Genomic DNA, 72,089 nt, shown 5'->3' with positions numbered 1-72,089 from the left:
AGGATCATGAAACATCATAGATACATTGATCATGACGGACAGATGACCCCTATTGATTTTCAGGTCATTATGTCAATGGTCAAGGTCACAGTGACAAAAAACGTAATCACACAATGGCTGCCACAACAACTGACAGCCCATATGGGGGGGGGGGGGGGGGGGCATGCATGTTTTACAAACAGCCCTTGTCAAATGTTGGTTTAAATGGGCCTTTTCACAGATTTTGGCATGTTTTGAAGTTTGTCATTAAATGTTTTATATTGATAAATGTAAACATTGAATATAAAAAGCTCCAGTAAAAAATCAAGAATAAAATTTTAAAAAGAAGAAAAAGTAACCCTCAGCAGCACTCGAACCACTGACCCCTGAAGTCCTGAAGTAAAAAGTCTACTACTTAGACCACTCGACCATCCTTCCAGACACAATCTCAGGCGTAGTTTATACTTTATAAAAGCAATTCTCGTAGTTTCCCAAAATATAACGACAACAACAGAAGTCTCCAAATTATTTATTCGTTTCGCATTGCAACGCTTCATAATTTTCGTTTTTTTTCAAATCGTCAAAAGATGTATATAATGGCTATTTTAGAGCATGGTAAATGTTCAGTATTACTGTTTCCTCACAAACATCATAACTAAAACGAACATTTGCGATTCTGAAACAACTTTTTTCAATTTTATCAATTTACCCAAACGTAAAAATTCCCCTTTAAGATTGCAAGAATTACTTGTTGGCATAGAAATCGTGCATACTCCCTTTAAAACAATTCATAAATTACCTATACAACTAAATTATCATTTCTGACGTGATCCCCTTGGGACGGCCAATAGAAGCGATGATTGAAAAGCGCGCTTAACCTCACACTTATCCATTAATGAACCACAAAACACTCAAATGCAGATAAAATAAACATCAAAAAATTGTTTTTCAACAAATGCAATAAGAAAACGGAAATTCAATCACGCTACATCTTAACAATCGGTATAAGCTTTGGTATACTAATTTGAATTAAACACGTGTATTTTCTCATCTATCTTATTTTAAGCTGGGACGAAATTGTCAATTTGTCTCTGAGCCAGGCTAATTATGTTACGCACAACCGTTTATTATCCCCCGCCATAGGCGGAGGGATATTGTTTTGGCGTTGTCCGTCCGTCCGGAGCCATATCTTGGAAGTGCTTTGGCGGATTCATTGAAACTTGGTATGAGTATATATATAGAACAGAACAGAACAGAACAGAACAGATAGTTTATTTGCGACTTAAGCATATACAGCTCATCGTCAAAAACAATAAATCAATCATAAATACATATACATACACATGCGTCAAACTAACAACAAATGTTTATGCATTTTTACACATAGATGATTTTTGTGAGAATGCAATATGAAAAGGAAAGAGAAGGCTCTTAATTGTTAAACAAAGTTAAGTAAATGATTATGATCCGTTAGTGATTGAGCAAAAATAAAATATAGACATTATGCAGTTATAAATTATTTACAAAATCACAATTTTGGGGAAAAAACTATTCTCTCATAAGACAATAAATTTTCGGCTCTAAGTTTAAATGCTTTTATACAAAAATAAGCTAGACGTATCAATACAGATTTTCTAGTCTCATTCAACAATTGTACAAATTTAAACATACTTGGTCTTCTTTTGTAAAAAACAGGTATACATGTATTTCTAATATTATCATATAAAGGACATATAAGAACAAAATGGTACTCATCTTCAATTTCATTCATTGAACAAAATGTACATGTTCTTTCATTTCTTTGAATATTTTGGTGCCTACCAGTTTCTATAAATAGAACATGGGAAGATAATCTCAATTTTGCGATTATGTTTCTAAATTTCGAATTTTCAATTTTGTCTAAATAAATAGATCTTTCAAACATGGGTTTCAATCCTTTGTACAAATATAGTGATGGAGAGTCATTTACATCAATTCGCCATTTTGAAATAAACAAATCTTTTAATCTATTGCGGAACATTATAATAAAGCTGTTAACATTAACCGATTCTGGATATAACCATACGTCATTAAAACCTGACTCTTGCAAGAGTTTCCGAACGTTTGATATCCATGACTTGGAGTGAGGATTATCACATGATTCTTTAAATTGTTTACGAATAATATTACTTAAAATACAGTTAGAAGATTTTTCGTTGAACAATTTTAAGAAATATTTAACTACTCGCAAATATCGACATATATACATCGGGTATCTCCCTACTTCGGCATACAAAGCATTTGAATTAGTAGAAGCTTTAACACTTAAAAGCCATTTACAGAATTTGCGTTGGACACGCTCAATATTTTCGGCTTTAGTAAACCCCCATACCTCGCTTCCATAATTTAGAATCGAGGCAACATATGCATCAAACAGATTTAACATTATTTTAACAGATACATTCAATGATTTTGTAACAGTAAATAATGCGTTCATCGCTCTAAGCGCTTTGGCTGATAAAGTATTTGTGGCTTGTATAAACGAGCCGCTGCTTGAAACTACTATTCCTAGATAATTAAAATTGTTCACGATTTCAATTGGATTATTATTGTACACCCATCTATAGCCTTTTTTTAATCTGCCTTTATGAAAAATAACAATTTTTGTTTTTTCGACATTCACCGTTATATTCCACTTCGTGCAATACTCAAACAAATTGTTCAAGGATGTAAACCCTCAGCTGATTCTGAGATTAGTACTGCGTCGTCGGCGAATAATAGAAGATAAATGGATAATTGATCAATTGTAATGCCCGCATTTATATCAGCTTGTAAGTGCAACTCAATGTCATTTAAGAATAATGAAAACATTATTGGCGAACATATTTCTCCCTGTAATAACCCGATGTCGGATTCAAATAAATCGGAAATACTATACATATGTTTGACACCTAATTTAATCTGGTTATACAAAGAGCGAAAAACGGACAGGAGTTTGCCATCGATACCGGACCTAATGAGCTTAAACCAGAGATGCATACGATCCGTTAAGTCATATGCCTTTAAATAATCGACAAAGCAGCAAAACAGTTTTTGTTTATTATTGATATGACTTTCAATCAATGATTGAAGGACAAATAATGCGTCGACCGTACTATAACCCGGTTTGAATCCGAACTGTGCGTCAGTTAAAATGTCATTAGCTGTAGCCCAATTTTGTGCGCGTTCATTGAGTATACTCGTGAATAACTTAGCAAAACAACTCACAAGGGTTATACCTCTATAATTGTTGGGTATTGAAGGATCGCCTTTTTTATAGAGGGGGATAATCAGACCCGTTGACCAGCTGTGAGGAAATTTCCCGGACTTGAGAATATGGTTAAATAACAATTCCAATGCATCACCTATTACATGAACACTTTCTTTAAAGTATTCGTATATTATATTGTCCGAAGAACATGCCTTATTATTTCCTAATCGTTTTGTTGCCATGATAATTTCCTCGATTGTTATGTATCTGTCGAGCTCCGGGTAAGTACTTTCAAAGTTAGGGTTACTGTCGAAATTGCGAACAAAATTTATACTGTTTTCATTATTTATATTACCTTCGTTTTTAGCCAGGTTTTTAAAGTGTTCAACGAACTCATTTAATTCAATTGTTTCTCCGTTAGGATTTGGTGATCTTTTTTTGAACATTTTCCAAAAGTCTTTAGGTGACTTAGATTTCATGCTATCCATTTTACGTCCTAAAGTTCTATTAAAATCTGTCTTACATTTACGACAATAATATTTATACGATTTCTTTTTCTCTAATACTGACTGTCGATTGCTCTCGTTATTCATTTGGTTATAATTGTACAAAGCATCCTTATAATCTTTACGTTTACTTTCGCACTCCGCATTATACCATTTTTGTTTATTTTTGTCATGTGAATCGAATTGATTTCTATCGCAGTTAATAGTGTGCGCAAAATAAGGATTACCTTTAGACGTTAAGTATTGAGTAAACATTGATGCTAGTTCCTCTGCATCATCGTTATTATCTATCCCTCGTTTTAAACTTAACTCGAGATTCGCAATGTCGCCCGATAATTCTGAAAGGAAAGCTTCCTTGTGAATAGGATTCCATTTCACAAAAGTTTTACGTCCTCGCTTATATGTTTTGCTAGTTATCTATATATAGATAAGATGATGATGCACGCCAGATGGCATTGTATACCATCTGTTAATAACGGAGTTATGGCCCTTGGTATCTTGGAAAAATGCTTTTTTGAGTGTCAAATATAACACTTTTGTGTCCAGAAGCATATTGGCGGGGGATATCGATTCAACGAATTTGCTTGTTTATATAGATGCGTTTAGCATTATCGTTTTTTTCGGTGCAGATGGAATTGAATATTGTTCGACTAAAAATGACTTTTTACACAATGAGCTAGTGGATATACTCTGTACAAAGTTGCAAACGTATAAAACCAATCAGGATGAGGATGAAAATGATGATAGTATTGAAATTGACAATTTGCTTGACGAACTGTTCGATGATCATTGATATAACTCCTTTGTCCTATAAAAATGAAAACATGTCAAGTAATTAGTTTTACTTTGATTTGAAAGTATAATAATAATTATTATTATTATAATTATTATTATAATTGTTATTATACCAATAGTAAGCATCATAATAATAATAGTAAGTAAAGTTAAGATGATACAATTACCAGGTTATAAATATATACCGAGTTAAGTATTATCGGTCTATTATTTGCCTGACAGATATATTCCTATGGATGCTATTTATATTATCAAAATCATTATTATTGTTATTATTGTTATCATTATCATCATGATTAATAATTGTTAAATTTATTATTTTCATTATTTTACCAAGTTTGTTGGCAATTTTTTTGATAGAACAATGTGATAATGATCTGAAATAATATGTTTGACACACAATAAGTATGTTAAAGGTATATGTATGTGAATCATATACAAATGTATGTAAAATATATGTGTGTTCCGCATATGTTTTATAGAAAATACCAGTTTATATACATAAGAGGTAAGCTTTGATAGATTATACGGTTTCTTTTATTGAGGGACGTTACGATAATTTGTTTTCTTTAAAAGTTTGGATTGTGTATGTAAGGTAATCTAAACAAATGATTAAATAACGTTTAGCACTCACATATTTCAAAGCAATCCCCGCTCGCCATTTGGTAACAATGTGTCATGAGACTCAGGGGATATAGAGGATTACAACTAGGGTCTTGAAAATTCCCCCAGGGGTGGGGGAGCAAAAGTGTTATTGGCTCACAGCCTATAAGTTTTATGTTGAACACAATCATGTTACCTACAAGTTATGTCCTATACAAAGTACCGGGGACTTCTACGTATACTACAAATTACCATGGCGTACGGGAATGTAAAAATAAGTACCCAGTTGTATGACCGGATTTTTTAAGACTATGTTCCGTACCCGGAATACCTTGTAGTACACTTAAGAGTTACCGTGGGTATTTTTAGTAGTACCGAACCGACAACGACCAAATGAGCGTAAATAAAATGCTTTATAGCGTGACGCGAATGATATAAATAGAAGTAACGTTATGCAGTATTAATTACTTCTGCTTTCAAATTACACCGAGTGTAAGTTGATTAGTAATTAGCAAACATTTTCAATGTTGTTAATGTTAACTCCAATTGATTTTATTTTATTTTTTATTTTATTGATTTTATTGAAATTTTTTTTAGAATACACAATCTAAATGTAAAGCGCGAAAATATTTGCTTTAACACAAACATATTTGTTTTTTAATTTATTAAATGATTTTGAAATCTAAAGTTCAGAGACACTATAAAAAGTAAATATATAATACATCCCAATTTCTGATCATTTTGTTATTGTGCTTTGACTTATATTTTCAGAGTATTTTGTAAGTATATATTTTAATCATGCTTGGGTTTTGTATTAATATTGAAGTCTTGACACAGTTTAATAAGACAAAACTGGGTGGGGAATTCCATGTGATTTTTAGGGCAAAAATTCGCTGCTTCTAATGCATGTACTATAAAAAAAAAAATTCGCAATAAAATACATGGAATTCCCCACTCAGCATTATGTTTTTAAATTGTGTCAAGACTTCAATATTAATACAAAACCCAAGGATAACAACAATCGTTCCACTATTGAATTACGCAGGACCGATGTTAATCTGTCGGGTAAGGGCTCATGTTAATCTCTTACGAAATAAAATCTTTGGGCTAACATGTTAGCTATCTTTCCTTAGCAGTATATGTTGATGTTTGAATAAAATTATCTGCACGCAGGGGAGCGAAAATGGCAGAAGGAGACACCGATCGTTCAATGTCATGCACTAAAAGCGATCCCGTACAAAATAGCCTGTATTGTCATCACTCACAGGTTAGTCAGTGATTGAAAGCGTTCATAGAATTCGCAGCCTTAACAGGGGCTTCTCACCGGTAAGTCGTTTCCAGACACAGATGTCTGTAAAGTTATCACTCACGGATAAGACACTTACTAAAATGGTACACAGCAGTTCGCACAATTTTCATTCATGTGTAACTCAGGAACAGACATCGTTCCCAAACACAACAGCTAGTACAGTCGAAACTCTCGGGTAAGTAAGTAAAGCATTCCTAGACAAAGCAGCATGTGCAGTTACTTCAATGTAACTCTACTTAAAGCATTTCCGCTCACAGCATCTTGTACAGTCAGCACTCGAAGGTTAAGTCAGACACGAGTTTTTAAAGCTTCGTGTTTCTGTACTTTCAACACACCTTTCATCAAAGATTTTTTTCACGCGCGCGATAAAAAATGGTATTTTCCTTCATATTAATTTACGAATATCGTAAGTTGTGTAATTCAAAAGAACCTATACGAATCTGGGGAAAAAGCAAAATACACTTTTTTAATTAATCGTTCATTATAACAATTCAGACAATTAAACTTAAATTACAAAATATCTTTATATGTACAATATATCCATATAACACAGACATTTCTGTTAACGAATAACAATCTTTATATATGTATTATTAATGTCCATACTACAAATACAGTACTGTTAAAGTATAAATTTTGTCAATATATGTGTGTCGTTGTGTTTTCAGCATTATGTTGAAAGTGTGTCAGTGGAGAGCTGTACTATAACGAGCCGCCTAGGGTACGGCGAGGAGATCAGACGGTGGCGATTTGAGAAGTACAAGGAGAATGATCGGGTATTGAATGCAATACCTCATATGACGTATAGAATCACAGCTGGCAGCAAGGCGGAGGAGCTGACAAGCTTTTACGAAAGCGATCCTTTTAATTTTGATGAACCGTGTCCTCAGTGTGGAAGATGGTAGCAATATTCACAACATACCTTACGATGTTGACGTGTACAGGATGGATACACATGCATATCCGGGACATTGTAGATTGTTTCTAGAAAGACAAGCGCCTACAAGATTAAATGTTATCAGCACAGCTCTGTGTAATAATGGCGATGGAGACGTTTTTTTAAGTAGCGATTTATTTGTAGATGAACATTTGACACTTCTACGTAGAAATCCAAAATATAAAGGTAAAGTCGAAATAGTGCAACATGAACGCGCGGGGTCGTCGCTTCCGGTGTCAGTTGGTGTACATGATACGGACAGGGTGCACTCGCTACGGTGTCATTGTCCCAGGATCCTTCAAAGATGGGTTAACAGACCCCGTTAATGGCCGTCACCAGACATAGTCCAGAAAGTCGTATCATTAGGAGCCTATCTTACCCCGGTAGGATATAAGGGAAGTGAAAACAAGCACATGGAACTAGTGAACAACCTTAATGACACACAAGCGAAAGTGTATGTTTTGCTTAAAATGATCCTCAAACATGTGCTTAGGCCTTGTAAGAAAGAAATTAAATCTTATGTGATAAAAAATATCGTATTATGGCAAGCTGAGAGTAATCCACAGTATAAGTTCTACGCTCGAAGTTTGTTTCACTGGCTGCATGACGCTATGGGAGAACTTAAGACTGCTATTGTGACACAACAACTGCCATACTTCATGATTCCGGAAAGGAATTTAATGGCAGCTAGTGGTTTACAGGACAATCAGCAGAGTAAATGGGTAGCAGATATCACGGATATGATGGCAGAAGGTCCTAGGGTTATCCTAAGATTGCCGAAGATACGACAGGCTTTCATAACGTCCCTAGAGCCGTTGTTGTGGTTCAACAAGAGAAGGATGGAGCTGGAGAGGCTTAATTTGGAGTATTTGATAAGCGACAGACAATGTAGAAATGAGCAAGGATTGGTGGATGACGACTCTGATTTTATCCTAGTGGATAGGACTGATGCTATCCTACAGGATATAAATAGACGTTCGTTCGTGATAATGATGGAGGATATAGAACGGATGCTCGTAGAAGGCTGTGCTTTGAATGATTTGATGGATATTCACCCTCAGTTTCAGTTTTTTGTTATAATGATGGAACTGGATAATATTATCAAAAACATGCAAAGTAGATATTAGAATCGGGGTAGTTTGACACAGATATCCTCTAGGAGATTAGGAGAGTAAGCACGGTATTAAAAGAGGTCTTTCCATGGATGTTTATGGAAGATAGTGTTGTTTATTGTATTTGAAGTATTTATTGTAACAATTGATTGCTCGTATGTATGTGTACCAATCCACTTCAATTTGTGCTGATAAATGAAATTACGAAATTTGTTACATAAATAAACCCCATTCTTCTTTTAAACTGTTTCATTCAAAGCAAAATAATACAAATGTTCTAATTGTTATTTCCGTATTTTGTCCAATATGGATACAATTCACACGTTTCTTACTTATCATCCCCTTTTAATTGAAGAAAGTATGCGTTTCTATACGGAAATATATCCATATGTGAAGATCTAACTGACACGAATATATGACCCAAATATTTTCAAATTCAAATGACTGTTTATGTTTAACTTTTTTACCAAAGGAAAGATATAGTTTTAGCAAATGAGAAAACAATAATTGTTCCTATATTACTAGATGTATAATTTTTTCGATAATAATCAACCATTATATTAATGTATGTTGTATCATCAGTGTGTTTAACTTGAGAAATTTTATTCTATTCTGTTAAAAAGTGTAATGTGAACAGTCGAGTAATCAATCATGGCAGTCCCCATCCAGGTTTGGTAATCAAAGATATAAACTCACGGAGATAAATACAACTTGATTAAGTAAAATAAAAAAGGAATTGCGTACCTTTACAATTCATAAAGTTTAAGAAATTTGTGGGAGGCGACAAAATAGTCTTTCTAATATCGGTCGGTGTATGGAAAATGAATACTCATTCTGTTTCACGATGCATGTTTCCCATGGGTGCAATGTGTTCTTACACAATGATTTTATCAACGTATCATCCAATGGTATTTGCGACGAATTCCTTGAGGTATTAGTATTCGTTTCTCGTGTCAACTGCACATACAAATACATTCATTCAAGATAATACACTTTTTGCTGGATCGTTTTCATTTTTGAAACGTTTTATTCTAATGATTTGTAAATACCGATTCGAAAATATTTATAACTTAATCACTTTGAATTCCTCCTGTTCGGTTATTATTCGAAAGTAGTCCGGTAAGTGTTCAGAAAGTATTCCGGTTATTGTTCGGAAATAAGTCTGGTTAGTGTCCACAGAGAAGTGGTGATGGCGTAATCCATTTGGAGAAAGACTTTCATGCAATAATCAGCTCCTGCGTTTAAATAAATAGGAATCCAAAATATTCTCAGGACATTCTTGGCGACGTGTCTTTTATTAAGCAAAATTACACAATTGCATATAAAACAAATATGATTATTTCTGCGGTCAACGCCTAAGAACGATCAATGAAATATACTAATTGCACGTTAAAAACGGTTGAAAACTAACACTTTAATAGCCCAGACTTAATCACAAAGCCAACAAGTGTAACTAAACCTAGTTAAGTCTCATAGCATTGTAGTTCAAATTAAACAGCTATTAGAGCACGTAATAATTAGATTTAATTGCATTGTATCACTCATTGTTTATAATTCACCAGAGAAACACATTTCAAATTAATCCAAGCTGCATTTTACGAGCCGTACAAGTTTCAGTATACATGTAATAATAATTATTTACCGTGTGCTTTTCTTCGTCATTGTGACGAAATTAGAAAGTGTCCATTTGTCTCTGAACTACAAAAATGATTTCACGAACAACCTTTTTTTTTGAAACAGATATTAAATTATTAATACAACTATATTGACATGATTGAAATTAATTTAAAACACTGCAACAAAGCGAGACGAATTCACGAAAGTAAAATTACAATAAATACGTTTTTATTTTGTAATCGTTAATTTCGCCATGTTTCTTCTTTCGGTAAACCTAAAGGCTTTTTTAGGTGTTGTTTGCTACTGTATCTTGTTTAGATACATGTCTAGCAAAAGTGGTCGATTTCATTGTGCGGTTGTTTTTAAGGTCACAATAACCTGGTTCTTTCCAATAGTTTTTCGTCACAACCAATAGAGCCTATTAACGTAACTTACTATCTTATCTTATTAACTGTTTTACTATACAATGTGTGGGTATTCATCTTCGGAAAGAACATGGCTCACAAGAGGCCTCAATTGTGGATACATACTAAGTATACTCAAGAGGAACTATTAATCATTTAATCTGATGAGTTTTTTTCATTTATTTATTTATTTATTTCTATAACTGAAGCCTATCCACTGAAGCCAACGTGACTTTCCGTCTGTATTGCTGCAAAGAATATATACGTTTACACGTTTATACAGCTTAATTTACATTTTGAAATATTGTTGTAACCGTAAATATGGATACACACTTGGAATCAGTATGCATGGTATTCCTACATATTGTGAATGTATGTTTAAAGGGGCCTGTTCAGGTTATGGTAAATTGACAAAGTTAAACAAAATGTTTCAGATTCGAAAATTTTCGTTGTAGTTATGATATTTGTGAGAAAACAGTAATACTGAACATGTATCATGCTCCCAAACAGTAATACTGAACATGTATCATGCTCCCAAACAGTAATACTGAACATGTATCATACTCCCAAACAGTAATACTGAACATGTATCATGCTCCCAAACAGTAATATTGAACATGTATCATACTCCCAAACAGTAATACTGAACATGTATCATGCTCCAAAACAGTAATATTGAACATGTATCATGCTCCCAAACAGTAATACTGAACATGTATCATGCTCCCAAACAGTAATACTGAACATGTATCATACTCCCAAACAGTATTACTGAACATGTATCATACTCCCAAACAGTAATATTGAACATGTATCATACTCCCAAACAGTAATACTGAACATGTATCATACTCCCAAACAGTAATACTGAACATGTATCATACTCCCAAACAGTAATACTGAACATGTATCATGCTCCCAAACAGTAATATTGAACATGTATCATGCTCCCAAACAGTAATACTGAACATGTATCGTGCTCCCACATAGTAATACTGAACATGTATCATGCTCCCAAACAGTAATACTGAACATGTATCATGCTCCCAAACAGTAATACTGAACATATATCATGCTCCCAAACAGTAATACTGAACATGTATCATGCTCCCAAGCAGTCCGCACAGGCTAATCAGGGACGACACTTTCCGCTTTAATGGTATTTTTAGATTCAAGGAAGTCCCTCCTTACCGAAAATCAAGTTAAGGCGGAAAGTGTCGTCCCTGATTAGCCTGTGCGGACTGCCAGGCTAATCTGAGACGACACTTTACGCACATAAATTAAGCCCAGTTTTCTCAGAACACGACACATATGTTTACGATTTTAACACCTGAAAATGTTCAAGCGTTGCAAGGCGAAACGATTGAATAATTTTGAGAGTTCTTTTGTGGTCGTTATATTTTGGGAAACTACAAGAATTGCTTTTATAAAGTATAAAATACATCACGCATTGTATGAGCACGGATGGCCATGGTCTAAGCGATAGACATTTACTCCAGGGCCGGCGTCAGTGGTTCGAGCCCAGTTGAGGGTATCTTTTTTGCTTTCTTTAATTTTATTCAAATTTTTTTACTGAAGCTTTTTAGATCCAAAGTTTAAATTTATCAATTTAAAAAGCATTTAATGACAAACTTCAATACATGCCATAATTTGTGAAAAGGCCTCTATAAGATATTATGATAGTATCTTAATTTTCTTGGGGAAAGTGTTTGTTCTTGATTGCTACGGACTTTCATTACGTCTGTTTTACATGACATCTAATTTTCTGGCCATTATAGTGTTGCAAAATAGTTGTTATTCTAAGTCAATAAAGTATACACCCCAGGAAAACCCAGATACCTTGTGAGCAGCCTAATACCTTTCGAGCAGCGTTTGGTATTTTAGCGTGAACTTACATAGGGTAAGTAAATTGGAAAAAAATAAAAAATTCAAAGTCCAATTTGAAACAACTGTGTTATAACATTGATAACAAAGGTATTGGCCTACATGTAGAAAAATCCTGACAAATTTTCGTACAAAATGAGCGACATGAGGCTCCTTGAAGTAGAAGATCGGGCTAAATGGGCCATGTTCAGGCATTAAGGGGAGAAAAACTGATTTAATTTGCAACCCACTACAATAATTATAGGATTTATACAAACTTACACATGTCTGCCATAACCTCTCAGCAGGTTTTCTCCAGAAAACTATTTCTTGTGGAGACATTTGCGTTTTTAATGACCATGTTGGGAAAACATGGATACCATCTGGAGAAGAATATGAAACCTTATGTGAGCAGCGACTTTATAATTCTTTTTCGTGACAAAATAACCTAATTGCCAGCCATTTTGTTGCAATTGCTTTGCTTTGTAGAGGCCTATAGTAAGTGTATGTGGGCACATATGCATACGAATGTACTTTTAATGCTTTATAATACATTCTATGATACTATTTGCATTTCATTCAACATCATTTCAGAAACTTGAATCATTTGTCTGATATATAATGTGGTTATACTATGTCCACTTTTAATAGATATGTAAATATATAAATTGTTGACTTAAGTGACTTCAGGGAACCACATCTCGCTCATTTTTTTAAGAATATTTGTCAGGATTTTTTCTTCATGTACATTTGTTATAAATGTTAATACACAGTTGTTTAAATTGGACTTTGAATTTATTTATTTTCCAATTTACTCACCCTATGTAAGTTCACGCTAAAAAACACAACGCTGTTCGAATGGTATTACGCTGCTCACAAGGTATCGGGTTTCCTCGAGTGGTAAAGCTTGTTTTTGTTTTACATTCATTTACCTCGTTACCAATGTCCATTTTTAAACAATTTTACCGTGATCAAATAATTCGGGTAATCAAATTTAGACACGTAAGGTTTTCTTGTTACTACAAAGGGTTTTATTGACGATCAGCGAAGCAGCACGTCTAAGTTAGCATACCATGAAAAAATTCTTCACCATGGCGACCAATGTAAAAGACCGAGCTAAATTTTCTCCATCGGCATACCTCGCTGATTATCATTGATAAAAGTAAAGGCAGTTTGGTTCCCGTCCTCTTTCAATTTATCGAGAGGTTCGGGACAGGAACCTGACACGAAACTGCCTGGGGGGCACTTCAAACGCTGTGACGCTGGGAAAACCCCAAATGTAGTGATTTTAAGATTTGTTCGAGAATGTAACCCGCTTCCCAGTTTCGCTGAATGGGTCAAGTTCCCCACGGGTCCTACTTCCCCGTACCCCCAATTTTTTTTCGTATCCAAAATTTTTCGTACCAATTTTTTTCGTACCCAAATTTTTTTCGTACCCAATTGATTGGGCATATTTTTTTGTACCCAAAATCTTCGAACCTAATTTTTTTTCGTACCCAAAATTTTCGTACCCACATACACAATTGTGGTGATGGAGATAAACTTAAATTTATGTTTTTATATCCATCCTATTCAAAAGCATCGTCACACCAGTACTGTCAGTACTTTGATTCTAAGGATCGGCACTTTACATGACATACCAGTCTGTGATGTCCTGTGGAATTAGTCCGTAGGATCCGAAATACATTAATGGTGCAATTTGTTGCAAAGGAAAACGTTGAAGTGTAGAATTTGCGTGAATCAAAGTTACTTTGTGTCAATACAAATGTATGTAGGTGTATTTTGGAAAGTGATTCTTTACTTATGTGATAAAATTGCATACACTTAAATTGACTTAACGTTAAGTTTGTATATCTTATATAATAAACAAAAAGTTTTTGAATTTTTCCAACTAAATACAAGTGTATCTCTTGTAAGTGTGATTGTTTTAAATTATTGTTACTTATACATTCATTTAACTTTGAAGACTCGTAGCGGGAAAAATAGGTCAAAAGAGCAGCAATTACTTGTTCAAAGTGGGAGAACATTTCAGAAATAAAGTCGCATGGAGAATAAATAATGACAACTGCGGCGATTCTTGAATACGCAGAAACGATGGTCTCTTATCTACAGGTAGTAAATTGATTTGTCTAACGATGCTAATTGACCAGTCGCCAAATTATCGATCGCTCCGCCCACATAGTCACGTGGTCTAGTGATAAAAAAAGTCCGACAAGCAGATCGCAATTATAGCGGATTACGTGAGGGAATTTCTATATTTGTAATGATGTATTATGCTCTTTTCTATAATTTAAATTATTAAAGCCGCACACTAAACTAAACTGCTTTGTAAAACGTTAATACAATCACAAAAACTTCAGAGAGAAATGGCGTAATCAAAATAAATGAGTTAACGGCAGACTGACTATCAGAAACGTTTCTTATACATATTATATAGGGAGTTGATGAAAAATCCGTTGTAAAAATGAGCATTTATTTCATATTGATTTTGAACTTGTATTCAACCGTCTGACAGTGAACCCGGTGGCTATTCATATACAATTTTGAAAATATTTTTATTAAATGCAAATGACATATCCATCACATGATGTTTTATTTTGTTTATTAAAAATGTTTAGATCTTTGTTTTATTTTTAAAAAGACACCGATTTTTTTTATTTAGATATAAATTAAATTTTGATTGTAACCATAATTTAATACAGGCCTGATTTCGTGGTTTCATTAACAGATAGTCTAATATGCATTTTATTACATTTATGTTTAATGCGAACCTGTTACATTTCACTATCAAAAAATGAAATGTTGGTATTACGGTGCTGTTCACGAACATTCGAATTGAATACATTTAGCATATTATGCATTTGCTTATTTATAACAAGATGGCCCTTATATGTTAATTGCAATTTTTACATTTCTCCCCGTATCAATATATGTTGTATTAGAAATGTTGTTGTTGTATTATAAGCCGTACATTTTACACTTGAAGTCGCTTTAAGCTGGCTAAGCCGCGTTGAAATCACCTTTTTGTTGTTTACTTTAGTTAAAACAATATTTAAGTTAACAATTTATAATGATTTCCCTTGTTTATGATCCACAGAAAATAAATATATAATTGGAAATCGTTTAAGTAATTAAATAGTTTTCTTTTCTTGTGTACAGTACCTAACAATGCCTTAATGTTCCTTCATTCTGAGATCCACGCAACATACTGTTATTTATTAATCATCGACAATTACGCTGAGATTAATAAGCACGTGTGGCAATTATCATGTTGCCCAAACTGCTAAATAATATTGTGCATCAAACGGTATAACACGTTTTATAGAACACACACCTGGTGTGGTTAGACTATGTATTGTGTTTGTTTTCTCATTACTCGTTCATATGTTCAAGAAATAAAGATAAAATATAACCTTTTATAAAGTGTGTATAGCACCTACAATAATGATCGAACAGTAATGATCATGCATTTGATATAAAATCTATGTAAACTCTTAAAAATTACGTCCATTCCATATGTACAACACGCTTTGTTTGTCGGACAAAATGGCGGCCAGATAAACGTTGCTGAGGGGTGTGTGAAAAATCGATATCTGATTGGCTGATCGACAAAATGTGGGCGGAGTTGGCGACTGGTCAATTGGTGGTACTCCGTGACTCGTCTGGTGTTGTTATGCATGCCCAAACGAACGCTAAACATGAAAAGACGCGGAATCTGACCGGAACTTGAAAAAGGGGAGTTGTACATTAGCCTAATCCGTTGTTTTCAACTTGTGTTAATGACATTACGAGGAAAAACGCATGTATCTGTAATTCAACCGGTTGATTAATCTGGGTGTGGGATGTATGTGTTTGTGTGTGTGCGCGCGCGCGTGCGTGTCTGCGTGTGTATCATTATCGTGGTTTAATTGTTATTTCTACGTTTAATAAACACTATCATGTAACTAAATAGTTATTTTAATTCAACGTTGTGACGTTAGAGCCGATGACGTTAGGTCATATTTAAAATCCATATTTGCTGGGATAATCGCGTGAGAGTCAAGATGGCGACGTCCATGCCGAAACAGTTATTTTTCGCCGTTTTATACACTTTATTACTTTAGTTTAATTTTTAAATGACGCTAACTTTCCAGCCATATCAGTAAAAAGGAGATAAGCGTTTATTTCGTAGTAAAATTTGCTTTATATCTCGACTTAACTCCCCGCAAATTTTCTTTGTGGAGCTGTAATTAGGTCATCCCGCTAAGAAATTTCGCAGCGAGTAAAGTCGAGATAAAGAGCGAATTACAGTACGAAATGAACGTTAGTAACTTTCTTGCTGGTATGGCTTGAAATTGAGCTGCATTTTAAAAATTAATACAAGTAATACAGGGTATAAAACGGCGAAAAATAATGCCTCGGCATGAACGTCGCCATCTTGACTATCACATGATTACCCCATCTTACAATGCTGTTATTTAAAATGACGGGGGATAGATAATTACTGAAATAAATTTAATATATGATGGGTGTAACTTAAGAGATATATCAGGGGTGAAATATTGTTTACATCCGCTAATCTTTGATTTAATATAATTGTCAAAAACATTAATGTCCGCTATATAGTTTGTTATTTGGGGCAAACTACCTATTTTATATGCAATTCAAGGCAGTACATATACAACGACATTTAACACTAATCATTATTAAAGCTGTGGTCACCGCCTTCAAACGGTCAATGCAAAGCAGTGGGTGTTTAAACCGGTTCATACTCATTTATTCGCCCAGAACTAATTTTTAAACCAAAGTGTGAATAAACATTACCGTAACCTCATTGCATCTTAATTCAAATGTAAAAAGCAACATAAGAGAGAAATTATTCGATTAAATCATCATAAAATTTAATAACTCAAAAGTTAATAAGCACCAGAACAACCTACTTACACATTTTAGAGGCAAGATTATATTCCACTTCGTTGCATAAATAATACAAGTTTGCTATCTTTTCAGATGTATGGATATTGTTTGCTATCTTTTCAGATGTATGGATATTGTTTGCTATCTTTTCAGATGTATGGATATTGTTTATTTGAAGCTTACGTTATCTTAACCAGCCATTTACTAGTACGTGTTATACTCTCTCTCAAACTTCGTTCGCAAATGTAAAAAAAACTAAAGTGTTCACAAGGTTTTCCAATAGCCATATATGGAAAATGCCCCGTCCGCCTGACGAACCATGAATATTTTCGAACTCAGCCGAGATATCATTGGGACAAATGTTTGACTAAGTTTCATAAACAAAGAGAGTTAACATGTTATCTTTTCGCTACGCAAACTTCTTTATTTCTTGAAATACATATACATGTACTCCATGAAGTGTAGATATGCAAGACACAGTTCATATGCCATGTGATAAACGTGTCCCTAACTGTTGCGCTTTTCACATGAGCTATGTTTAAGACATGAGCATATAATGTTCTCAGTTTGTGGGCCGAACTTCATTTCGTATTTCTAAAGTGATACATCGAGTTTGAGAATCTTAATGGCAAAATAATTAAGTGTTATTAAGTTTGAGCAAACTACTTTAATATATTTTAAGGTATTATATCACTAAAACTTGAAAAATGTCATCGACATAGAGTTTAGATGAACTGACATAATCTTCACACGCAGTGATTCATTTATTTCTGAGTTGTGTGACCTTGAATTTAGCAATGGCCATGGTAGCTATGTCAGTGACGCAATGTGTGGGGTATTGTTAGACACGGCATTGAAAAGGCTCTAGTTTATAACAAACATGAGTGACATTGATTCACAAAGTAATCCCAACAAATGCAAATCAATCCACTCTCGTAACCTAGTGCAACAAATGAATACATAAACAAATATAATCTGCATCAAAATAAATGTATTCTCAAACAATGATAACATAACAATGTGCCCGGAACCGTCATATAAATTTGTTTATTAACAAAAATAGTTTCAGATTTAATTTGATAACGTCTAAGGAAATCACGCTGTCACAAACAATGCGAATATTTTGATCGCGTCATGCGATAATGGGCCTTATGACATCCAAACAGCGATGCCTCTGCATCCATATACCTTGACATGCTCAATCTATAACAAGTCATGATCAATCAACCCATGAAGCTTCATGATCCTAGGCGTATGCGTTCTTGAGTTATCATTCAAAAACCATTTTACTATTTCTGGTCACCGTGACCTTGACCTTTGACCTAGTGACCTCAAAATCAATAGGGGTCATCTGCGAGTCATGATCAATGTACCTATGAAGTTTCATCATCCTAGGCCCAAGCGTTCTTGAGTTATCGTCTGACAACCACCTGGTGGACGGACCGACCGACCGACCGACCGACAGACCAACATGAGCAAAGCAATATACCCCCTCTTCTTCGAAGGGGGCATAAATATAAGAACAAAATGCTGTATTCGATCCAACTGGCCAACTTTAGCTACATTTCAAATTACACTAATTGTCAAAATAACTAACGGAGATGCCATGAAACTCCGTTACGACAAATTAGAAGTATTTGCTGCTTCTTAAATTAATAATGTACGAAACCCTAAATAGTCTTCTTGTTTTTACTTACCGAGTTGTTAGTGCATACACTTTTGGTGCACGATGTTTGAACACTTCTCGTTGTAATTGATGTCTATTAACATGTTTGTTTAGTGTTATATACTGATGCAATTTGGCCATATTTTGTTAACTTGTATGTAAATGGTCCAAGGCATTTTGGCGATGGTCCAATAAAAACGTGAAACTTGATGATGATTCATAATGTCCACTTATGTGACCGCGAAACCTTGCGGGCCTCAATAGCGGACAGAGTAGCTCCTGACCACACTGCGTGAACTATGTATTGAATAAAGAACAAGAGCTGTGTTTGTGAAACATAATGGCCCCTACTGCGCCGCTTTGAAGCCATATATTTTACCTTGAAGGATGACCTCGACCTTTAACCACTCAAAATGTGCAGCTTCATGAGATACACATGCATGCCAAATATCAAGTTGCTATCTTCAATATTGCAAAAGTTATCGCAAAACATGGGACAGAATGACAGACAGACAGGCAGGCCAAAAACAATATACCCCAAATCATTCGATCCGGGGCATACAAACTTGTTTACGTCATGTAAATACTGGCATTAAAACCTTTTTTTAAACGATTGCATAGTGTTGACATGTAAACGTTAACTTTATTGTATGTATCAAAATAATAATTGTGAATGCCACTTATATTGGGCTTGTTTTTAAATTGTCTTACATAAGAATCAAAATCCCTTTGAACAAATGTTTCAATTCTTCAAATTAGATAGGCTTTCTCTGAATATTTGATTTTCGGTTTCTGTGGATCAATTGTTAATTAGTTTTTCTTCTCAGAAATTAATTCTTGTAAAACATTCAGTTACAAGTAAACATTTTAATTTAGATTGCACGATTTAATCTGATTTTATTCTAACTTTATCAATAGATCTTTGTCTGACGTTCCCAGATAACATTAGTTTCCTCCAGCCTATTCTGAAGAGAATATGCCATGATGTAATAGAAGTGTCAGTTTAAGGACCATCATTTGCAGAAACACTAGCAGTGTTCAGAACACATTCACCCTTTACCACTCAGAAGCAAAGTTAAAATGGCTATTGGCAAACAGCATAAAACCAGAACAGTCTGCGAGTAACTCGCATTCTGTTCAGGTTTTATGCTGTTTGCTGCTCATCAGTATCTAAGACCTTTAACCACTCAAAATGTGCAGCTTCATGAGATACACATGCATGCCAAATATCAAGTTGCTATCTTCAATATTGCAAAAGTTATCGCAAAACATGGGACAGAATGACAGACAGACAGGCAGGCCAAAAACAATATACCCCAAATCATTCGATCCGGGGCATACAAACTTGTTTACGTCATGTAAATACTGGCATTAAAACCTTTTTTTAAACGATTGCATAGTGTTGACATGTAAACGTTAACTTTATTGTATGTATCAAAATAATAATTGTGAATGCCAATTATATTGGGCTTGTTTTTAAATTGTCTTACATAAGAATCAAAATCCCTTTGAACAAATGTTTCAATTCTTCAAATTAGATAGGCTTTCTCTGAATATTTGATTTTCGGTTTCTGTTGATCAATTGTTAATTAGTTTTTCTTCTCAGAAATTAATTCTTGTAAAACATTCAGTTACAAGTAAACATTTTAATTTAGATTGCACGATTTAATCTGATTTTATTCTAACTTTATCAATAGATCTTTGTCTGACGTTCCCAGATAACATTAGTTTCCTCCAGCCTATTCTGAAGAGAATATGCCATGATGTAATAGAAGTGTCAGTTTAAGGACCATCATTTGCAGAAACACTAGCAGTGTTCAGAACACATTCACCCTTTACCACTCAGAAGCAAAGTTAAAATGGCTATTGGCAAACAGCATAAAACCAGAACAGTCTGCGAGTAACTCGCATTCTGTTCAGGTTTTATGCTGTTTGCTGCTCATCAGTATCTAAGGGTTGGAATTTAAGCCTTGAAAACTTGAATCTAGCAAGAAAGGTCTTGAATTAAATTTTCTCTAAGGGACTACACATGCGTCAAAATAATTATCAAAGTGGTAAAGGGTTAAAAACAAAGCATGCCTGGTGTCAATTGGCAATAATAAAATGCACAATTATACCATGTTACCTTTTTGACATAATTTCAAATCCAGTATGTTTGTTTTTTGAATGCTTTATTTAATAGCTTTGGTTGATCAACATTGCATACGCACTTATAATGAAAGGACTTTAATCAATAAAGTTCCAATGCTTAACTAGAGCTTTGTCACAGATGTGACCAATACCCCCATATGCCGCATTGACACATAATATTTTGCATGTCGTCTTCAAAAAAAACAGCGGACACCATGCTCAATTTTTAAAGCGCACTAAGTGATCCCTTGACCTAGTTTTTGACCCAGAAAGGCCCATGTTCTAACTTGGCCTTAAGATCATCTCCATAAAACTTCTGACCAAGTTTGGTGAAGACCGGATGTAAACTACTTGAATTAGCGAGCGGACACCATGCTGAATGTTAAAAAACGCACCAAGTGACCCTGTGACCTAGTTTTAGGCCAGAAATGGCCCATGTTCAAACCTGTCCTAGAGATCATTTAGATAAAACTTGTGACCAAGTTTGGTGAGGATTGGATGAAAACTACTTGAATTAGACAGCGGACAACATTGTGATGTTTAAAACACACTAAGTGACCCCGTGACCTTGTTTTTGACCCGGCATGACCCATATTCAAACTTGCCCTAGACATTATCAAGATACAACTTCTGACTAATTTTGGTGAAGATTGGATAAAAACTACTTGAATTGGACAGCAGACAACATGGTGAGGTTTAAATCACACTAAGTGACCCAGTGACCTAGTTTTTGACCCAGCATGGCCAATGTTCGAACTTGATCTACACATCATCTAGTTACAACTTCTGACCAAGTGTGGTGAAGATCGGATTAAAAATACTTGAAATAGAGAGCTGACACCATGCTCAATGTGTAAAACGTACTAAGTGACCCCGTGACCTAGTTTTTGACCTGGCAAGGCCCATGTTCGAACTTGGCCTTAAGATCATCTAGATACAACTTCTGACCAAGTTTGGTGAAGATCGGATGAAAACTACTTGAATTAGAGAGCGGACAACATGCTGAATGTTTAAAACGCACTAAGTGACCCCATGACCTTGTTTTTGACCCGGCAAGGCACATGTTCGAACTTGGCCTAGACATCATGTAGATACAACTTCTGACCAAGTTTGGTGAAGATCGGATGAAAACTATTTGAACTAGAAATGGCGCGGCAGAAGCCGACGCGTATCCTTACGCCGCATGTTTGACCCAGGGGCGCCTCAGGGTTGGTAATGGGGCCATGCAAAGTTGAGATTGACCGTATTGTCAAAAGAGAAGTTCAGTATCAATTAAAAGTGAATTGGTGTAGAAATGAAGAAATTATAGTAAAAGGCAATTTTGGATGGGCGTGGCCTATGTGGCCGGGGTTCCCCAGGGTTGGTAATAGGGCCATACATAGTTGAGATTGACCGTATTGTCATAAGAGAGGTTCAGTATCAATTTGAAGTAAATCGGTGTAGAAATTAAGAAATAATAGTAAAAGGCAATTTTGGGTGGGTGAGGCCTATGTGGGCGGGGCGCCCCAGGGTTGGTAATGGGGCCATGCATAGTTGAGATTGACTGTATTGTCATAAAAGAGGTTCAGAATCAATTTGAAGTGAATCAGTGTATAGATGAAGAAATTATAGTAAAAGGCAATTTTGGGTGGGCGTGGCCTATGTGGGCGGGGCGCCCCAGGGTTGGTAATGGGGCCATGCATAGTTAAGATTAACCGTATTGTCATAAGAGAGGTTCTGGATCAATTTGAAGTGAATCGGTGTGGAGATGAAAAAATTATAGTAAACGGCAATTTTGGGTGGGCGTGGCCTATGTGGGCGGGGTGCCCCAGGGTTGGTTATGGGGCCATGCATAGTTGAGATTGACCGTATTGTCATAAAAGAGGTTCAGTATCAATTTGAAGTAAATCAGTGTAGAACTGAAGAAATAATAGTAAAGGCAATTTTGGGTGGGCGTGGCCTATGTGGGCGGGGTGCCCCAGGGTTGGTAATGGGGCCATGCATAGTTGAGATTGACTGTATTGTCATAAAAGAGGTTCAGTATCAATTTGAAGTAAATCAGTGTAGAGACTAAGAAATTATAGTAAAAGGCAATTTTGGGTGGGCACTGCCTATGTGGGTGGGGCGCCCCAGCCAGGGTTGGTAATGGGGCCATGCATAGTTGAGATTAACGGTATTGTCATAAGAGAGGTTCAGTATCAATTTGAAGTGAATCGGTGTAGAAATGAAGAAATTATAGTAAAAGGCAATTTTGGGTGGGTGTGGCCTATGTGGGTGGGGTGCCCCAGGGTTGGTAATGGGGCCATGCATAGCTGAGATTTACCGTATTGTCATAAGAAAGGTTCAGTATCAATTTGAAGTGAATCGGTTTAGAAATAAAGAAATTATAGTAAAACTGCAATTTTGGGTGGGCGGGGCATATGTGGGCGGGGCGCCCCAGGGTTGGTAATGGGGATAGTTGAGATTGACCGTATCATCATAAGAGAGGTTCGGTATCAATTTGAAGACAATAGGTGTAGAAATGAAGAAATTATAGTAAAATAACCTAAAACAAGATGTGTTTGAGAAACACAATGTCCCCCTATATGATGTTTGACCTTATAGGATGACCTTGACCCTTCACCACTCAAAATGTGCAGCTCCTTGAGATACACACGCATTTCAAATATAAAATTGCTAGCTTCAATATTGCAGAAGTGACATTACATGCGCAATTTTGACCCATATACTTGACCTTGAAGGATGACCTTTATCTTTCACCACTCAAAATGTGCAGCTCCATGAGATACACATGCATGCCAAATATCAAGTTGCTATCTTCAATATTGCAAAGTATTCATAAAATAAGCGATTTGGGCCACATATATTTGACCTCTGACCTTGAAGTATGACCTTGACCTTGACCTTTCACCACTCAAAATGTGCAGCTCCATGAGATACACATGCATGCCAAATATCAAGTTGCTATCTTCAATATTGCAAAAGTATTCATAAAATAAGCGATTTGGGCCACATATATTTGACCTCTGACCTTGAAGGATGACATTGACCTTTCACCACTCAAAATGTGCAGCTCCATGAGATACACATGCATGCCAAATATCAAGTTGCTATCTTCAATATTGCAAAAGTATTCATAAAATGAGCGATTTTGGCCACCTATATTTGACCTCTGACCTTGAAGGATGACCTTGACCTTTCACCACTCAAAATGTGCAGCTTCATGAGATACACATGCATGCCAAATTTGAAGTTGCAATATTCAATATAGCAAAAGTTATTGCAAAATGTTAAAGTTGGCCCAAAAAGACCAACCAACAGACCAACCAACAGACCAACCAACCAACCAACAGACAGGGCAAAAACAATATGTCCCCCACTACTATAGTGGGGGACATAAAAAATGAGTGAAAATCTCTGACCCGGCCCCGCCCCAACCCCCATAACTTTTGACCCAGGGGTCAGATCAAAATTCCAAATAGTGCAGGGTCGCACATATGCTCATAGCTACCATGTGTGTAAGTTTCAAGGTTCTAGTGCTTATAGTGTAAGAGGAGATAGTGGCCAGGATGGACAGAAAGACAGACGGATGGCGGAGATAACCACAATATCCCCACACTTAATACGGACCGACAGACAGACCGACAGACAAGTTCACTCCTACATACCCCCCTAAACTTCGTTTGTGGGGGTATAATTATAATATCAAATTCTAACACAATTGTACACACACTCCTCTGTTAAAGACGTTCAACCAGAGACTCTGAAGTAATTTCATAGGACTGCTTCCGTCAAGTAATCAGTTTCCTTAAGCATTTTGGATTGTCTTTTGCAAATCTCTTTTGTATTAATGTCATTTTTAGTTAACCAATCTTCCTCATTTGGCATTGTCGAACAATCATGTTTTGAAGAATTTGAATTATTTTGATAACATGTCTTTAGTGTGTTGATCTGAAGCAATCTAAAATGTTTCACTTTTGAACAAATGGCAACACACAAGGCCTTAAAATATTCAAAAAGACCCGTTATTTCTCATCGTCAAGACATCAAACTCTAAAGCTATTTTCTATGGTCTTTGCGAAGGGTTGTGTCAAGACGTGAGGTTTTGCAGCAACTTTAAACGCCCTCTTCTGTAGTCATCCTCATCAACGGTCACTAGAAGTCTCATTGGCTCATCTCCCACTGCTTGTTGCAAGGCCTCTGTGGGGAAATACATATACACTTTAGTGCTCTCATCAGTCAGTTAGAATAATCATGAGAAAGAATGCTGTTTCTTAGTTTCCATTTTATCTTCTCTTCTTATCCAAATGTCCAATTACTGTATTCATCCTAATTGAATCTGCCTATCCCCCTCCCCAGCCTTAAAGAGCAACAACATCCCAACTATGATTGTATGACCCATACACTAACTGTAAGATTGGATAACAAGACAGCCATGATGGTCCTGAAGAGCTCACCTAAGTTTAATGTAAAAAATAGTTGACCTGGTGACCTAGTTTTTGGCTCCACTTGACCCAGATTCAAACATGGCCTTTGTAATGTCAAGATAAACATTCTGACCATGTTTATCAAGATTTAGTGATACATGTTGCTTCTAGAGTGCTAATATGGCTCTTACAAGATTTGAAGTGGTAAAATAGACATATGTAACATGTGGATTGGAACACGTCTGTGATGTTGTTAAGAAAAAAATGTTGACAAAGTTTCATCATGGTTTAGTCATAAATGTAACAAGGTTTTCCTCAGGTCTGACAAGGTGACCTAGTTATTGAAAACATTTGATTCAGAGTAAAACTTGGTCAAGATCAGATATTGTAAAGATAAAAAAAATCTTACCAAATTTCATTAAGATTTAGACACAAATGTGGCTTCTAGACGGAAAAAGTTTTGTACGGATTTTACCTAGTGATCAAGTTTGGGACCCACATTCCAACTTGGCCAAGATATTGCCAAGATAAACATTCTGACCGTGTTTAATCAAGATCAAGTCTTTAATGCGGCTTGTGGTAACAATGTTTTCTAAGATCTTACCTTGTGACCTTGTCTTATGACACGTGTGACCTAAAATCAAACTTCACCTACATATAGCAAAGATCACCAGTATGACCCAGTTTCATCAAGATTGAATCATATATGTGACTTCTATAGAAAAAGTTTACAACACTTTTCTAAGATTTGCCCTAAACACCTCGTTACGTAAACATGATACAGATTCAAACTCAGTTTAGATATTGTGGAGAGTTTAGTCAAGAATAATTAAAAATGGTGGCCTCAAGAGAGTTAACTTGATAAAGCATGACACATTGCACACAGTAAGACAAGCGTGATAAAAGGGTCAGGAAAAAAGGCAAGTGTCTGATTACAGAAGTTATAGTAAGCCATTTCCTGATGCCATTTAATTGATTGTTAAAATATACTAAAATAATATAACTCACCAGCTTAGTATCCCAGTCTTATTAAGAAATTCAAATCAAGACTATAAGTCTAAGGGAAAGAACCAATGGTTACTTGCAATTTAGTCAACACATCAGTTACCCTTCTTGCATATTTTTGAATGAGATATTGTAATATTAAAAAATTTAGTTTGGGAAATGATTGACGTGTTTTTAAAGTGTGTGTAGCTTTATTCATTCTTTATTTTTTTAATTAATTTTCTATGATCCCTTGAAAATGTTATACATGTACTGACCAACCATTTATTAGACCTTATTCAAATTTTAAAAATGTACTGACCAAATTGTTATTATACCGTTGAAGTTCATAATATAATGAATATAAAATGGCAAGACTCTTGAGGTAAATATAAGCCACGCTCTGGGAAAATTGGGCAAAGTAGGGTACATGAACCTAGACTAGGAAAATTGGGGAAAGTAGGGTACATGAACCTAGACTGGGAAAATTGGGCAAAGTAGGGTACATGAACCTAGACTGGGAAAATTGGTCAAAGTAGGGTACATGAACCTAGACTGGGAAAATTGGGGAAAGTAGGGTACATGTACCTAGACTGGGAAAATTGGGCAAAGTAGGGTACATGAACCTAGACTGGGAAAATTGGGCAAAGTAGGGTACATGAACCTAAACTGGGAAAATTGGGCAAAGTAGGGTACATGAACTTAGACTGGGAAAATTGGGCAAAGTAGGGTACATGAACCTAGACTGGAAAAATTGGGCAAAGTAGGGTACATGAACCTAGACTGGGAAAATTGGTCAAAGTAGGGTACATGTACCTAGACTGGGAAAATTGGGCAAAGTAGGGTACATGAACATAGACTGGAAATTAGGGCAAAGTAGGGTACATGAACCTAGACTGGGAAAATTGGGCAAAGTAGGGTACATGAACCTAGACTGGGAAAATTGGGCAAAGTAGGGTACATGTACCTTGACTGGGAAAATTGGGCAAAGTAGGGTACATGTATCTAGGCTGGGAAAGTTGGGCAAAGTAGGGTACATGTACCTAGACTGGGAAAATTGGGGAAAGTAGGGTACATGTACCTAGATTGGGAAAATTGGGCAAAGAAGGGTACATGAACCTAGACTGGGAAAATTGGGCAAAGTAGGGTACATGAACCTAGACTGGGAAAATTGGGCTTAATCCGTAAGTGCAAAGAAGGGTACATGTACCTAGACTGGGAAAATTGGGCTTAATCCGTAAGTGCAAAGAAGGGTACATGTACCTAGACTGGGAAAATTGGGCTTAATCCTTGTGTGCAAAGTAGGGTACATGAACCTAGATTAACCTGTGCAATACTCATAGGCTTATCAGGGACAACAATTCCACCTTTTAAGGAATATTTTGTTTAAAGGAAGTCTCTTCTTTACAAAAATCCAGTCTCAGAGGAAAGTGTATTGCACAGGTAAATTTGGGACAACAACTTTAACACACATGCTTCTAACCCTGTTATCCCACTGGCAGGCTGCAAGACTACCATGTTTATGACACTTTTAGTACTCAATTACTTAATTCACAGAACTAAACAAGATGCTTTATTCAATACAGGCTGAGGCTCCAGGTGGAAGCTTTGTAAAAAAATGGATCATCGTCACTTTCTGAATGAGTCTTAGTCCCCATTACATGAATGTCAACGTCAAAATGTTGTCAGGTGATGTGAGAGTGGCGGGTCTTGAATGAAAGTGTCAATGGTTTTCACAGTGCTCCAGCTAGGATTTGAAAAGGGCAGGTGGGGGGGGGGCTTTTTTGTCAAAAGGGCACTTTGGACGTGCAGTATTTTGTCAAAAGGGCACTTTCTAACACGCGGGCGTTTCTGGAATGCTTCCTCTAGTCTTGCATGCTAATTTATATGTTATTAATAATCGTAAGAATATATTATTCCCATTATTATTAAACAATTCAAATATAATGTCTAAAAGGAGGAATAAATTAATGACTATGTATTGGGATAAGAATTTTATTATTCATCATATGTAAAAAAAAAAAAAAAAAAAAAAGTTTTTTGTTTTTTTAGGGCAGGGCGGGCCCTAGGAGGGGCAGGGCGGACGTTCGGGAGGGCAGGGTGGGGCGCCCTTCAATTTAGGCCTAGCTTGAGCACTGGTTTTCAGAAAGCAGTATTCGTCCTACACAAACTGTCAATTGGGTTAACTAAGAATGTGACCTAAAGTAACCCACAAGTTGGTCAATGCCATGGTCAAAATGAGGTGAGGTGGGTGAGAGTTTTCATAGATATCATCCATGCAAGTATCAAAGCTTTGTCTCAAGCAGTAATAATGTTTGATGGAAAGATTCCTTTTTTAAAATAACCTAATTACGACCTACTGAATGAGTTTCAATGAAAATGTAAGTCAAAGTCAATGTAAAATGATTTAAGTGATGTGGATATACAGATAGTGTTCAATAACATTATAAAGCTTTTGGATTTGTTGAAATGATAGAATTTACGTGTCAAATGGAAAGACCAATTGCTTTATAACTAGTGCATAAGTAGATGCTGGGCAAATAGAAACTGCTCTCAAACCAACCTGTTATAAAGACCCCTTTCAATGCTTGAAGTAAAGAGCCATTTATATAATCTCTCCAGAAGGCATCCAAACTGGTGATTTCGGAAAATTTGATCTCGCAAACAACAGCTCCTAGATCCCGAGCCTTGAGAATGAGACTAGCCTGAAAATATAAACAGACAACTAACAAGAAGGGCATTAGAAAGCTTAGCCTTGAAAATATAAAACAGACAACTAACAAGAAGGGCATTAGAAAGCTTAGCCTTGAAAATATAAAACAGACAACTAACAAGAAGGGCATTAGAAAGCTTAGCCTTGAAAATATAAACAGACAACTAACTAGAAGGGCATTAGAAAGCTTAGCCTTGAAAATATAAACAGACAACTAACTAGAAGGGCATTAGAAAGCTTAGCCTTGAAAATATAAACAGACAACTAACTAGAAGGGCATTAGAACGCTTAGCCTGAAAATATAAACAGACAACTAACTGAAAGGGCATTAGAAAGCTTAGCCTGAAAATATAAACAGACAACTAACTAGAAGGACATTAGAAAGCTTAGCCTGAAAATATAAACAGACAACTAACTAGAAGGGCATTAGAACGCTTAGCCTGAAAATATAAACAGACAACTAACTGAAAGGGCATTAGAAAGCTTAGCCTTGAAAATATAAACAGACAACTAACTAAAAGGGCATTAGAAAGCTTAGCCTTGATAATATAAACAGACAACTAACTAGAAGGGCATTAGAAAGCTTAGCCTTGAAAATATAAACAGACAACTAACTAAAAGGGCATTAGAAAGCTTAGCCTTGAAAATATAAACAGACAACTAACTAAAAGGGCATTAGAAAGCTTAGCCTTGAAAATATAAACAGACAACTAACTGAAAGGGCATTAGAAAGCTTAGCCTTGAAAATATAAACAGACAACTAACTAAAAGGGCATTAGAAAGCTTAGCCTGAAAATATAAACAGACAACTAACTAGAAGGGCATTAGAACGCTTAGCCTGAAAATATAAACAGACAACTAACTAAAAGGGCATTAGAAAGCTTAGCCTTGAAAATATAAACAGACAACTAACTAGAAGGGCATTAGAAAGCTTAGCCTGAAAATATAAACAGACAACTAACTAGAAGGGCATTAGAACGCTTAGCCTGAAAATATAAACAGACAACTAACTAGAAGGGCATTAGAAAGCTTAGCCTTGAAAATATAAACAGACAACTAACTAGAAGGACATTAGAAAGCTAAGTCTTGAAAATATAAACAGACAACTAACTAGAAGGGCATTAGAAAGCTTAGCCTCGTTTCCAAACAATTCAGTCACAGTAAACTATTAATGCACCTACCATTAGGCATTCAAAATGTAGATCTGATCTGAAAATTGGAACTTGGAATTCAGATATGAAATTGATTCTGTTTCTGATAGTTTTTGACAAAATATACCCAAATAGAAATTGGTGTTATTTATATGCATAAGAAATTGTTTCCAGATTCAATGCTTGAAAATTCTGGACATAACTAACATAACCTGAATCCGTCAGAATTCCGAGTGTTACTCATGTTACCTGATTAAATCGGTCTAGTTTTCTGGCAATTTCCTGGGGTTTGTTACTATGGACACTGGCCTCCAAGATGTCCTGGTGACTCTCATACTCGTACTTGACTCGCAGTTTCACATCTGTAACAGAGAGTGCTTAGTTGCTACAAGTGCATGTGTTACAATGTTACAAATGGCTTGAACATTCATAGGCATTGAAAAAGGTTGTGCCAATATAGTGGATGTAGATTTCACCTAGCAACCACGTTTGATCCTAACTTATGGATCCCATTTTGAATATTTGCCATATAGGAATCAGCCGATATAAGAGTTTAAGTGTGATGAACTGTGATGTCTATTCAAAATGGTATGCAAAATTCAACTGAAAACAGTGTTGTTTTTTTTTCTTTCAAATTTGGGGCCTGTAGAAGGACCCATTTCTTATGAAAAAAGACATATTTTTCCAAAGTGGGACCTAAATATTCCTAATTAAAGGTGTAAAAAAATATTTTTTTAAAATAAGACTTAAAGTCTCTACATTTAGTTCATAGCCCATCATGCTCTATAAGATAAACCGTAGTAAATTTTATGTCAAAATCAGTTCTTTCAATTATTCTCAGTTTTAATGCATTTGTTTGCAAACAAGAGATGTGTTTGTCACAAACACAATGCCCCCTATTGCGTCACTTTGAAATAAAATTTCAATATATCATTTGGCAGGTTTAGAAATTATCTCCCTTTTAAAGCTTATTACTTCCCTTGGATTGTATTTTTTTACTTTTTACCTTGAAGGATGACCTTGACCTTGACTTTTCACCACTCAAAATGTGCAGCTTCATGAGATACACATGCATGCATTGCTATCTTCAACAATGCAAAAGTTATGGCCAATGTTAAAGTTTTCGGACGGACACACAGACTGACAAACGAACTGACAGACAGTTCAACTGCTATATGCCAACCTACCGGGAGCATAAAAACAACAACACTCATTTCCAAATCAAGTCAACAGAACGTATTTTTTCCCAAATCAAAAGGGACCTGACCCCATTCCCGAAATGGTAGAAAAAAACACACAATAAATTTTAGAGTGACAAACTATGAGTGCTTCTTATTAATGACTTTCAGTACCCAATATTTAAATTAATATTGACACACAAGTGGCTTCCATGTTTTGTAAAGCAATTCCTACAAGTGCTATTAAGCTTTTAAAGAACAAAACCCATGTCCGAGGAAATGCAAAAATTGTAACAACAAAGATGTTGCCATAAACATGAGCCGCGCTCTGAGACAATGGGGACTAATGCATGTTAATAAAATGTAGTCCCATATCAGCCTGCGCAGTTGGATGACTCTCCACGCTTATATTGTAATTTTCGATCAAAAAAGTATCCTCTTAGCTAAAATTCAGTTTAGGCGGAAAGGCAGAAGTCCCTGGTTAGCCTGTGCAAGACTTAAATAAAACTAAGCGCACTTATACATACCACATGAAAACCTGACTGGGTGATTGCAGTTATAAACATCTTCTGATACATCGTGTGAGGTAGATGGTGGACTGACATCAATGTCCGGTGGGGAGTTGTTGGTATTACACGAAAAACTCATGGCTTCAGTCTTCTGCTTTTTGGTTTGATTATCACTGGAAGCACATTTCTTTTTCTGTAAAATGAGAAAACATGGTTAGAGTTCTATCACAGCACTCTAAGTTGGAAAACAAATGATCATTTTTAGTGTTGTTTAGAGCACTGACCACTGATATGTTGATAACCTGACTAAATTCCTAATTAAACACAGAAAGAATAATGGTGGTCACAAAATAGACATATTTTCATCAATTTGGTGACAACTTCAAACATATTAGCATTGTACTAGGCTTAATACATTTGCATTAAGTAGTGGCCTTACCACTGCAGGGCTCTAGCTAGCAATGGAAAAGCCTATGCAATAAAAAAAAAATCATCATTAAAATCAATATTCCATGTAAATTTCTCTAAATAATATCCGAACATTTACAAGCAAATGCAAGATTGGCTTCAGGCAGCTCATGAGATCAACGTCATGCTTCCAAATCATGTGTTTGCTTCTAGTTTGGATAGCGCCGCGGGAAATTTACATGGAATATATTGTGACACAAGAAATGAAAACAAGCATTTTATATCTCTTTGAATCTATATTTCCATACCATACTTAGTGTCCAAATATTTGCTTTTTGCTATAAGGGACACTGATTTTGTATGAGTTAACTTTATTTTACTAAATATTTTCGTTGATTTTCAGTATTTATGTGGCTTAAAGTCAAACTTGTTTCAATTAAGCCATATATGCAAGTTTAAAGAATTCAGATCAAGTTGTGTGAGGATGAAACAGCAAAACATATAAATAGTCAACTATAGAAAACGTAAAAAAATCAGATGAAGTTGCATGTTAAAAAATATTTGGAAAACGTTTAATTGTGCTTTCAAACACCAAAATGGCATAGTGCTCTGCAAAATTTCTATATTGAGCCTTATTCTGGAAAAAATGTGGTTTGTTCTTGTGGGTAGCATTATACTGAATAGCCTATGCAGTTGGCACAGGCTAGTCAGGGATACACTTGATGCTTTGATGGGATTTTGCATTCAAAGTTGACTTTTATCAACAAAATTAGGTGAAGGCGGAAAGTGTTGTCCCTGATTAGCCTGTGCAGACTGCACAGGCTTATCTGGGGCGATACTTTACAACCATGCATTAAGCCCAGTTTTCGCAGAAAGCAATTCATATCGCTGTCATAGTCATACCCTTATACGTTCACTCTTCCTGGTGGGGTAGAGCCAGGGCGGTAGGAAGTCATCCACTTGGGTTGGGCCAGTCTTCTCCAGGTACTCTACTACTGGGTCCACTACGGCTGCAATACACAAGAATAAATTGCGTCTTGAGCTGACCATTACCCCCCTATAGATGCTGCTTTATTAATGTTATCTTGTTCAAGGAAAACTGGTGTTAATGCTTTTGCTTAGTTTCATCCCAGATTAGCCTGTGCAGCCCACAGAGGATAATCAGGGACAACACTTTCTGCTTGTATGAAATCTTGGTGTAAAGTCTCTTCTAAACAAAAATCTGCACAGGCTAATCTGGAAGGACACATTAGGCACATTCATTTTGCACAGTTTTCAAAGAACAATTCATGGATATTGGTATGAGTAACAAATACACAATACAGGCTTACTTCGAGAATAAGCTGACACCTACAACAAGAAGAAAAACTTTGCTCAAGGTGTTGGAATTAAGCTAACTAAGCAGTAAAAATGGCAGGGGAACCCCCTTTCATTTTTATTTAGATGATAATGCTGTGTTAGCATGAAACAGCAAAACATATTAACAGTCAATTGTTGGGCACATAAAAATATTTTCAGACAAATAAAAAGCAAAGACAATAAATTTCAAGTTGCAGGTTAGAAAATATTTGGGAAAAGTTTAAATGTGTTTAAATGTGTTTTGAAAACCAAAATGGCATTATTGTGGGCGAGAACAAATTACAATGGCAGAGGTGGAACATCATTGGACGAGTGTTTGAAAATAATGTTCATCCTATGATGACTGTGCCGTCTTAGATAAGAGCATCCTGGTCTTTTCAAATCTTCGCTGGGGTACGACTAAATTGCTTATATCAGAGCTCCAGATAAGGTTTTGTGAAATTCTTAACGTTACTACCAGATCTTCAAAAATAATTCTTAACTCTGAAATTTTATTCTTAACGTTGCTACTAAGTTTTGGAAAATAATTTTTAACTTTTCTAAATGACCTAAAAATAAATAATTATGGTTATTTTCATGCAAAAAATCAAAATAAATATACTAGCAACTTTATTTATACGAGTTTAACAGTGTCTAGTCAGTATTATACAATTTTATTTTTCAAATACCTTCATATGCCCAAACTGTGCTTAGATTGCATGCCTTCGATGAATTTTTACATATTAAACAATTACAACGGGTCCCCCCTATCAATCTTTTCAACGATAAGCCACGGGAATTGTCCCTTTCAATCGTTCAATGTTTTGACAGAGAGACTGCACACACCACTTTTATTGGAAAAAATGCGCTTTGTTAAACAAACCCGATAACCATTCTATATAAGCACCGAAAAGATATTTAATACGCGAAATTCTCTCAAAAACATCTATACGAACCGATGTAAAAATAATTTATCCCACTTTTACAGCGAAATCGGTTGATTAAAGCCCCGTTGATTAAATTTCATCTATAATCAACGGCAAGGCTATAATCAATGGCACGAAATGACGTCATCAACTGCCGAACCGGGACTACTTTTTCCCACGCACCTCGTCACCTGTATTTGCCAAGTGCATCAATAATAAAAACAATCTCAAATGTTTGTCAATCTTAATGACCTTAAAACAAAGGAAAGTAGCAAAAACGAGTTTTTTGTCATTTATTGTCATTAAAACCTAGTATTAGGTAAATTTAACACTATGCAAATAGGTTCTGTTGTTGTTGCTCCCCTTTGAAGAAGTCAGTTCGAGTTGCTCCCCTTTGACCATAGAAAACAATCATCTGGACCAAGAAATCCTGTGTTCATTTACAAGCTGTACTCGGATATGCGTCCATCTGATTTTTGTTCAAAGCATCTTTTCTACCTGGCAATACGCACAAATGACACTGCATCCCGGTGATTCTTGCGTCAACAATTGGGTGTCAACAAGTTAGGTCAGATGCTGAAGGCCATGGCAAAAGACGCCGGCTTTCTCAAGCACAAGAGAATAACGAACCACTCAGTTCGCAAATTACTGGTCCAAAAACTTCGAAATGCAAACATTCCACCCACTGAAACCATGGCCATAACAGGGCACAAAAATGTCCAGTCCATAACCAATTATTCCAACATATCTGTTGAACAGCAGCAAAAGTGATCATTCTTGCTCAGTCCAGTAAATGTTACAATCCAACAGATTCCTCTTGTTCACCTTCATGCACCGAAACTATGGCCGAAATGCAGCCTAGACAACCACTGTCTACCGTCGAACAAGTTGATCTTGATGTTCGCCCCACCCAGTCACTTCACCAGCAAATGTCTTTCTCTAGTTCGAACAACTTTGCCTCACAATTCTTTGGTGCCACTTTCAACATTCAAAATGTTAATGTATATAATTAGCTTAAATCCAAGTAATCTTTGTTATTTCGTCACGAAATAACCACATATTATAACAAAAAAGCAAATATTGTGCACCTCGTGATCGACTCGATAGTTTGATATCGAAAGTGAATTGTGTGTGGTGTTAGGCTACGTTGTAAACAAATGTAGTTCCTTGTATATAACAACTTAATGTCATATTGATACAGTGCCCCAGATAATTATTTGGGAAATAGGGTTTTCACACATTGATTTTGAAAAATAGGGTGATTTCATTCTTGAAATAGGGTAAACTTAGTTATATAATTGCATACCTTATAATCATTTCTGCTTTTCATCTGTTGAAGCTGCATACTTGTATTGATTCAATAAAACTGTAAACAATTATAATTAACTTTAATAAACAGATGTTTCATAACATCTTTAACCCTTGAAACATTCCATAATATAAACTTTATACTTAAAAAGAATGTTAACACGAATGATTCGGCATTTATTGGCTCTTGCTTTCTTGGTTCAAAAAGTTTGTGATCGACTGATATTTTGGCGCAACAATCGCGGACGTCTTTCGACCTCTCTTAGACATTTTTATTTCGCATTGTAGTAGAAACTGAAAGAACAGACGCTTTACAAATACATGCACAATGAGCGACGGATTAAATCAGATTGAAAACGCATGTATGTTGTCGTAAACGCTGTAATTAAGTTATGAACTCTAGTCCACAGAGCGTTTAAATAACTTTGACTGATTTCCTGCTCCGTCATCCAGGCGCTTTCTGAATAAAAGCATCGCCGCGTTTCGAAAATAATTCCATAGAGAAAATACCGAAAATGAGCAAAGCATTTTCGATCGAAGCTATTGTACGCATCAAATTTGACGAATTTGCGTAAAAGTCAAATTGGTTGCGTTTTCAATACGCATGATATTGTATTTCTTTGCGTTTTTAAACATTTTAATAGGGTGAAAGACGCAGATACGCAGCTTATCTGGGGCACTGATTGATATCATAAAACTTAAAGATTTGCAATTTAATATGATTTAAATTGTAATTAATAACGCTCGACACTTTGTTACAGAACGATATTCTGATTTTAAAAAATGATTATTTGATCAGCGGTTATTTTTGGAACGCGGAGTAATACACTGACCTTGGTTACACTACAGTCATTATCAAAGTACGACAAACACTCATGAAAACTTATTTTGTTTAAATAAAAAAAGTTTACTGAATAAAAAGTGGGATAAATAGAATAATAGGTTAGTGTTGATTATAGATCAGGTTTATCATGCTCGGCACGAAAACGAAAAAGCACTCGCCAAGGCTCGTGCTTTTTGTTTTCTAAGCCTCGCATGATAAACCTGATCTATAATCAACACTAACCTATTATTCTCTATATTCGTAACTTGATTTTTTAATTCTTAATGGTACGACAAGATTTTAAAATAAATACGTAACGGACTTGAAAATAATTCATAATTACGAAAATACGACCCTTATCTGGAGCTCTGTTATATGGCTCATATCGGCTGATATGACTGAAACTTGCGGATATGAACATATAACGACTTTAAATGTATTATTTTCCTTTATTTTTATATGAAAATCGTTTTATTAACAAAAATACACTCCCTTCATGTGAAATGTTACGATCAAATGAATTTTAGTGTGTTTTTCATTGGCATTTTCATTTTAGTAACTCCAAATTCATATCTGCGAATATGAACAAGCAGTCGGAGCACATGCTCTACATTTTGAGGCAATGTTAACAGATTTATTACATATTGTTAATTTTTTCATTCAACAGTGATCTGTATAAATAAAGATGCAAAAAAAAACATAAATATTGCCTATATTCATTCATATTTGCACTTTTCGTTCATATCCGCGGATATGAGTCATATACGCATGATTTTAGACGGAGCGTTTAAATACTGGTATCCTACCGTAACCCAAATTTGACGACACCTAAATTCGACGATGTTCTATTTGTATTGATTAAATGGATGATTATTGTCTTGGAATCATTTCAAAGTAATACAGCCGAGTTTAAAATTATTATTTTGTGCCATTAAACATTTCATTATTTCTTTCGTTATTTGCTAAATATTGCTTCATGTAACCGTTACATCGTCGAACTTGGGTCACACTGGGATATGTACTGTCAATGTTCATGCATTTTTTACCTTTTCTTTTTGCTCCGAGAGTTGTAATGTGAAGTAATTCTGGGTTTCCCATTCTCATCGTTCTTTTCAAAGCATCAATGTTCGTGTCGTCTACAAATCCTTTATTTTCAAGAAACTTAAAAAATGTGTAGGCATCGCAGTTGAGCAGTTTCCGTGGAACGGTTGGAAATTGGTTATTAAGTTTACACAAATTTGACAAAGTGAAATGTCGTGAGAGAGTGAAATGTATTTTCATTTTATCTGTATCTCTTTCTGAAATATTATCGGATAAACTCGAAAACATTTGCTGTAAATAATTAACTACTTGATTTGTTTCGGGGTTTGTTTCGGACATTTTGATGGAGGACGCCATTTTGTTTTAGACTCTCGAATTTAATAGTCGGTGTCAACTATTACTCCCCACATCAGATACTTAGGTAATTGATCAATTTGATTTGATTATGTTGTTGTTGTTCTTGATGATGATGATGACTATGGTGGTGGTGGTGATGATGATGATGATGATGATGATGATGGTGGTGATGATGATGATGATGATGATGATGATGATGATGATGATGATGATGATGATGATATGATGATGATGATGATGATGATGATGATGATGATGATGATGATGATGATGATGATGATAATGATATTGATGATGATGATGATGATGATGATGATGATGATGATGATGATGATGATGATGATGATGATGATGATGATGATGATGATTATGATGATGATTATGATGATGATATGACGATGATGATGATGATAATAATGATGATGATGATGATGATGATGATGATGATGATGATGATGATGATGATGATGATGATGATGATGATGATGATGTTGTTGATGATGATGATGATGATGATGATATAAACCCTTGAATGTGGTCCTATTGCATTTGTTTTTGGTTAAAGTATGAAGCATTTTGAAGTAAACATTTAAGTATTTGAAGTCGATTGAAGTCGTCATGGAGATACGATACGGCGCACATACTGCATTCTTGAACATCTATGGTATCCTGTAACAAACTATCACGTCTGTGCATTTGTTACTAGCTTTCAGTGCGTACGTTATTGTAAGTCTAAGTCTCACTTTGTCCGACCTTACGATGAAGATAAGGTTGTCTGAGAAACTTTCATTGAGTTTCTTCGGTGTTCCTTGAATTATATATTGCTTTTAAAGTTCTCACCGCGTTCCTCGCCCGTCGTTAGTCCGACCATGCTTTTCACTTTAAGGAAGCTATAATTGGCAGTGCAAACGTTATAAAATGCATATGAAATATTAAGGTCGCAACGGAAAAGCCTTGCACAATAACAAAAGAAAGAAAGATGGCAATTCTTTGGAATTAAAAACAACACTGGTTTGATGATTGTAAGAAGCAATCTTATAACTGAACAGGTGAGCGACTTTTGGCCTTTCGGGCTCTCTTGTTTTGTTTGTTATCTGCCTGGAAAGAATCTCCAGTTTAGGCGGAAAGTGTCGTTCCTGATCAGCCTGTGCGAACTGCACAGGCTTATCGGGGATGACAATTAACACACATGCATTAAACCTAGTTTTCACAGAACGAGGCTTCCTGAATCAATGATGATGATGATGATGATGATGATGATGATGATGATGATGATGATGATGATGATGATGATGATGATGATGATGATGATGTTGATGAAACATGAAAAAATATTAAAATAAAATCGAAACCATAAAGGCGTCCGTCTTATGTGGATGAACATATCAACGTTGCGAACGTGTCCGCGATTTTCTTTCTAATAAAGGTATGGTTTTATTACCAAAAACTGACCGAAAAGTTGTGAACTTCGTGGCATTTCTGCTGTACAATGTTCGTATAACATGATAACTTCTTGAAACAATATTCCGTATTCTACCCCCTAGTGACACAGCAGAAAAATGCATACGGTATTTGGGTGCATATTTAGACGAAACACTAAATTTTAAAGAACACATCAAAATTAAGTGCCGTACAGCCATGTACAACTACTTTAAAATCAAAAACATAAGGAAATACTTAACAAAAGAAGCAACAGAAATACTCGTTTTGTCTTTGGTAATATCCCATCTAGATTATTGTAATCTCATCTTGCATGGAACAGCTCGATGCGAAATAAACAAAATGCAACGTATCCAAAACATGTGTGCCAATTGGTACTCGGCCGACAGAAATATGACAGTTCAAAAGATGCCTTGTATGAACTACACTGGCTACCAGTAAAGGCTAGGATAACATTCAAATTACTGAACTTCATGTATAATTGTTCTGTTGGTAACGCGCCAAAATACCTTACAGAACTTTTAAAAGAAAAAGTACCAGCACGTAACCTACGATCTACCGTCTCGTATGACGGATGTTTTGATATGAAACGCACAAAGAGAAACACTTTCATGGACAGGAGTTTCGGAGTTGTTGGTCCGAAACTGTGGAATGACCTTCCATCAAGCATCCGGATTTCCGCATCAATAAAAATTTTCAAAAGGAATTTGAAAACATTTCTCTTCGGAGACTTTTACAACCTATTTTTATTTGAATACCTGTGATTAAAAAATAATAATCGAGACTCAGTTGTACGGGCTTATTTGTCACTAGGACTCATAGGACCAAGCAATTAAAGAATTTTGCGGGCTTCTTTGCTCGAAAAGGATATTTATTGTACAGGTGACTGGTAACCAAGAATCATTAGGGCTTCTTTGCTCAATGATTGAATTACATCAACCAGCTGTCTTTTAGTCATGCTTAGGCCTTCTAGTTGTGTCTTATAGTCACACTGTAATTTTAACCTTCAAGTTGTGTCTTGTAGTCACACTTGGTCAGCCTATTTGTGACTTGTAGTCACGATAGTTCAAATAAGGTTAAAACCCAAAAGAAGTGTCCTTAAGTATGACAGGTGACCGGTAGCTGTGGGATCCGACAGCCAGAGTGCAGAAATATCCTTTTACGTATCCTTTTAGTTAATGAAAAGCAGTGTCTTTATGTTGCCAAATATTTGCTCATATTATCATTATAATTATGGTCTTAACTCTAGTTATATCAATTTATTACATAATATTTTACTTTTACTGTGTTTTAATAGTGTAGCCGGTATTGTTTTATTGCTTAAGTTCCTTACAGCATTCTTATTTATATCACACATTTTAAGATCATTAATCTTTTAATTAATGCTGCATAATATTATAAATACCTCTAATTTTTTATCAATTTTATGTACATATATATGTTTTGTACAACGCCATTGAATATAATTATATAAATAGGCGTTTCATCAAATTAGCAAGTTTCAAGTTTCGTCACACTAGGCCACGCTCCCAGTATGTCCTCAAAAATATGACAGGACGCAGTGTGAACGTGTAGAACGTAGCCACAACGCAGGAGATATGGCCTTGCGCGGGGTATGGTCTTCATGGACGTGAAGGACGTGGGTGAACTTTGAACATTAGTACGTTCTACCGGTGCTTATTACGTCTAAGGTACGTTTGCAGTAGGCTCTAGCCGCGACCATGCCACGTTCTGGTGGTCGAGTATAAAAACTGGATTCATAACCCTTTCACGTCCATTTCAATATAGAATGAACAACCAAGAACTTCTCCAGCATGTTGCTGGCTGGACAACAGGCTTTTCTCAATAGACAGGTCGCACTATTTCTTGTGAGAAGAAGAAGGCAGAGAAGAAATAGAAGACAGCCCAGGTCTTGCTGGGTGCAGCCTTGACTCTCAGCAGAAAAAAGGCTGCAATTCGGCTATTATGACCGACTTATGGCAGAATTAAGAATGGAAGATCAGCAGTCATTCTTTAATTTTCTTAGAATGCCTCCTGAATTGTTTGATGAGCTTCTCAACTTAGTTGGTCAAAGATGTCAGAAGACAGACACACCTTGCAAGAAAGCGCTGGATTTAGATCTGAAACTTGCGATTACGTTACGACACTTGCCATCTGGCGACAAGTACCCGTCCTTGCAGTACGCCTTTAGATTTGCTAGGAACACAATATCTTTGTTTATTCCCGAAGTGTCCCGGGCAATCATTGACGAATATAAGGACGGAGTCATATCATGCCCAACATCACAAGTCGAATGGCGCACTATTGCGGAAGAGTTTTAGACAAAGTGGAATGTGCCACACGCCTGCGGAGCAATTGATGGCAAACATGTGGCTATAAGATTCCCAAAATGACACTGGATCATTGTTTCACAATTACAAAGGCTTCTTTTCGGTTGTTCTTCTGGCTTATGTGGACGCCGATTATAAGTTTTTGTGGACAGATATTGATGGATACGGGTCAATGTCTCACGCTCAGATATACAACGAGTCCAAATTGAAAGAGTGTATGGAAAATGGAGCAATCGGATTCCCAGATCCAGACCCAATACCCAATGATGATCAGGACATGCCATATTTTATCTTGGGTGATGACGCTTTTGGACTACGTACCCACCTGATGAAACCATACTCCCACAGAGGACTTTCGAAGCAAGAGTTGATCACCAACTATATGATTTCAAGAGGGAGACGTGTAGTAGAGAACGCTTTTGGTATACTGACACAGAGATGGACATAGTGGAAACTGTACTCGAGGCTTGCATATGCCTTCATAATCTGATGAGAACACGGTATCCCGTTACGAAGAATGCCCAACTTGACGCGGAGGATGATCGACATAATGTAGTACCAGGCCTGCGGAAAGCCAGTGCAAACATGCAGTAAGTTGAATCAATCAACGGATCTAACAGGGATACTGTAGCAGGGCAGAGGCAACGGGAGTATCTGCAGTTGTACTTTAAAAGTCCAGCATGATCGGTGCCATGGCAAGAACATATGGTAACAAAACAATAGAGTTGGATAAGCGTTTTGGACATACTAAGGCTGATAACTAAATGTGTTCCTTGCATTTGACATTATGCGATGTGTTGTATTTGTATTGGTAATTCAAATATGGTTTGTTAAATTGGTTATGTCATTAAATTTTCATTAATATGTACGTCTTAATTTATAAAATCCTTACTCAGTTTATTCATATGTCATCTGCAGTTCATATATAATAAAATTGGATCGTTCCATGAGAAAAGCCGTTAGAGTGATACCTTCGTAAAAAGCCGTCTCGGATCAGCTAGTGCAATTCGCACAGGCTAACTTTTGCTGAGAAGAAAGTCGCAGATTGAATGATTAGATCGAGCCGAATCGCAGTATTTATATGCAGACATAGATCGCGGTGAGAACGTGATGAGCGCGTGGTAAGAACGCAGTGCTATCTTAGCGGTCGTAGTAGGTACCTAGTACAAGCGTAGTTAAAGCATAGCAAGAACGTGTTGGGCGTGTAACCCGCCTGAATACACACGCAATAAGAACATAGTGGGTACGTTTTGAACGCACTAAGAACTTAGCGCAAACGTGGTATGAGCGTAGCAGGCACTTGAGAAATGCATTTTTTTAAATAATTTTTACCCCGTTCTCGCTATGTCCTACGACATTTTCAGGACGCAGCGCGGTCTTCATGAACGTGGCCTAGTGTGACGGGGCCTTACGTCCTACGATAGTTTCAGGACGCAGCGCGGTCTTCATGAACGTGGCCTAGTGTGACGGGGCTTTTGTCTGCACATTAGGGTTTCCACAATGCAACTAAACCAGTTGGATTATCACTGGCTTTCTGATTATGTGTATAAAAATAAAACGGAGGCAAAGTTTAATAACCAGCAAAAGCCCACCTGGCTCTTTTGAGTAATTGCCTTTAAATGTTTACCTTTCGTTAATTTGTGTACATAAATTTATTCCGGACACTATCTCAATACTAAAACGGCACCTGAATGCAACTTAATATGTAGTTATTTCTTATGAAGAGCAATGCGATGCACCAGAAACATGTGAACCTCTATATTTTTAACTATTGTCGTTTGTTAATGTATGTACTTTAATAGTCGCCTTTACATATCTCACAATTTGAAAGTGGTGTCAACTTGAAACTTTATAAAAAAAGTTCGATCTGATTAAGGGAATGTGCACAGCGCAAGTTGCTCCCCATTTTCTAGATTTGTTGCCCTTCGTAATATTTTTTTACTTACATTGTGTTCGTAGGATTTTATAACAATTAAGCAAGATTTCCATTCAGATCTTAATAAGTAGGTAGATTTCATTAAGAGGATCTGCGGTGAACAAGAATCATAACTCTTGCTTATATATTTTCAAAGTTATTATCCTTCGTTAAAGTTCAAGCGCACGTTTTGTACCTCTACATCTGAAAGGAGAATCAACTTGAATCTAGATGTGGGTAGATTTCATTAAGGGAATGTGCTGTGCTGAAGAACACATAGCTCTTGCATCTATTTTTAAAAGTTAATGCCCTTTGTTAATGTGTATACTTAAAAACTTTAATTTGGCGAAGTAATTAATTATTACATTTGGTAATTACACGAACAAAAATATGGGGAATATACACATGAATAGCAATGTGGGATGTCTTCACGTGAATATGATTGTAAGGTGTATACACATAAACATCAATGTGAGTTGTATTCACATAAATAGCAATTTGACGTATACGCACGTGGTAAGCAATGTGAGATGTATGCACATGAAAAGCAATGTGAGGAGTGTTCACGTGAATATCAATGTGAGGTGTATTCACATCAATAGCAACGGGAATGAGTTTAGGCGTTCCGCAAGTTGAAATTGAATTATATTTATGAAAACGGAACACTTTACATATTTAGGGCGAATGAATGTAATCATTGATTTGTATTTAAAGGGTTTTTACCCCAAAGGGGATGCCTGTTTTGATTTCAATACTGCTTTTATAACTTTTTATGTAAATCGTTGAATACTCTTCCTCTATAAATCTTTGAGAATATACTAAATATGTATTAGCTTCCACTTCAGTATTGATTAACAGTTTAAATGTTCTCTTATTTTTTTCTTAGTGTCATGTCTCGATTTTCATTCCTCATTTCTGAGTCCTATCTAAGCTATCTTGTTGGATATTTGCAATTTATGTTGTACAATCGAAAACCTTTTAATCGGATCCTCTATTAATTGTTTTCATAAGCAGGCTTTATTGATTGAACACATTATTGAGTGTTGATAATTCCTTTTATTTGCGCAAACATACCAACTGCGAAATATCTGTGTGAGGATATGATTTATCTTACCCTACAGTTCCTGTGACAGATTAGATAGTAGCTTTTCTTTCTGGACTTTGAATCTCTATACAATCTTTAGTTTTATCTTTGTTTATTATGACTTATGCTATATGCTGCTTGCAAATGGACTATGGACCGTACTTATATGGGCGTTATTTGTTAATTTGCTAAATGCAGTCTACCCGTGTTAAGAGATACTTGGCTTTATCATTTAAACAAAAGGTAAATAGATGTAAAGTTGTTCTTTTTATAAATCTCTGACAGTTAGCGTGCAGCCTTTTCACAATCCACCATGGACATGGGAAATGACATAATACAATACATGTGTTCGATTATCGCGGTCGATTTCTACTGTGAATCTTGTCGGAAGTTTTACTGCAGACAATGTATTGACATGCACAGCCAGCTCTTTTCAAACCATGCCTCATTTGGAAGGGGAGATATGAACAGATGGCCAGTGTCCAAGAAGGTAGAAGTTTTTCTTCTGAAATGTGACGTCCATAAAGAAGAAACCCTAAACATGTTCTGTGATGAACACAGTAAGCTGTGCCGCGCAAATTGTGCATTTCTTAATCACAGGTATGTTTTTACTCTAACTATAGAAAAATACACCTTTATTAAGAAACACATTTACTGATTCTTTGCAAGCAAGTAAAAGCATGTGCACAATATAATAATTATTTTTATATTTGGTTAACCGTCTGATGAAGTGAATATCTAGGTGTTTGTATTTAAATTAATGAATATATGTGTATAAACAATATTGACATATAGCTGGACTCTTATATGTAATCTTTCTCATTTGCCAAAGAAGTTTTAGATTACAATCATAATACTTTCAAAGAAAAAGTATATAAGTGTTAAAAAATAAATGTGTTTTCCCCATCCTTTCAGACATGCCTAAAGATAACCATTATTTCCGACAAAGTAAGCAGTCAGTCTACAGACCTTCAAAAAATGTCCGTTTCTATCCAAACTATTCTGGAACAAATGGAGGAACTTCAAGAAAACCATAAGGCAAACATTACGTCTGTGCAAAGTTCATATGATGAGCAGTTACTTATAATAAAGCAAAGTCGCCGAGAAATCAATGCAGCCTTAGACAAGATTGAAAAGGAGACACTAAAGAAAATGACTGATGTTCTGACAGAACTACAAGCCGCTACCAAAAGTGATCTTGACAAATGCATCAAGCTTCTGGATGATTTCAAACAACTTCGAGATACCGTTAAGGCCGTTCAGGACATAAGTGATAAAAGCAAGCTGGAGCTTTCGTTTATAGCCGCCAGGAAATGCGAGGACAAAATACAACAGTCTGACACCTTCCTGGAGAAAAGATCCCTTCAAGTTAAAGTTTCAATAACATTCCATCCTAACAGTGACATTTTGCAGTACTTGTTAAAACTGTCAGAACTTGGGAGGATAGAACACAGTTCACAGATATTGAAGGTACAAGATGATTCAAACAAGGTATTAACTGTGCAGGGCAAGTCCGTCCAAAATGTGAGAATATCAAGTGATTCCGACTCATGCATTATCTAAGCCATGTGTGTTCTCCGGAATGGACAAGTCATGTGTGCGGACAACAGAACTAAGAAAATCAAGCTTCTTGACCAGCAGTACCAGGTGTTATGTGACTGGAGTGTGGATGCCTCTCCATGGGATATGTGCCAGGTCCCACCCAGTGAGGTGGCTATGATTATGAATGGTAGTGGCAAAGGTGTGATCCGATTTATCAATTTCAGTAATAAGCAGCTGGTGAAAGGAATGGTGATTAAGTTACGACAAACATGTAGTGGGAATACCTGCCACGATGAAGACCTGTATATTACTGTTGGGACTGCACTGTACATGTACACACTTAGTGGGAAACTTGTCAGCACGGTGTATGAGGATACATCAGGCGGTTCTAAATGTAAGAATCATAGTTATTTAATATTCATATTGCTATGAAAATGTTTAATCAGTTGTATCAGGGTTTTTTTAAATTTATTATTTCATCAACAGTTAGGAATACAGTTGTATGGTCAGTTGATTTAGATATTCACTGTATGAGATGTCGATATATAGACACTGAGTGTTTTTTCAATGACTACGTGGTACATGGAGTTGATAGTTTATGGTTGTGGTAGCCTTAAATTCTTTAAACACATGTCACGCCTAAATATTCATTATCATTTGAGATAAGGCAGATCTTTTCAAATAAATATTTCTGTACAACGCTTTTTTAAATATACTGTCGTTGAGATTTTTTATTTACTTCTTTAAATATAATTCAATATATTAATGCTACTCTGTTTTGCAGTACAAAGGTGCGTTGTGAGTCCTACAGGGGACAAGTTGTACATCATAAACAACTCCCCGAACTGCAAATGATACGTGATGTACATGTAACACCTGCAGGCCAGGTGCTGGTTTGTGGAGGCGAATCCGGCACTATCTTACAAGTGGACAGTAATGGCAAGAGAAAGCTGGCCACTATTGCTACACGGGAGGATGGATTGGTGGAACCACTGTCAGTCTGCTACAACAGTATAACAGCCTCCATCATTGTTGGGCTGTGTTGGTTAGACAGCATCATAGTTTTCAACGTGAAATAGCTTACTTGTAAATGTTACGAATTTTTTTAAAAACTTAAATGATAAGGACCTTTTCACGTTAAGGTAAAATGACAAAATTAGACACAAAATGTTTCAGATTCGCATATGTTTGCTGTCGTTATGATAAATTGCGAGGAAACAGTAATACTTAACATTTACGATGCTCTAAAATAGTCGTCATATGCATCTTTTGACTATTTGAAAACTTGACAATTATAAAGCGTTGCAAACGCAAAACGATCGAATATTTTGGATATTTCTGTTGACATCGTTATATTTTTTGTGACACTACGACAATTGCCTATATACAGTGTAAAATACATCAGTCATTGTATGAGCCATCGTCGGATACCCACGGCTACTGATTACGCTCCGCTCATACATCATTTAGGAATGGAGATTAACGTAATGAATAGACCGGCGGTGTCCGACTATGTGTACGAGCACGAATGGCCGAGTGGCTTAAGCGTTAAACCTTTACTCCAGGGGTCAGTGGTTCGAGCCCAACTGAGGATTACTTTTTTGTAAGTCTAGTCTTGTTTTATACTGTAGCTATTGAGTTCCAATGTTTAGATTTATCAATTTAAAGTATTTAATGACAAACTTAAATACTTGCCAAAATCTGTGAAAAGGCCCCTTACAGGGGCCTTTTCACAGATTTTGGCATGTATTGAAGTATGTCATTAAATGCTTTATATTGATAAATGTTAACATTGGATCTAAAAAGCTCAAGTTAACAATATAAATATATATATATATATATAATTAAAAAAGTAACCCTCAACTGGGCTCGAACCACTGACCCCTGGAGTCTTGGAGTAAAAGTCTACCGCTTAGACCACTCGGCCATCCGTTTTCATTCAATGAAGGATGTATTTGATACTTTATATAAGCAATCCTCGAAGTATCACAAAATATAACGACAACAACAGAACTCTCCAAATTATTCAATCGTTTTGCGTTGCAACGCTTTATAATTTTCGGGTTTTTATATCGTCAAAAGACGCATATAATATATATTTTAGAGCATGGTAAATAATCAGTCTTACTTTTCCTCACAAATATCCTAACTAAAACGAAAATTTGCGAATCTGAAACATTTTTTTTATAATTTCGTCAATTTACCAAAACGTGAAAATGCCTCTTTAAATGGCATTGTAAGTCTGCTTTAGCACGTAAACACAAGTTAAATTGGATCGCCAATTTTGTGTTAGAATAGGTACATAATTTTAATTACATTGACAATGTGCTCTTTGCGCATGTACATAATTTAAATAGCATTTCCAATTTATTGCTGTGCATCGGAAAACTTGTGCATGATTTGGTACTATACATACATGTAAGTGTAGATAGCGGATACATGTGTTTTGATGGTCACACAAATTTTATGTTTTTCTTCACAGAATGTACGTGTAGTGTTTTCTTGAAAATTAGCACACACACATATAATGCATACTATGATGTTGCAACTACATATATAATGTAACATGTTTTTCTTTTTTACCCACTTAGTAAACATGAGTCGCTTTTGCAAATACAAAAACAATGTTATTTCAGAATTATAATGTTTGTTCTAAACTATGGTATGTATACTCATGAAACTTTCAACATTTGTGTGTATTTCAAAGTTAATGTTCAGGCCCATCAGCCTTTTCACAAGTACGTCTACGGGATGGACCTAGCTTGCAATAACTGTAATCTGCATGCTCTTTGTAACTGTAAAAAAAGTCCACAAAATTGTGTCAAGCATATTAAATGACACTTTTTACAATCATGTGGGTGCTGTCATACAGAATATTTGAAATGAAACTGAAAAGTTCACACGTTACAACCATGTGTGTCTGACAGATTTACCAAATGTCGGACAAGATTCCAATCTTTAAAAAAAAGCCCCGTCAGAGTCTGCACATAAGAAATCTATGTAAGATTGCTTGAAATACAGTAATTCTTGGTTTTGAATTGAATGGTTTCCAGCACTGACAATACATATATACCGGTATATCTTAACATACGGTTGTCACAATTAACGTCTTTTTCATACAGGTGTTCGGTGTATTTCACGGGTAATATGTTTAAAGGGTGTCAAAAGAAACACCAACAAATATATATATTTGTCATTTATAAAAAAATATATATTGATTGACTATTCTTTGTACGATATATAAAAATCCTTACAACTGTCTGTCCGTTTGTTAGTTTCACTTTTCACACCATTTAAACATATTACCCGTGAAATACATCGACCACGTGTGTAAAAGCGACGTTAATTATGACAACCGTATGTTTAGATAATTCAAGGGGAAATATTAAAAGAAAAAAGACATAAGCCCATAATTTATACATAAATACTGATAATCTTAGCATATCCTATATCAATTTCTGTATTTTTTTCGGGTACTATTTGACTTCGATAAGCACGTATTGATAAACAAAACCACCTACGAGTTGACAAAAATAGGCACGTGGTGACCAATGTACGAAATGACCGGCATGCGTAAAGTAACCAGAAGGTTGAAAAGTCGACTTGTTTCTACGGAACGGACATGCGTAAGGGCATTTAACATGATAATTGAGATAAATATCAGATCGCGAAATTCTATTCACAATTTCGCATTTTCGACCTTTGGATTACATGGAAAGAAAGGCAAGAGACACCGTGTGCACGCGCGCTATTATTTTCTCTTTCTTTTCATGTTTAGGCGGCGGTCTTAAATACGAAACAAAAAGTGGCACTAACATAATTAAGTATTAAAGGCATGTATAATAGGGCTTAGAGCTACAGGGTTGGTGTGACTTTCCGGTCAGCGCATTGGTCGATACACGCGCTTCTCACATAGGCGACCTGCTTTCAATCCTCTTTCCCGGAAGCATGTGAGTTTGCTTGGTGGTCAACATTTTGGAAAGGCGGGGTTTCATCCGAGGATTCCGCCCCCCCCCCTCCCCCACCTCCCCAAGACACACACAGCATAAGACCACTCCAAAATTGAAAATCTTACATTAACAACTTAATAGCTGGAAAGTCAACCCAACTTTTGAGCGTCTAGTAAGTTAAATAGGTAGGATTGCCACGATACATTCCGGGTCCACACACCATGCAGCTTCGAAATACACACACATACATACGAACACAGAGGGATGGGTTGGGAAAGTAGCTACATTGTTTGTCAATTTGTTCATTATTTAACTTATGGAAGAAATGTCGCATAAAGTTAGCTTATATTAACTGTAAAGTATTTCCTTCGCGTGATCTTTACTGCGACATGCTGCTTTACAAGGGGGGCATTTATGGCAAGTTATATTCAAAAGTTCATTATCAATTATTAAAACAAGTATGCTAGATTATTTGCAGGGTTTCGATTAGTTCATTTGGATCGAAAAGGGTCAAACAAAAGGTAAAATTTTATCAATGGTACGTTTTAATTGAAATATACAGTGTCGTGCATTTATATTACTTAAATCATTACAAATGCCACATGTAAAGGACAGATATGAAGCACTGTTTTATGTACACTCGTCGACATTTTTGTGGCGCACTGACAAAATCACAAAACACAACAATATGTGACATCGACGTAGTTAGTGTACAATAAGAAAACTTAAAACACATTTTGAACAAAAAGGCGTTGTTGCTCTTTACAATCGGATATTTTTAGTCATTTAGCATATATAACTAGTATTACGCACCATAAGGCATACTAAAATAACACCGACATCAACCAATTTCTTAATTTAAATATTTATATTCTGAACATTCTTATGTCTCTTATTTTTCAAGGTGTTGAATTTCCGCAAAATGAACTTCCAACATTAATAACGACGATATTAAATCGCAACTCCAATGTGTCGTGAAATCCTAACCGCCGGTAATGCGGATAATTTGATAGCGGATTGCACTTCGATAACAGAGAACAACAAAGCCCGCGCAAAAGTCGATTTCTTCAGCTTTTTCGCATTAATTGTCTGTTGTTTTTTTCATTGGGTTTTCGGACACGGAACATTGTTTTGCTGATTAATTGTATAACACTTCGTATAACAAAGAAAGAAATTCGCGGAAACACGGTTGATAAGATAAAAAAAAGACGATAAAATTCCATCGAAATCAGCATAAAGTGAATGATAAGTACATATTTCAGCAAAATAAAAATACTTATAAATAAATCAAGAACGTGTTCACTATTCGAATTACAAGATCAATATGTCTATTAAAGCGAGATTACACGATTTTGTCAAATATTTATTAATTTATATAAAATGTGTAAAAAAAACTTATTTAACATATATTTCTATAGAAATTAAAATAAAAGTTAAGAAGAACATGTGTCAAAAATGCGAAATAAGCCAGATATTTAATTATTAAATCGAAAATGACTGTACAGTCGAATTCGCCAGCATGTAAATCATGCATGTACGATGTGAATCTAAATTTAGTTTAACGGTTCACTTTGAATTCCTGCCACGATATCTATTCATACGACACACGAACACTTACTAATAAGACGAATGCTTTGGTTATTGTAGGAAAATATGTACGAAATATCTTCGTCAAAATCGGCTCGGGGCGCTAATTTGTCTTTGCTGCATTTTTATGAAATTCGTCTTCAATGTATAATTTTTCTTGCCTATTTTGTGTTATTGTAATATATTTTATCAATTTATTACAATTTAACACATACAAAATCGTATAATCTCGCTTTAAAGTGATACTATGGGCTTTTTTCACTGTTGAATTAAGCTGAAAAGAATTAACAGGTCAAAAGAATAAGTTAAAATGTAGTACCTGACCAATTATCTGCAACGCATCTTGCTACCAGTTCTTTATAAATCAATATATATTATTATCGATATTTTACATGACTCACCAAGTCCTCTTAGCAGAAATGATCCGCAAAACAAAATTGTGTCTTTGTGTCGTATAAACGAATCTGCATGAAAATTACATTTAGTCTCACATCGTACATCGAATCATTTCTGTCGTCAGTAGTCGAAACGAAAGTACGGCTGATATTCAAATGGATTTTTTTCACTTTCCGGGATATTGTTTTAGTATGTTGATGCTGCATTAACAAAAATAAGTGTATATGAAGTCAAAACACCAAAAATGAACAACGGTTGCATAAAGACACATATATAATGTTAGATGCCAATAATATCATTTTAAATTTGTAGTTCACTTCCGTATTTGAGGAATTTTCTAATTTTACAGAGTCGGATGCCACATGAATATGGACACTTCTAAAGCCAATCATCTCAATTACAATGGCACTTCTGTTCCCGATTACCCAACACTTTGTAACAGATATAATACACATTTTTAGCGCACCAGAAATGCAAAATTCGCTGTTGAATACTGTTATAGAAAGCATGTAAATATTAACAATTTCTGAACTGACGTAACTTTAAAACAAATCACCGAAAATTTGCTTCATTTTTTATCCCTTGAGCATGATTTTATTTGTCATGGCATATTCAATTAAGACACGACATCTCGGGAATTAAAATCTTACCATTATAGCGTGAAGTTTCTATTTATTTTTCTTATATCGATTGTAACGCTCTAGCTTATACAAACTCCTGTCGATATCTTCTTCTTTGGTACTGTACAGTTACTCTCGCCGGTCTACAGCATCAGAGTGCCAGATTTGTTAAAGGTCTCCATTATCCGACGTGTCCGCTATCAAAGTGTCTGCAGCATCATGCATACCACCTGTTAAAACATGCTCTGTCTTCGTCCATATTTCATTGAACATTATCGAAATTTCAGTAGTAAAGTATTTTTAGCACAGTAATTAATATACATGCTGGAATAGCAAACACCTTAGTAAGAATAGTAACAATATAAATAAAAGCATTTCAAGGAGAAGATAAAACTCGGATATCAGAATGCCCAATTTGTTGAGAGTCTCCGTTTTCCGACGTGCCATTCATCGGAAATCAAATTGTCTACACAATCATGCATACCTCCTATTAAAATATGCTCTATCTTTGTTCATTTTTCATTTAGTACTATCCAAATTTCAGTATTTGAAGCACAGTTATTACTCTACATGCTGGAAAGCAAACACTGTATTGCAATAAATCTAAGTATCTTTAGTTTCTTGAAATAGGTACTGATCATCCCTTTTATGCTGTTTCCTACGGAAGCCCTGGAGGGACATTTTTGTTACTTTTTATGAGTTATTTGTTATTAGTTATTACTTATTAGTTATTACTTAATAGCTACGAGTTGATACGCGGGAAAAAACAGAAACCTGGAGATGGAGGACAGCTCTAGTGACGGCGATTCTACGGTATATTATGTACTTATTTATTTGATTTATTCATAAATTGGTAAACTGATACACAAGAGCTGTCACAATTGAAACATTTGACACGTTCTGTAAATAAACATGTAAATAGATATGTGTATATAAAAAGTTGGCTTGATGTACTATTCATTCTACAGCCATTTATTGTGTTTAAGAGAGCTCGATTTACTTCAAAATTATTCCATCAGGAGTGGCTCAATCTGAATGTAGGAAGATATCTCAAGTGAGGAAGAAAGAATGTCAGTGTTCGTTAACCGGTAGTGTTGTCGATTGTTTATTATACGCCCTTTGTACTAGTACACATCGTAAACTTGGATAAAAATCTTTTATTTTCATGTTGTAATTTTTTCCTTAAAATTGTTGTTATTATTATTATTATTATTATTATTACTACTATTATTATTATTATAATCGTTTATTTATCTTATGTCCTGGAAGTACTGTACATCTTTTGCCCTTGAGAGTCTGAGTACTTTTCAAAAACACATATCGCAATTTTAACAAGCTAAACACTGCTAGACTTTGTAAAAATTAAAAAAAAAAACGAAAAAAGCTTACCTATGTAGCTTGTTTTCATTTGTATTTATAAGGAGTTGTGATGTACTGTATGGAATACGAACAGGAACTACTTTAGAGGTTCTCAGAGCAACGAATATATTTCATTTGAAAGTGACCTTTAGGTTTTGGAATTTGGGGTAACATATTTCTTTTGAAATTGTACCGTGCATGGGGTCTAGTGCACGCCAAGTATTAACATGAGCCATTAATACTACATATAAATTCTCCTTGAGGCTACCTGCCTGATGATTAGACCAATGATTAAACAATTATAACAAAACGAAACTTGATCAACCTAATATCCGAGATGGGCAACTCAAATCAGGGAAAAGTTATCACTGAGATCTAGAAAACGGGCGCAAGGAACACTGGCCTGAGGATGTAATACGCTGGCTCTTTGTGTAATAAGCCTGGTCAGCATATCACAATATCCTTGTCGCTTCATAGATCGCAGCAAACGCAATGCTTGTGCAATAATAATCCAAGGACAAGGAATAGCGAGTCTTTCTAATGTCTCACTTCTGCTGGTTTCCCATAGCCCAAACAAGTCTGGTACGAGGTATTCGCAAGGAGTTAATGCAGAATTGGCTATCACCAGCTTCATTTCCTTTACTATTACCGGACCGATGTTTCTTGACCGACGGCGCGAGCAGTTCTGGCTTATTCCCCATGAGCTGCTGATTATATAGTCACAGGTCACGTGACTTTATGAATTAGCCCGGTTTATACCATTTTAATAAGCAGATGTTTAATTGCGTGGAGATTAACTTGAATAACTGCTAAATTTAATTACTTAATACATTTATTTTCCGATGCATTCATGTGAAACATAATTCCTAACAATTATTAAATCATTGCCATCCGATTTACCAATTATTTAATTAACTGTCATATTTTGTAATTTTATATTTCTAACTAACTATCCCATCAGGCATACATATTGTTACAAAGGAAACCCGAGAGACTGGGCAATTGTCGTTACAAAATAAATAATAAAAAGTACTGTAGGCAAATAATCAATAATCAAGTAAGCCGAGAACACTGCATTCAAAGACTTTGGATGTTTTGACTGTTTTCAATGAAATATCCTATCTTAATTGATGTTCCCCTACAAGAATAAAAAATATCTTTTTCCAGGTCTTCCAACTTTGACAATTATTTATTTGTTGGGGGATGGTCCGAACCAAAATTATTAGATCTTCCCTTTTATGTATACAAATTCAGGTATTTTTTTTATCCCTTCTGGTCATTTTCTGAGTGGGTCAAACACATTCCATGAGGTGGGGGTCCGGCCCTAATTGTAAGCATGAGAAAGGCATCTGAAGTATAGAAGGTGGATCAGACCCCGCCCTGATGCTGGATAACCCAATTCATTGTGTTCTGATTAGGGATCAAGGGTCATCATGGCTCTCTTGCTTGTTTAAAATATTTTAACAATTCACTGTACTTTATTTTCAGGCTGACAAATCTGCAAAAAGAACACATAGAATTGAAGAATTTGTTCACAAAATATAGTCAGGGAGGATGAACATAAGCAAGAAAACCAGAAAGAAAAAGTCTACACCAGTTCCTAAGGTTTCATAACCAGCCAGATTTGAAAATAATTTCACAAAATTGATCCTTGGGTAGTCTTCTACTGACATTTCTCAAGAAATTTAAATCATATCGATGTCTGCATGCATTTGCTGTACCAATGGGAAATATTATGATAAAAAAAACATGACAAATCAAACACTAGCCTATTTGGAAACTAATTTCACAGAAATGATATTTGAGTAGTCCTCTGCCAAATTGCTCAAGGAATAGAAGTCTGCATGGAGCTCTCATCGGCATAGCAACCAATCGGAAAATATTAATATATATCTTTTTGACTCAACTGTGTTAAGCACTCAGCCAAACTACCACCGGAGTTGTAAATAATTTCACAATAAAAGTCCTTTTGTACGAAGATTACTCAAGGAATTGAAATCCATATGGACCTCTAGTTATGCCCCACTTCGCAGCAGGTTGGGTCTATTGCTTTGCAAATGTCGGTCGGTTGGTCCGAGACCAAACAGTTTCAGGATGATAACTCAAGAATGTTTTGAGCTAGGACATGAAACTTGATAGGTAGGTTGGCCTTGGCCAGCAGATGGATGACCCCTGTTTATTGTTAGGGCAGTAGGTTTAAGGTCAATGTCACAGTGACCCAGAATAGTGAAACGGTTTCCGGATAATATCTCAAGAACAGTTCGGCCTAGGATCATGAAATTTTAGAGGGAGGTTGACCATGACCAGCAGAATACCCCTAATGATTTTTTTTTGCAAGTATAGCCAGAGGTCAAGGAAACAGTGACCTGGATCGGGTAAAGCGGTTTCAAGATTTTAACTCTATAATGCTTAGGTTAGAATCAGGGAATATAGCCCCCTGCGTGGAAAGAGTTCGCACAGTCTTAAAAGTTCTTAATTCGGGTCTCATTCTTGAAAATAGCTTTAAATTAACAGCCCAACGTTACTGAATGCATCAAGGGGGGCATTTTGTGTTCGACAAGCTCTTGTTACCATAGCAACTAAGAGGAGGTTTCATTAAAAATTATGAGCCACTGGTTTTATTTCAAAATCATTTTATAACGCTTATTCGTAAAGTGTATATGGAAATAAAAATCCAAATGGAACTCTGGTTGTCTGGTTAAAAATTAAAAGCTGACAAAGGTACTTTTGTAGCTCTTGGACTCCGGTTAGCGATACAGAGCCATCTTGTTTTCTTTATTACAGTACATCATATTTACTATAAGCTCTTATAGTTTGTTGGTGGGTTAATTTCAGATTTTACATTATGTTCAAAATTCACATGGTTATTTTTCATTCAGTTGGGTATCATCACATGGTTTAGCAATGTAAGACATCAGTTTTACCTGATACTAGGACACTTAATCCTGGGGCAAGAAATTATGTTTTTAGGTAAATGCTTAACCTTATTTGTCTTTTTTAATGCCATAGAGAACTGAAGTTTGGTCCAACCTTGATGATTTATGGTCAAAATGCTTGTCCTCATGGTCAATTTCAATCTGGGTCTCATTTGTAAAATAATTATGGTAAAAAACTGCAGTCAATTTGTCAGTAGAGATGTTAATGGCAATCATGTCCCTCTTGTCGTATTTACTGAACCATCAATATTTATAATTATTGACATATTGACCCGGTATATTGTTAATTAATAAGAAATACCTTATAAGCAATAAGAAATAACGTATAAGTAATAAGAAATAAGTAATAACTAATAAAAAATAAGTTACAATTTATAACTAGTAAGAAATAACTAGTTTTAATAAAAAATAACAAATAAGAAATAAGTTATCAAAATAACAAGAAATAACGATTAAGAAATAACAAAAAAGTAAAAAGTAACTTGTCAATACAAGGCAAGCTTGATTTTTGGTAAAATTTACAAAATGTTCCGTGTTGACATGATTTATTATGCCCTCCATCAGAGATGCCAGGTTATATTAGTTTGCAAATGTCGGCCTGGCTGTCTATCTGTACACCAGAGTCTTGTCCCCTCTATACTTTAACACGTTTTAATCCGAACTTCATTAAACTTATCTAGGTGAGGAAGACCTTTGACATATTACTTTTAATACATTACCAACATACCACCAACCTGTAGACAGGAGCAACAACTTTACAAACCTTTCTCAAAATAACTGTTGTTTTATACATACTTAATAGTAAAGCATTAACTTTCCGTGTCCATATATGACTATCTATCTCTGTTTATCTTTGTTTCTCAGCCTCTGTCGCTATCTGTCTGTCTGTCTGTCTGTCTGTCTGTCTGTCTGTCTGTCTGTCTGTCTCCCCTTTGATAGCACCTGTTTACCTTGTTTGTTTTCTTAGGAACCTTAAATGGAGACATTCCTTTCTCAAATTGGACTCACTAACGAAGGCATACTTGTTTTACAAACGAGGGCATTCATTGACACTGTCCCAATTTTAATGCCCCCCCCCCCCACGAAGAAGAGGGGGTATATTGTTTTGCTGGATGTCGGCGACGGTCGGTCGGTCTGTCTGTCGGTCTGTCGGTAGACCAATTCGTTTTCCGATTAATAACTCGTCAACCAATTGACGAATTGGCTTGATATTTCCCATGTGCATTGGCCTTGGAAAGTAGATGACCCCTATTGAAATTGGGGTCACTAGGTAAAAGAAAAAGGTCAACATCACACTTAATGTAAAAATGGTTTCCAATCAATAACTTGTCAATAATTGTTGTCAATAATGTACCGACTGTCTTGATACTTCCCATGTGCATTGGCCTTGTACAGTAGATGACCCCTATTGAAATTGGGTTACTAGGTCAAAGGTGTCTGTCACATAAAATGTGATAATTGATTCCTGTCAATAACTCGTCTACGAACTTGTCTACGAATCGACTGATTGGCCTTATCATTTCCATGTGCATTGCCTTGGACAATAGATGACCCCTATTTCAGTAGCTAAGTCACATCATTATGATAAGATTAACTCTTGTGGTTAGTTTTTTTGCATAAAATCCTGCCCTGTTTGCGGGGCATCAACCTCCGACCGTGCAGCTCTTGTAATTTTCTTATATCTTGGCGCATGTTGTCTTTTTGTTTTTTCAGAAGAAAAAATATATTGGTCAAGGTTAAATCGGAAGTGGAAAACACACTATATACAAATTATACATTGGATGGCAGCACTGTTCAAATTAAAAGTAAAGAGTCGTTACTAAGGCAAAAGGAGTAGGTGTACAAAGAATAGATTACAATGCAGATGAAGATCTAACTGTGGAAACAATTATTGAAAGACGTGTAAAGAAATATTTCCTACAGGGAAAGAGTCAGTTAGGTTAAATGTTTGCTTGAAGGTATCCCAAGCTGATGCATATCTGCATGCACAAAACCCCATGATCATACATAGGGACATCAAGCCTGAAAATGTACTTGTTGCAAACGAGTTTCATATTTTGAAATAATGTGATATGGGTCTCAGGAAAATAAAGACAACAAACACTATTATGACAACTGTGGCTGGGATTTGTTTACAGCCTGGAACTCCTGCATATCAGACACCGGAGATCCTTCTTGAAAGACAAAGTTCAAATGAAATGACAGACATTTGGAGCCTTGCATGAACTTTAGTGGAAGTATTTACTGAAATGCCCGTCTGGAACAGCTCTGATGATCCAGTGCAGTACATAATGTGTAGAATGAAACTGAAGGCCACACCAGTTGCTTTAGAGTTACTTGCCTAATTGGCAGATACTGACTCTGAAAACGTTGAGAGTAAAATCTACAGGATCTTAGATGAGGGACTGAGCTACAGTAATGCTCTCCAAATAGTTAGTTAATTTTCATTTCAGGCTATTTCTTTGCTTAATTTTATTTCAATGTTCACGTATTTCAGAAAGTGTTGCAGTTTTGTCCACAATTTTTGAATAAGGTGCATTCCCAAAATAAATGGTCAATTGTTTCAATATTTGATTGGCAAAACTCACACAAGCTATGTTTTCAGTCCACATTTACAGTCTTACCATCAAAGTACAATTTCTTTTGCAATTCAATATTATTTTTTTGGTTTTATTCAGTTAAATCAACTGTAATATTTAAGAACGCACATTTGTTTATCTTGTTTCTTTTTTTAAAGACATGTATGCATATATATACTAATACATAATCCATGATGTTACAATAGTTTCACAAATGTTTAAAAAGTATCTCAATTGGATCGGACGTGCATACATTGCAAAGTTCGAGAAAAAGTATGCATACCATTGGACAAGCCTCCTTTTTAAAACTTATAATTAAACACAATTTAATCATATTTAAATGGTTGCTTTACATCTGAAATGATAACACTGATTTAGTAACCATATTTTTAATTTTCAAACTAATGATTTAACCGTAGTAGTAAAAGCTGTATCAATATTTAATTTCAGCACTTTGATGTCACAATAGATAAAAATGGCTTTTCCAATGATGCGTCATTTTGAAATATTTTAATATTCAATAGTAATGCTCCAATTCACATTTGTTTACCATTGAGTTCCACTAAACAAGGTCTGTACTATAAAGTCTCATAATTCTTTGACTGCTTTTCCTTTTATTGGCTTCCTTATTTACACCAAATATTCTAGTATTTCATATCTTATCATGATTAAGAAACTTAATAATCATATGCATTATGTAAAATCTAAGAATGTTGCCAAAATGCCTTATGAATAAGCATTTTTTCTTGAACTCCTTACTTACTCAATATGTTGAAAATGTGTTCTAATTCTTTAAAATATAGGAAACCTTAGACCGCTGTCATGATGACAACCGATTTCGAAAGGTACTGGTCAGTTATTACCCCATATTAGTTGAACTTCAACATTTGAAGGTTTAATTGGTACTAGATATCATTTTATGACCTATTTAGTGCTGTTGATAATAATCTGAAAGCAGGTGCTAGATGCGGGTGCAAGCAATTTCCATCCAATAATAGGCAACATATCTTGAAATGTTTGATGCACAAAGTCAACTTTACTTCAATATGTGATATTTTCAGAGAGTTTGCCTATTTTCTTAAGATTTTTGTGTCGCTTTGGAAATGGGACATATTTTTATTACTTTGGTCGGTGGCGTCAGTGTGGGCGTCCCCTGGAGCTTTTACAGAGCATAACTCAGTTAATATTTTATAACTAGGATTGGCTCCAAATCTGATATACATCTTTATGTCAATGTCCGTGACTGCAATGCGCAATAATTGTAACTCTGCACTTCTTATTAGCTTGACTGTTCGAAGAATAGTGGGGCTATCCTACGTGCCCTTGCGTGGGCGTCTGCGTAGCACTTTCAATGTTAAAGTTTTGCATGTAACATGTATATAACATCATATCTCAGAAACCACTGAATATTTTTGTTTGTAACTTCATACATGTCTTTACTACTCTCATAGGACACTATCCAAGGCCCATAATTCTAGCATGGTTTTTGACATAAGTATAGCCTTTTTGGTAAAAGTTTTGCGTGCAACATCAATCTTCAAAACTACTGAAGGTACCCATTTGAAACGTATTATACATCTATGGGATCATAATTGATGACCACTTTCCAAGGCACATAACTCTTGTATGGATTTTGACTGAATTATAGCCCTTTTTGTACTATAAAATTTCCAAGCTAAAGTTTTGTGTGAAACATCAGTCTTAAAAACTACTGAAAGAATTCATTTGAAACTTAATACACATTTACATGATCATAATTGATGACAACTATCCAAGGCCCATAGCTCTAGTATGGAGTTTGACTGAATGATAGCCCTTTTTGTACTAAAATAAATCCAGGTTTAAGTATTTCGTGCATCATCAATCTTCAAAATTATTGAAGGTATCCATTTGAAACTTAATACATGTCTAGGGAATAATAATAAATGATCTCTATCCAAGGCTCATAACTAAAGTATGGATTTAGACTGAATCATGACCCTGTCTGTACTTGGGCAATTGCTTCCTAAAGGTTAAGGTGCAATTGACATCAATCTTTAAAACTCTGTTAGTAGGTATTCAATTGAAAGTTAATACATGTCTGCAAAATCATTGGAGGTTTCTGTCAAATGCCCATAATACTGACATCTGAAATGAATTTTAATTTAATGATGGTCTTTTTTTTATTCTCAAGTACTGAGAAAAGTCATACAGCTCTTGTTTAAGTTATTGCCTTTTGTAATTTTCATACTTTATTTTTGTCCGGGCTATTTCTCCTATGCTATAGAAGCTAGAGACTTGAAAAAACTTCATATATGACGATTTTTTTTAGATGAAGTGCAGTGTGCATAAAATGCTACTCTGCATCTGTTCTTATTTTAATTATTGCCCTTTTTAATATAATCGTCCGGGCTATTGTCCTTTATTGTAAAATCTTTAAACTTGATACTTCATAATGTGGGCAGATATTATTGAGAAGGAGAAAAGTGCACAATAACTGGAACTCTGATTCTCATAAAATTTAGGTTATTGCCCGTAATTTACTTTCATACTTTACTATTGTTAAGGCCATATTTCTTTTACTTTGCAAGCTATGTACTTGGAAGTCATTATATGGTAGATTTTATTGGGAAGATGTGCACTGTCAAGAACTGTAAATCTGCACATATAATCTTCATTTAATTTTGATAAGTTTGACTTCTAAAACACCGTTAGCTTCAGTTCAAATGCATCCTCACCTGAAAGATCATAACTGTTGACAAATAGTATAACAATCTTACACTGGCTTCCGGTACATACCAGGGAAATCTAGCACGAGGGATACTGTGTAAGGCGGTAACGAGGCTCTCCCGAGAGCTAGATTGTCCTGGTTTGTACCGCAAAGTAGTGTTGGCTTGCTTTTCTTGCATATCGTTAAAAACGCATTCATTTATAAGTGTTAATTTGACGTCATTTACGTGCGACACGTGACGTCATTAGAATATTTATGAATAAATGAATAACGTCATTTAACACACAATAGTATTCTTACAACAGCGGGGTGTAAGATGGGGTTTTCTAGCACTGGTGAAAACGGCAGATAACCCGGTCTGACATGCAAGAAATGTTAGTTGGTTTCAGGTCACCCGGTCACATGCATCATCCATCGGTAATCCAGGGTTAATAAATAGAGAATAATAGGTTGGTGAAGTGGATGGATAATGGTTATCTGGCAAGTCGGATGAATTTATCGGGTGACCCTCCGACGAGCAAGATAACCATTTTCTATTTACGTCACCAACCTATTATTCTTTTTATCATGTCATTCCACCGAATCCAACAAATATTTCTTTTTATTTTATGCCTTTTTTCACCGTTCATTTATATTTTAAAAGAGTTTAACCGGAGAATTTCACTGGTATAATGACGTCATCTCGTAAAAAAATGACGTAATTTCACAGTAACTTTTGGGTTATGAGTTACCTGGTCAACTAGCCTAATAACTTGTGGGTTATTAGGTTACCCGGTTATCAGGCTGACTTAAAGGCACGTGACAGGATAATTACATTTATTTAATGCTTCCCAGTGGTTTATAGAGAAATATCCGTGAAATAAAACCGATATTTCACTGTTTAAAACAGTGAAAAATAACGCTGAATGGGTCAAGTTCCCTCCGGAGACTACTTCCCCGTACCCCGGGTACTTTGAAGTATACTTCACCGTATACCGATTTTCAAATGATACTTTTGGGTACCCCGGTATACTTACAGGTACTCCATTTTTCCTAACAAAACAAATGATGTGATACAACATTTACTGTAGATTAATATTAGGTGAAGAGATTTCATTCGGGTAGATTTTCACACTAATTTTTATTTTAAAACATAACTTAGATGAAATACACTAGAATCGTATCAAACAAAAATACGGACTGAACAATTGTCCATCGATGTAGCAAGTGCCCGTAATTCGAAACATTGATTTACATATAAACAATGCATCAGACGTATTATTTAGCCATACACGGTCTCATCGTAAAGAATATAATTTTATTTATTTGTTTTAAACCAAGATGGTCACGTATTTGCGAAATTTTTATTAAGTTTCCCATATTTTTGAATGGGTACGATGAGGGTATGAACGCTTTTTGTGCCATAGAGTGGTTCGTACCATAATTGAACTAGTAATCAAATCGTGGTTTTTAATATGTTTTACATATTTTAAGGTAAGAATCGATGTGGTTACAATAAAAATAGACCATCCGGACCTAAAATGTCAGGAATTTTATGTAACAAGAGAAAATATCTGAAGAAAATTCTTTAAAAAATGGAAAAAAATAACAAATGGATTTTTTACGACATCAATTTCTGGCGCGCGGCCGACTCGGGTATGTTGAAGTATATCGGGGTACTCAAAAGTATTATTTGAGAATTGGGGTACGGTGAAGTATACTTCAAAGTACCCGGGGTACGGGGAAGAAGTACCCGGGGGAACTTGACCCATTCAGCAAAAATAACAGTATATAAATATGGGTATTGTTCCGAAAGTTGACAAATTTACTGTCAGACATGCAATTTTTATTTTATTATACCGAAAAAACTATTCAAACATGAACAAAGTGCGCTTCGTGTAACTCACTGGATCTTGATAAGACATTTTGTTGACAATTTAGGTCAGATTGACAGATTTGGTCGTCTGTTTGCAACGGAAATGCAAAACAGAGTACTGCGCATGCGCGAATGGGACAGTATATATTTATATATTTTACCATTCCGCACGTGATGTTTAAGGTAGCAGGCGACAGTATTTTTCTAGCGGACGCAGTATTTTTTGGACTGTAAATTTGTGCCCGCTAGACCTGACTGTATTTCTATGTCACGATGGCATATGGGAATTTAGCATTGTGAATACAATTTAAGAATAATAATGAAAAATATCAATAATTTTTAGTTTTACTGTCAAATGACGTCATTTTTTCGACGAGATGACGTCATTATTCCAGAATATTCTCCAGTTAAACTCTTTTACAAGGTAAATAAAAGCATAACATAAAAAAGAAAATTTGTTGGATTCGGTGGAATACCGATTAGAATTTACTCGTGATCATAAAAAATATATATTCCTATGATAACTTGTGAAATAAAATCGATATTCCACCGAATCCAACAAATATCCTCTAGATCTATGTACATGTGATGAAATGTAGGAACGGAATGCAGAAGCACATGGGCTGCACATGGTATTGTGAAGTCATTGTTTTTCCATAATTTTCTTCGCCCCCCCCCCCCCCCACACACACACACGCACTAAAATGATGCAATGGTCTGGAGTGATTAGAGGTACGGACCCGGCTAGAATCTATGTCGGCCAAAAGTTTATATTCGTTGTATATTAAAATAGAATTTGCATTGTGTTTCAGTCTAGCCGTACGGGAGTGCCGTAGTCCTAGACTATTCAATGGGGACTGTCTGGCCTTACGGGAATGCCGTAGTCCTAGACTATTCAATGGGGACTGTCTGGCTGTACGGAATTCATAAATAAACCAGTTATTAAGATCAATTATTTTTTGTATTCACGCCGGAGCTGACAAATAATTTCGTTTACGAGTTTCAATTGATTATCAAACAAATTAGCTTCTTTTGATTGACTTTCAATCATACCGCGCGTAGAGCTAATATATAATCTTGTTTGTAAAAGGATTTGTTCAAAAAATAAATAAGCAACAAATGGAGAAAAAGGCGCTGCTGTCTTCAGAATTTAGGTGAACACAAGCTATATCCTTTAAGTTATGTTATTATTAAATGCTTATTGACAATGTCCGTAAAATATCTCAATAAAGATTTATAACAATATTCTGTTGCCTTTATTCATGCTCATAATAATTCCTAGAACTAATGCGTAAATAATGCCAAATCATGTAAAATACAACATTCCTTCGTCAGGCATTCGTACATTAGGCCCGCAAGTAGTGGGATGAATGTTATTTCCAACTTGGCAAGTAAACGTAGTCATATGCTTTTATAGTTTGTACGTACTTGATGAAAAACTAATTTTTAGACAAATACAATATTTCTTTAAGCTTCCCTTTGCTTTAATTAGTGATTTTATATTATCAGGGCTAGATAATACGGCAGTCGTAAAATTTATAGTTTAGCACGGGCGCTTTCACAATAAGTTGGCATTTTGAATATTTCTTCTGCAGTGTTGTCAATTTAGAGGATAAACTAATTACGCAATTTTACTGTACAGCAACGGATTCCTATTTTTTACTGAATAGAAATAAAATTCCTTGAAAAAGCATTCATAACATTTGCATACTGGTTGCGTTCTTTTCGTAGGGTTGTTAAACGCTACCCATGGACGATGCTCCAAGTTTGTGAATTGGTTGAGTATACATGTAGAAACATTTACCCGACTTTATTTAGATGAAATTCAACGTTTTATATGACGGTGCTACTAAGTTATATCAACACAACAACATAGCATCGTGAACAAAGCAAAAACATATATGAAATCCAAACGTAACGGTACTAACAAATTAACAAATGCTTATAAAGTTTCTAAAATGCAAAGCCTTCAAGAATATCGTTTAGCTGAATGAATAATCGCAATGCTTCCTATGGACAGGAATTGGAACACCAGGTTTTATAATGTTGACTATCTCATTACATTCTTTTCTGCAAGCTTCTTTTTCTTTTCCATACAAATGAATACACAGGTTTACATCTTCAGGATTCACACATGTCTTAGCCATTTGTCAGTTCAGGAACAAAATACATGACATCTGGTCTTCTCGAAGGCAGTTCAGCGTACCGTTTCTGGTACCGGATATTGTGAGAATTCCAATTATGACCAATTCTATCCAAATCCATTGGTAAAGCATCCATGAAACAAAATCTCTAACATTCTTGTATCACTGGGTTCTGGATATGAGACAGTCCTGAATCTCTTTGACAAAATTGATCACCAATGAATTCCAAGCTTCTGAAGTGTCCCCACCATGCTTTCATTCTATGGTTTGCCGTGCTCTTTCCAGAAATGAAACTCTTAATGCCGGCCATATTGTACATCGAATTATATCTAAAGAGTGGTTGTAGAAAACTCAGCCTGCTGTTCTCTTTTCCGTTATCTGCCCTTTAAATTCGCGGAGCAAGTTTAAATGTTTAAACAGTCTAGGTAGTATTTTGCGACAATTGCTGGATTGTTATTGCTTTATGCTACTTCAAGCCACATTATCCTGCGACTGTAACCGTCGATGCATCATCCATGGATACAGAAGCCAAACGACTTTAGCTTACCATACCCGTCAACATGCCACAAATAATAAGTCCCCTTGACCGTATTTATCCTTCGTTGTAACCTATATGCGTTTCATTCTTACTATAATTAGTGCATCGTGCACCGACGAGTAATGAGTAGGGAGTCTCTGAAGAGTTAAACTTCGTAAGATACGCTTTAAATGACGAACACTTATTTTAATGTTGTGGTGGCAGAACAAAATCAGGACTATTTCCATGTATTTTAGTTCTTCGTTAAGTATATTTTAATTAGTTCATTTCTGGTGAGACCATTTCCAGAATGTGAAATATTTGACGGAACTACGTCCTCTACGCATGAATCTGTAGATGTATACAGCAACAGTTTGATAAATATAGCATTTGCCATGCTTTTAGGTAAGCAGCAACACTTAACAGCCTCTTGGATACGCTTGCACTCAACTATGTGAACATATCTGAAAATAAACATGCATCACATTTAAACATCTTCACATTTTAAACATCTTGAGCGTACATAGAAACTGCATACAAGTAACCATGATCCAACACTTGAGTAAGGTAATTATACAGTAAATTCTAATGATTTCGTTCAGCCACTGGCCGAAGCCCATTTTCCAGAATTTTACCAGCCGATGATAACCTACAAACGAAAGGACCAGAGTCACATTAAAATGAAAAGATAAAAATGTGGCTTCTTCAGAAGCAAGCTGATTACGAAGCTCGATCTAGCAAATTTGTTTTTTGTTCGCTATATTTCGGACATTTTCCCAATTTCATTTTCCTCACTCATTTCAAATGCATAAACTGAAAACTATATTTTAATTAAGCTACACTAACTTACAACCACCTTCAAAATATAAATGAAAACTCACGTCCTACGTCGATGACCAAAATGGCCGATTGCCGCGTAAGACAGTAGCTCATAACAAATAAGTAATAACTAATAAGTAATAACAAAAAACTCGTAACAAGTAACAAAAAATGTCCCTCCAGGGCTTCCGTAGTTTCCCGATGGAATGTTCTCATATTTTGGCAAAATATATCATTCTTGCTTGAAATTCGGCCTTCATAATTCAAAGGGATATATCATTTATCAACGCCACCATGTACCGTGTCTCAAAAAACTAATATATATTTTAAAAAACGAGGAAGCTTTATTTCACGCGTGGCTTTTGTTTTTCTCTATTATCGAAATGCCATCCGTTATCCAAGTATCCGCATTACAAGCGTGTCTTAATAAGGTTAGAAATCGTGTTTCAGTCCTATCTAAAACGTGTCGTAATATCCTTGATTAGATTGGACCTCGTGTCTTGACATTAACAGCTGACCGCTAGTGATTGGGATTACGGGTTATATGGCAAGCGGTTCGACGCATAATCCCAAGAAACTAGGTTTCTCATGAGAACCTAGGTTCTTAGAATGAGAACCTAGGTTCTCAGAATGAGAACCTAGGTTCTCATGAGAACCTAGGTTTTCAAATGAGAACCTAGGTTCTTGTGAAAACCTAGGATACCAAACGAGAACTTAAGTTCTCAGAATGAGAACCTAGGTTCTCATGAGAACCTAGGTTCTCATGAGAACCTAAGTTCTATGTGTCTATGAGAACCTAGGTTCTCATGAAAAACCTAGTTTCTCATGAGAACCTAGGTTCTCAAGCGTAAACCAAGGTTTTCAAATGAGAACCTAGGTTCTCATGAGAAACCTGGTTTCTTGGGATTTCATAAACCTTGGTTCTCATGAGAACCTAGGTTCTCATGAGAACCTAGGTTCTCGTGTGAAACCTGGTTTCTTGGGATTTCATAAACCTAGGTTCTCATGAGAACCTAGGTTCTCATGAGATCCTAGGTTCTCATGAGAAACCTAGTTTCTTGGGATTATGCGTCGAACCGCTTGCCATAATTAACCTCTAGTTGTCTCCCATTGCTTGGTACACGCTGGCGGCATATGTGTAAAATGAATAGAAATTGCGTGAAACCGTGAATGTTTCTCCCCAAGAGCATTAATAAAAAATTGAACTGTTTATGAAATACATATTTAATTGTAAATATTATTTTGAGACTAAAAATTCAGATCAATCGTTACGTTATACATTGTTACATCATTAAATGAGTTTCAAATATTCAGTTCCCTTGTTCGGGCCTCAAACGACTGTACGGTACAGTTTTCTATTTTAAGTATGTCTGTGACCTACATGTAGGAAGCAATCATTATGGTATAAAATACAAGTTTGATCTCTATTGATTATGTGTAATAATGTATTATTCAATCGTAAGATATCGGCAACACTGCAAGAAAAACTTATGCGCTAAAGACTTTGCAAACATATTTCAATAACTTGAGATATCTGCAAAAATAAAGTTCTTAACGGCGTGTTTTCATTCTGTCCAGCCCGTGTGTAATCATATGTGAACCCCATTGATCCTGCGCCCTGAATAATATGTGTCCCGTATTCCAAACGAGCAAGTTTACGCCGTCCGACGCGTAATTCTGAAAACCTAGGTTCTCTGAAAACCTAGGTTCTCAGAGAACCTAGATTTTCAGAGAACCTAGGTTCTCAGAGAACCTAGGTTTTCAAAGAACCTAGGTTCTCATGAGAACCTAGGCTCTCTGAAAACCTAGGTTCTCAGAGAACCTAGGTTCTCAGAGAACATATGGTTCCCAAATGAAAACCACGGATATGGCAGCAGTTCGACGCATAATCCCAAGAAACTAGGTTTTTCATGAGAACCTAGGTTTTCAGAGAACCTAGGTTTTCAAATGAGAACCTTGGTTCTCATGAGAACCAAGGTTTTCAAATGAGAACCTAGGTTCTCATGAAAACCTAGGTTCTCATTTGAAAACTTGGGTTCTTGAAGCCATGTGCAATCTTCAAGCGAGAACCTAGGTTCTCATTCTGAGAACCTAGGTTCTCATGAGAAACCTAGTTTCTTGGGATTATGCGTCGAACCGCTTGCCATAGGGTTACGTGATCGTTGTTGATGACGTTATTGGTCCAGGCAACCACTGCCACCTGAAGTTATACAATAACCCTCTGATAAATCAAACCCGCGCTCTGGGAAAGCGCAGCTTAATGCATGCGTTGAAAGTGGCGTCCCAGATTAGCCCGCGTGTAATCTGGGACGACACTTTCCGCTTTAATGGATTTTTTATCGTTTAAAGGAAGCTTCGTCTAGAAAAAAAACAACAATGTATTATATGAGGAAAGTGTCGATGCTGATTAGCCTGCGCGGATCAATATCCCTGTGGTAAATTGTGAACATCTGGAATATAAAAGCGTGTGTATGTTTACAACAAGTGACACGTGAGTCACTGTATTGTTCCCCTCGGTTATTTAACTGATTACGTTCAAAGGAATATTTGTTCTTAATGGATAAAACTTTGATGCAAATAATAATAAAATAAACCTTCAGAATAAAGTTGTTACCATACACTAAAAGTGTTTTTACAGTTCACATAATTTACTTTTGTATATATAGAAAAAACGGAATTCAAGAAAATCAACAGAGAAATTCTTGTTCGCCAGCGTTTTATTTATGGCAAATGTAATTATAACAGAACAGAACAGAATATTTATTTTGGCTTAAGCATAACAAGCTTATCGTCATATACAAATACATGAACATTTTACAGACATGCGTGCTGGATATAAATAATAATAATTTTGAAATTACATACATCAATTAATAATAATTCACTCATCACTGGAGAGTGAGGGTGCTCTTATTACAAATTATAATGTGACATGGAATACAACAACAACAACAACAAAGTTACATGTTACATACATGGTTAATAACAACATGTAACGAGCATAGTACACTCAATTGTTTGTATAAGCTATAGTACTTCTTAACAAATCATGTGATAATAAACAAATTGTTTTCTCTTTTTTGAAACACGTTATACAATATATTGCTAACTTTCTAAGTGTCGTTTTCTTACTATTTAGGAGTTTAATAAATTTAAACATACTAGGTCGCTTGTAATAGAATTCTGGAATGTATTTGATTCTTTCTTCTAGGTATTGCGGACATATTAGTATGAAATGGTACTCATCTTCGATATCGTTACAGTTACACATGGGGCATATTCTTTTCTTCCTGTCTATATTATTATGTCTGCCCGTTTCAATTAACAATTTATGGGATGAGTGGCGCATTTTGGCAATAATCCTTCTATGTGTTTTTGTTTTCAATTAGATCTAAATCTAGATTTGAATGTAGGTTTTAATTCTTTATACATATATAAAGATGGTGATGAATCAATGTTAGTCCTCCATTCAGCTACATACTGATCTCGCAATCTTATTTTATATAAAGGGATGAATTTTGTCGATATAACAGATTCAGGGAATAACCATACATCTCCAAATCCTGAATGGTAAAGTATATCGCGAACTTTTGATGACCAATTTACTGTATTATTTCGTTTAACTATTTCTGATCTTTGCATATTTATAATAGTGTGTAGAATACAGTTACTTTGCTGTGTTTGATATAATTTTAGAAAATATTTTACAATTCTTAAATAACGTCCTATGATTCAAGTAACATTACTACTCAAAATCAACGAAAATTTCGTACAATTGTTCGTAAAATAAACTTAACCAATTAAAAATTAGTGTTCCTTTTGGCAATTGCCGAAATTTCAACGCCTGATGTGGTCTGGTAAAATAGATGTTTGTAGATACAAAATGCTCGTTTTTATTATTGTTTTGCATATCTATTCATACGACACATGAACACTAAAATGGTGTTCGTGTGTCGAATAAATAGATATATTCGCGTGAATTAATTGTGGCCACAAATAAATAAAAACAAGCATTTTGTATCTACAAAAATCTATGTAATCATACCACATCTAGCGTTGAAATCTTGGCTATTGCTATAAGGAACACTGATTGTTAAGGTGTTAACTTTATTTTACGA

General features: G+C 35.6%; 1 protein-coding gene and 1 long non-coding RNA gene across 6 annotated transcripts; one reads left to right on the top strand and one right to left on the bottom strand.

The window, feature by feature from the left end:
* Positions 1-21,070: 21,070 nt before the first annotated feature.
* Positions 21,071-38,203, bottom strand: LOC127861127 (death effector domain-containing protein-like). Of its 5 annotated transcripts, none has more exons than XR_008040084.1 (7): positions 37,837-38,203; positions 33,299-33,405; positions 32,006-32,180; positions 30,550-30,662; positions 29,000-29,141; positions 23,924-25,225; positions 21,071-23,772 (listed from the first exon to the last, which is right to left on the bottom strand). XR_008040084.1 is itself a non-coding variant. In XM_052399502.1 (6 exons), the coding sequence occupies exons 1-6, from the start codon at positions 38,186-38,188 to the stop codon at positions 25,116-25,118; spliced, it is 999 nt and encodes a 332-aa protein (XP_052255462.1). In that variant the 5' UTR covers positions 38,189-38,203; the 3' UTR covers positions 21,071-25,115. The 5 variants fall into 5 exon arrangements, 1 of the variants encoding a protein (XP_052255462.1); XR_008040085.1 differs by having other exon boundaries at positions 21,071-23,929; positions 24,076-25,225; XR_008040083.1 differs by having other exon boundaries at positions 21,071-24,056; positions 24,203-25,225.
* A 15,589-nt stretch (positions 38,204-53,792) lies between these two features.
* On the top strand, positions 53,793-56,016 carry LOC127861132 (uncharacterized). Its single transcript, XR_008040089.1, has 2 exons — positions 53,793-53,865; positions 55,900-56,016. It is a non-coding gene; the product is annotated as an uncharacterized LOC127861132 (long non-coding RNA).
* The last annotated feature ends 16,073 nt before the right edge of the window (positions 56,017-72,089 follow it).

The sequence above is a fragment of the Dreissena polymorpha genome, chromosome 15 (assembly GCF_020536995.1).
Source record: "Dreissena polymorpha isolate Duluth1 chromosome 15, UMN_Dpol_1.0, whole genome shotgun sequence".
NCBI lineage: Eukaryota > Metazoa > Mollusca > Bivalvia > Myida > Dreissenidae > Dreissena > Dreissena polymorpha.
The sequence above is the reverse complement of the archived record's forward strand: the minus strand, read 5'-3'. Positions and strand labels throughout refer to the sequence as shown.

Excerpts from the sequence above, each read along its gene's own strand:
- LOC127861127 (XM_052399502.1), bottom strand. The coding sequence starts at position 38,188 with ATGGCGTCCTCCATCAAAATGTCCGAAACAAACCCCGAAACAAATCAA. Across the intron at positions 33,406-37,836 it reads TCTCGGAGCAAAAAGAAAAG|CCGTAGTGGACCCAGTAGTA; the intron begins GTAAAAAATGCA and ends TGTGTATTGCAG. Across the intron at positions 30,663-32,005 it reads CCCAGTCAGGTTTTCATGTG|ATGTGAAACTGCGAGTCAAG; the intron begins GTATGTATAAGT and ends TCTCTGTTACAG.